Source organism: Pan troglodytes, chromosome 17 (genome assembly GCF_028858775.2).
Source record: "Pan troglodytes isolate AG18354 chromosome 17, NHGRI_mPanTro3-v2.0_pri, whole genome shotgun sequence".
Classification (NCBI taxonomy): Eukaryota; Metazoa; Chordata; class Mammalia; order Primates; family Hominidae; genus Pan; species Pan troglodytes.
Window position 1 is genome coordinate 60,858,131 of NC_072415.2, and position 72,089 is coordinate 60,930,219.

Below are 72,089 nucleotides of genomic sequence, written 5' to 3' on the forward strand. Positions count from 1 at the left end.
ATAGTGATTACTTGGTGCTTTTATTTTTTATTTATTTTTATTTATACTATTTATTTATGTTATTTTATTGTTTATTATTATTTATTTATTTTATTATTTATTTTAAATTAAAATCTGTGGCACCTGGCCATAAGTACACTGGGCACAGTGGCTCACGCCTGTAATCCTAGTACTTTGGGAGGCCAAGACGGGCAGATCGCTTGAGGTCAGGAGTTCAAGACCAGCCTGGCCAACACCCCGTCTCTACTAAAAATACAAAAATTAGCAGGCATGGTGGCATGTGCCTGTAATCCCAGCCACTTGGGAGGCTGAGGAAGGCGAATTGCTTGGACGTGGGAGGCGGAGTTTGCGGTGAGCCGAGATAGCGCCACTGAACTCCAGCCTGGGCAGCAGAGTGAGACTCTATCTCAAATAAATAAATAAATTGAGATCTGTGTTAACATCTTATTTCATTCCCTCCATCCTCCACCTTGTATAAATAGGCTCCAATCATGAGTGGCTACCATGTAAACAGGAACACTCTGTTTGGGAGTAATGGTCCACAGTTTACATGGACTGTCTCATCTGATCATCAGAGTAACTTGTGCTGTGGGTTTTACCTCCACTTGACAAATGAAGACCCCAAGGCTCTGAGAGGTTATGTGACTTGCTCAAGATAACCAGCTAGTAAATGATAGAGTCAGACTATGAAGCCGGGTCTTCTGATACCAAATGTAGTGTCCTTTCAGCCCGCATGATGTCATATTTGAGAATTGAGCTTCTCTCCTCTTCCAGCGGCTGGTTATATCTGCTGATGCAGTCAGGCAGGCAGGTTGAAAAGCTTTGGATTTCTGATTGCATTTTTGCTGTGGCAGAGGCATGTGCCTCTAGCAGTGTCGCTTAGGAAATGACATTTTTAACTCTCTGATCCGCATTTCTGAAAAACATTTCCTTCTTGCAGGGAGACATTTGGGCCATTACCTGGTTAACATTTGCAAACTGCTGTAGGAAATTCATCTGCTTGAAAGGAACATGATTAATAGCATCAACCTTGGAAAAAGAAGGTGGGGTGTTAATTATTAACAAGAGCTTGCTTAAAAGATACAATACAGAATTCTTAACAGAGCTGTCGGGAATATTAGGATGGAATGAACAGGGCCTATTGAAACCATCTCTAGAGCATAAAAATGCACTGCTCCCGCTCTGAGCAATCACAGCACCCCAAAGGGCCGAGTGGGAAAGAACCACTTGCTATTCTCATTGCTATGATTCTTATCTGTATTAAAATTCCAAAACCTATCAGGTGACAGATTCCTACTTGGTCAAAATGCCAGCATTTGCAACTCGAAGAATTCAACCAATCTTTACTGAACACCCATGTCAGGCAAGGCTCAAAGCCACATTCTTGGAGAACTAATAAAGGATACGGAGGCTACCTCCAGGACTGGTGGATCAGGGTAATGCTCAAATTACCAATGGACCTGTCTGAAGACCTGGGCAGCTTCAAGAAGAGAAGAAATAATGTCTGGAGAGTTTGTTAGGAATGAGGAACAAAAATAACATTTCCTGAGCACCTTCTATGTACCAAGCACTCTGCCAAGTGCTCAGTGTGACTTAATTGAATCTTTGCAGCCCAGCAATTCTATACATTGGGTTATTGTCTCCATTTCACATATCAGCACACTGAGGCTTGGTGCGCTGACTTGCCCACACTTGGCTAAATGGCAGAGCCAGGCTGCATTCTCCCAGCAGCTCTGCTCTACCTCTGAAGAAGAGGGCATTTGGAGTCAGTCCAGGGAATGGCTGATAGAACCAAGGAACTGGAAAGTATTCCAGACAGTAGGAATCGAGGAAGCATCATGGGAAATTCTAGGTTGGTGTTTATTATAAGGAATCTTAGAAGTCTGGCTTGGGAGCCTTAACTCCCAAGTGCTTAACTTGGTAAATAATAGGTGCCTTTGCATATCAAATCATCCCTCCTCAGTAAATTAGGATGTGTTGGCTTTATCTAGAACCCAGGGTTTTCCTGAAACCATTTAACATGTAAATAAAGGAACAAAATATTTACTCTACTGTGGTCAGACAAAATTAATGTAAGTTCAGTAACATAAATAAAATGATAATCAATCATAAGTCATTTTATTTGTCATCAAGTTATATTATCAACAGGTTATTGTCATCAACAGATTAAAACAAAATGTCTCAAAAAGACAAAGGCAAACACATACTATTGAGAGTAAACAATGACCGTCCCAGGCTTTCCAAAGCATATATATCACTTACACTCATGGACTTTTTTTTCATTTTAAAAGGGCACTTTGCATGTGTTTTATAACTATGAAAGTAATACATGCTCATTGCAGCAAACTTAGAAAATGCAGAAATGCACAAATATCTGTCTTCTGTACAACACTAACTGCTAGCTACCCTACACAGCTGTTGTTTCTCGCTTTCAAAACATTCTAGTGCTTTTTTATAACATGTGAAGCGTTCCCCCAATTAAGTGGTCTATTAACTGGAAGTTCACAGGCTTCTGCTCTCATTCAGTAGCAGAATTGGTCACACCTGTTAGATTCTCAGCCTCCTCCTTTGTCATTGTCTCTCCTCTCTCTCCACCACTTCCCTCTCCCCTTTAAGAAAGACCTATCTCAGCCAGGAGCGGTGGCTCACGCCTGTAATCCCAGCACTTTGGGTGACCAAGGTCAAGATCACTTGAGGTCAGGAGTTTGAGACTAGCCTGGCCAACATGGTGAAACCCCGTCTCTACTAAAAACACAAAAATTAGCCAGCCATGGTGGCAGGCACCTGTAATCCCAGCTACTCAGGAGGCTGAGACAGGAGAATCGCTTGAACCCAGGAGGTGGAGGTTGCAGTGAGCCGAGATCGTGTCATTGCACTCCAGCCTGGGTGACAGAGTGAGGCTCCATCTCAAAAATAAAAATAAAGAAAGAAAGACCTATCTCATGAGCACCAGAGACACAGGGGACCAAGCAAAGCTCTACCCTGGGCACTTAGCATGAGGGTCGGGGCACTTGAACATTCCTTTTTTCTTTCTTTCATTCAACTGCTCAATAAGGTTCAAAATTAATGTTCAAAATTAAGAAATGTCAAAACATTACCTTTGGGTTGGCATTCAGATAAACGTGGGGAAGGGGAAACTTGAAATGCACAAGCATAAAAGTAACCTGTACACTGGTTATAAGGAATGAAATTGGTGACCCTCATTTGTCAAAATGGGCTCCTCCCAGTAAGGAATGACAGCTTCAGATGACTTTCTGACATTTTTCCCCCTAATCAATATTCATTTACAGAGTACTTTTGCAGTCACCGGGGAGATACAATGATGTACAAGATACAGCCCTGCCTTCTGTAGTTTCAATCTAACAGGATAAAAAAAAAACATAAAGCCATATACAAAAAAAAACTTTTCAGATAAGATATAAGTGGTATAATATTGCTAGAATGTTCTGGGAATTCAGAGACTTGAGCTCTCCCCTGATTGGGGGGATCAGGACTTTGACCTAGGCGTTGGAGTACAGATAAGAGATACACGTGAAATGTGTGTGTGTGTGTGTGCATGTGAGTCCAGGTGGGTGTGTACAGGTGAGCAGGGAGGGGACTCAACACAGAAATAGCAGACTGAGCAAAGGTGAGGGGGTATAGGAGAACAAGACATGTTGAGAGAAGAGAAAGGACCCAAACTTGGCTGAAGCAAAGAGAGTAACAGAAGAAAACAAAGGTTGAAAGCCTGAAATGGCAGACTGGACATTGGACTTTATTCCCTCTACAATTTGGAATCATTTAGTCATTCAGCAAATGTTCCTTAATCACATGGCCAGGCTCTGTGGTAGGTATGGTGAGAAACAGAAACAAACAAACAAAAAAACATAGTCCCTTGCTCTTGCCACCAAATTTCATGATAACATAAATTTCTGGAAATAGAATTTAAACTCAAAGAGGACTTATGAAGAGCAAAACAAAATTAGCCAAGACAACAGTTAATAATAAGGAATCTTCTCTGGTTACTTATTGCAGTGTGACAAATTATCCCAAAGGTTAGTGACTTAAAACAACAATCATTTGATTATTTGTTCATGCTTCTGCAACTGACAAAGGCTTGATGGAGACTCTCGTCTCTTTTCCGTATGGTGTCAGCTGGAGTAGCTTCAACAGCTCGGGTCTGGCTGGAAGGGACAACTTGTGTCATGTGTCTGGGCCTCAGACTCTGCTGTGGGTTGGGTGTCTCCGTTCTCCTTCACATGGTGATCTCAGGCACTCTCATTTGTTCCTGGTAGTTCAACTCCTTATGTGGCAGCTGGCTTCCCCCACAATTCAAACAAGGAAACTGCCAGGGTTTCTATGCCCGGCACAGTGCCATTTATCACAGTCTCCTGATTAAAGCAAGTCACAAAGGCAGCCCAGATTCAAACAGAAGGGACTAAATAAGGACATGAGTATCAGGAGGCATGACTCATTGGGGGCCACCAAAATAAAAGCCTACCATTGAATCTTAAAGTCAAATAATCCAACCGCATCTTCCACAATTTTAACCGACAGAGGGACATTAACTGCATAGGTTTTTCTACTCCAGAGCACGTAACCCCACCCATCTCACCCTATCCACACCTTTTTGAATGCCAGCCACATGCAGCCATTTCTCAGACCACTCACTGATCACTTAATGGAACTGCATCAAGTTTAAACCAACCTTGCAACAAAATTTCGAAGAGGCCAGCATCCGGGGAGCGGGTGCTGGGGAGGGGCAGGGGGCTTACAGCTCAGAACCACCCATTTGCTCGTGAGCCTGTGTCCCTCCTAAAATCTCTTGCTGTCATGTTCTTCAGATTCAAAACAGGAAGGAAGAAAATCCATTCCTGCCTGGCACTTGCCATTCTGTCTGCCATCTCCCACATCCTCATCTCGCCTAGGTCTCTCCTCATCCCCGCTTCTGTGTCACACCACCCTGTCCCTGGGAGCTACAGCAGAAAATTGAGTTCCTCATTCTCAGAATGCCATTTAAGATCCAGCTATAGCTTTTATAATCTCCCGTTTTTTAAATTGTCTTGAACAAAACGCTCCGGGTGTGGCCTGGATACTGAATTCAGGGGTGGTACCAGAGTTTCTATAGAAGCTTGGGATGCAATCTGGTTAGAGGGAGGGTGAGAGGGACTTAGAGATTTTTCTTGTAATTTTTATGAGTGATGTGACTCCTTGGATAACTAGGATTGATCACCAAAATAATTGACATTAATAGCCAAAAAGTAATTAATAAAAACACTCAGCTCATATAAATTAATAAAAATGTATACTTAGTACATATAAAATCAAAAGTTAACTGGGCTTAGTAGAGGAGCAGAAGCAGAGATGTTTGCATTTGCTTTGTTTTTAACATTTCTAACCATCCATCAGTTATTCCATGGAAAGGCAGGATGGCATGATTATTGAGTATGGGCTCAAGAAGTCAGACCGTACATGTTTGAATTCCAGCTCCACTGTTTACTGAGTTATCTGGGGCAAGTTACCTAATTTCCCTATGTGTTAGCTTTCTCATCTATAAAATGAGAACAATAATAGTACTTACTATCTCAGGGTTGTCGCAAGTATTAAATAGAACTTACAAAAAGCACTTTGACTGTGCCCACTGTATTGTAAGCACTCGGTGTTACCTACTATTGTTATCCCATAAGTTATCATGAGCCTGCGGATTTTCAACACATGCTTTCTAGATTTTTTTCTCTCTATTAATTCTTGTTTAGGATGATCTTGAAAGCAATGACTGTTTAAAATTATGAGAAGCCAAAGATGCCCCTGCAAGCCACCTTCTTGGTATCTTGGCCAACTTTAAATAAATCTTGGCAAGAAAAGGTATCAATAGCAAAGTATCAATAGCAAATACACTAAAAAAAAACAAAACAACAACAAAAAGCAAAAAAAACGCTTAAGGTAACAAGTATTCTCCTAAGCCTCAGAAATTGAGTATTAAAAATAAAAGCTAGGTGACAGAGATGAACTTAAGAAAGAAAAAGCTGAGAAATAAGCACTGAATCTATATACACTTGGAATGTTTTAAAGAAAGTGTGTACCTGCTCATCAAATTTGTATGGGGAGGAAATGAAATAAGTGAAAGCAGTCTAGAATTTTACTTTAGATAAAATCATACAATTCCATGTATTATTTTTGCCTTTGATTGCTCTCCCAGCACCCTCTTTTCCATTACAATCCCAAGAGGCAAGCAGTGAGAAGAGGCATCCAGTGAGATAAAACAGGGGAACATGATGGCTCAGCAATGCACTCATACAGAACCATTTCCCTGCTGCTCTGCGCTTACAGAATTTTATTTGCGTAGAAGAACTGCAGGATCTCTGGATGATAGTGGCTCTGAAAGAAATTAGCAAAGGTACGCGTGAGGGCAGGATTCAACAAACTTCCTTGACAATGTAACTAGTAGGCAGTGATCAGTGCAGGGCATGTGGATAAGCAGGAGAGGTGGAGGCATCATCTGTATCCAGCTAGTGACCTGAATTGGAACTGCCGATATATCTTGTGCTTGATCCTCTAGGCGTTTTGCCATTTACATTGTATGATGGGTCAGTTACAATCAAAACACAGTTGGCTTGGCCGGGCATGCTGGCTCATGCCTGTAATCCCAGTACTTTGGGAGGCTGAGGCAGGCAGATCACTTGAGATCAGGAGTTCAAGACCAGCCTGGGCAACGTGGTGAAACCCCATCTCTACTAAAAATACAAAAATTAGCCGGGTGTGGTGGTGCACGCCTGTAATCTCAGCTACTCAGGAAGCTGAGGCACGAGAATCACTTGAACCTGGGAGATGAAGGCTGCAGTGAGCCGAGATGGTGCCACTGCACTTGCTCTTCTCAGAAAAAAAGAAAAAATAAAAAAATAAACATAGTTGGCCTGAGTCGTTTTAAGGGGGGTAACTCTTTCTTGTGCTTGGCCACCTTCTGTATTAACCACCAGGAGGGCAGGGACCGGAAAAGAATTCTCTCCTACCCTGGCTCACTCACCAGCTGCCGGTAGAGCTTAGTGTTCCTTTGATCTTCTTCACTCTGGAAGCTGTATTCCTCCTTTAGTTTCAGATATGGAGAACAGGCTCGAAACGTTGTTTTGCAAGCCTGAGAAAAATAATATCACTATTTTATTTATTAGAGAGTTCCATAATCCCAAGCAAGGAAAAGTATCCTAGAGAATTGCACCCAATCTGTGGTCAGGGGCCCACTGAAAGTGTGAAAGTAACTTCCAGGTAGTTTCAAAATTTGAATCTTAAAGGATGTATGCTTATAAAATGGCCATGTCTATAATTTGGGGTCTGGTGGGAAGGGCGTAGCTTTACAGTTTAGCACAGCCTTTGTTATTATCCCATCAAAAGTAGTACTGGATTCCTAAATTTAATCTTTCTCTCAGTAACTTAAAGAAGGCAAGTGGTTTGGTAGAAAGCTTTGCTCCCAATTGTTTTGAAACGTTCACCAAGTCCCACTCCAAAGCAGGCCTGAAGTTGATCCAACCTTGTTGGGATACAATTTTCTCCAAGAATAAAACAAAACTACCAGAAGAAATTAATAAGTCATGGGTGGAGCCCAGCAAGATGGCTCACGCCTATAATCCCAACACTTTGGGAGGCTGAGGTGGGTGGATCACCTGAGGTCAGGAGTTCAAGACCAGCCTGGCCAACATGGTGAAATCCCATCTCTACTTAAAATACAAAAAATTAGCAGGGCGTGGTTGTGGGCACCTGTAATCCCAGCTACTCAGGAGGTTGAGGCAGGAGAATTGCTTGAACCCCAGAGGCAGAAGTTGTAGTGAGCCGAGATCACACCACTGCACTCCAGCCTGGGCAACGAGAGCAAAACTGTCTCAAAAAAAAAAAAAAAAAAAACGAAAGAAGGAAGAAAGGAAGGAAGGAAAGAAGGAAGGAAGGAAGGAAAGAAAAGAGAAAAGAACAGAAAAGAAAAGAAGCCATGGGTGGAAATCTATACCAGGCACAATGACAAAAGCTAATTGGGCATGAATAAATATCCTCATTATGTGGGCTGCTGCACCATTGATTAAACCTGTGCCTCACTGCCCTCAACCCCATTACCCTGAGCTTATCTTGCATTGACAGGTGCTGGGCTTGGGCAGGTGGGGCAGATGGAAACCAACACTCTTACTCAAAGAGAGATTACACACCAAAGAGGCACCTTGTCAAGGATGCACACAGAAACGCTGCTAAATATCTACAGCAGTGCTGGCAGGAACCCTAGGGTCTGGCGTCTCAACTCGCAACTCCCTTTATGAATAGCATGGAGATGTCACTCTGTTGGTTGCAGAGTCAAGGTCTTACCTTGGCAACCTGGGGATTTCTGTCCTGTAAATGGATCAGGAGGGAATCTCGTGTCTGCTTAACCTGACTGGTGAAAAATTTTTTCCATTTCCTCCCGGCAAAGGCAGCCAATTGCCCAAACAAAACAAAGGCCGAGTATCTCAGACTGTCGTTCTCCTGCGGTCCCCATCAACAAAACAATAAGAAAGCCAAATCATTACCAAAAGGCAACTGCATCTGAACACATCACAGCCATCGGTCAGAACACATCACAGCCGTCAATCAGAACACATCACAGCCATCGATCTTGACTGTACATTACAGGGTGGGTGGTGAGATCTGGTCTAAAGCACTTAGCTGGGTGGGTGGGGGTGGCTTGAAGAGGGCCCAAAGGCTTCAATGAACCTCTTCTCCAGCAGACGAGAGGACTAGCCTGGGAAATCACTAGTGCTACTCCCACCCTCCCAGATTTTTTGTTCATTATTTCATGTTTTGGAGATAGAATACATTTATAAACTTCCCAAAATTCAAAATAACCAAAAAGCTTTACAGGAAAAGTAGGTCTACTTCCTACTCCTCTCCATCAGCCACCAAATTTTCCTCCCCACAGGCTAATAAAGTTATGTTTTGTGTGTATCTCTCCAAAAAATAAAGAAGAAAGATGTATATCACATAATCCTTTCCCTCTTTTTTACATAATGGAAGTACATGCCACTGTTGTTGTGCACCTTGAGTTTTCATCAGTCTGAGAGCTCTTTCTACGTCAATACATAAAAGAGTTTTCATTTTTCTTTTTCTTTTCTTTTTTCTCTTTTTCTTTTCTGCACCAAAATTCATTCAACCAGTTCCCTGTTTATTACTCCAGCATTTTTGCCAAGTCTCTTCTCTTTGCTTTTGGTCTGAGTTTCTCCTATCTGCAGTGGATATAATAATCATGTTTCTTCCCCCAACACCCTCCCACCTCTCCCTGCTTCCAGTCTGATTGGTTGGTTTGTCCCTGAGTGCATTTCAGTGGACTCTGCCCTCTCTTTCTTTCCAAGGTGAGCTGTTTGGTCCAAGTATTACATTTCCAGGTGAGGAGACCAAGGCCCAAGGCACTTAAGGAACTTGCCCAAAATCACACTGTCAGGTAACAGAGCCAATATAGTAACCTAAACACCTGACTCGTGGTGCACGGGTTTTTATATCAGTGTTTGGTAGTCTAAGTCCTCCTCCAGGTAAACCAGAGGGAGGAGGGCTGGGGTGGGCCTTCACAGCGGGGAAGAAGCACCAAGAACTGGAGGTCACAGAGACCCAGCAAGACTGAGGAACACTAATCATATTGTGAAGTATCTTTAAAAAATTTAGCACATGATGCATACAGAAATTGTCTTAGGGTTTTTGTTTTTTGTTTTTGTTTTTGTTTTTGTTTTAGAGACAACATCTTGCTACATTGCCCAGGCTGGCCTCCAACTCCTGTGCTCAAGTGACCCTCATGCCTCAGCCTCCTAAGTAGCTGGGATTACAGGCACACACCACCATGCCTGGCTTAGGGTTGTATTATCTTCATGGCTCTATTAGTGAGTGTTTGTGTGTGTGTGTAGTGTGTGTGTGTGTGTGTGTTTAACTAATTTTAATGGAGAATGTACCCCATTCAAAGCCATACCCTAATGCTTTAAGATGTACAGACACGTAAGACAGATGCTCGCCCCCCTAGGAGTCTGACAACCATCTAACTGGGAACACACGCACGGGTGAGCTTCATGGCCTCAGATAGTGAAGAGTGCTATCTGTAATGGAGATGTAAACTGTCAGCAAACAGCTCTGCATAAGAATTTCTGTGTTTCTACATGGCCGGGGATTTCTGCTCAAAAATTCCAGGCAACCAGGGTTTAAAAAAATGGTTGAAGGCCAGACACATGTCTCATGCCTGAAATCCCAGCCCTTTGGGAGGCCGAGACAGGAGAATCGCTTGAGCCCGGTCAGAGACCAGCCTGGGCAACATAACAAGACCCTATCTCTACAAAAACTACGAAAATTAGCCAGGCATAGTGGCATGCACTTGTGGTCCCAGCCACTCAGGAGGCTGAGGTGGGAGGATCAGTTGAGCCTGGGAGGTTGAGGCTGCAGTGAGCTGTGTTCCTGCCACTGCACTCCAGCCTGGGCAATACAGCGAGACCCTGTCTCAAAAAAAAAAAAAAAAAAAAAGTGGTTGAATGACAAACAAGTCCTCGAAGTTCAGATGGCACCTCCAAGAGATTTAGAGCCATCTCCCCGGAGACATCTGCTTACACTTCAGGGTGGTAAGTAGGGACCTTCGCCCGCTCCCTCCCCAGAGAGGACTGGCTTACATTCAAGAGCAAAAATCCCTCTGTGTCTCTGGAGCAGGTGAGACACATGTGCCCAGCTCCCATATGAGCTCCAAGTTACATAAGGTCAAGGCCTCTTCTCCCCTTCTGTCCTGCTGACACATCTGGCTCTCACCACGTGGCTCCAGAGAGAATTAGGGCGTGGGGAGATGCAAATCTCTCTGGGAGTAAATAAAAGGTCTGTTCGCTGTTCTGTAGGTCTTGTCTTTCAGGGACAGAATAACTGGCAGGCTAACTTGTTAGCTTGCAGTCAGGGTCTCTGACTCTTCTCAGTTTCGGGCTGAACGATGTGCCGGTGCACTTTTTGCTTAGCCTGATTTGTCATCTGGTAGTTGAGTATAGCCCTATAGTCAGAGGAGCTGGTGGCATGTCCACTTCCTGGCTCTGTGAATTTGGGCAAGTTCTAACCTTTCTGTGCTTTGGTTTCCTTGTCTACAAAGTGAAGATAATTACAGTGCCCATCTCACAGGGTTATTGGGAAGATTATATGAGATGATTCATGTAAATTGCCTAGCACTGTGCCTGGCACACAGTGAGGGCTCACTAGACACTAATCATTGCTATTGCCACATTTATAAGACAGCATTGACTACATGTTAGTCAATCAGTGTACATCATCATCAGTGTACATCATCATCAGTGTAAATATACCCACTTCTCTGTTAAGATGAAAACTCACCAGGCACAGTGGCTTACACCTGTAATCCTAACACTTTGGGAGGCCAAGGCAGGTGGGTCATTTGAGCCCAGGAGTTTGAGACTAGCCTGGGCAATATAGTGAAAACCCATCTTTACCAAAAATACAAAAATTAGCCAGCTGCGGTGGCATGTGCCTATAGTCCCAGCTACTTGGGAGGCTGAGGTGGGAGGATCAATTGAGCCCAGAAGGTGGAGGTTGCAGTGAGCCGAGATCACACCATTGCACTCCAGCCTGGGTGACAGAGTGAGACCCTGTCTCAAACAGACAAAAAAACCCTTGAGGGTTAGAGATAAAATTCTATACATCTTTACATGTCCTCCCAACCCCTAGCACAGTTCTAGTCTCTCAACAAGATGTGGTAATAAATAAGTGAATACTAGAGACCTTGTTCCCACAGCAACAAACCACCCACAGCTCACATTTCTTTCTTTCTTTCTTTCTTTTTTTATTTGAGAGGGAGTCTTGCTCTATTGCCAGGCTGGAGTGCAGTGGCATGATCTCGGCTCACTGCAACCTCCACCTCCCAAGTTCAAGCGATTCTCCTGCCTCAGCCTCCCGACTAGCTGGGACTACAGGCGTGCACCACCATGCCCAGCTAGTTCTTTGTATTTTAGTAAAGATAGGGTTTCACCATGTTGGCCAGGATGGTCTCGATCTCCTGACCTCATGATCCACCCGCCTCGGCCTCCCAAAGTGCTGAGATTACAGGCATGAGCCACCGCACCCGGCCCCACAGTCATATTTCTAAGCCCATTTTGATTTCAATAACCCAGAATTTTTCTGATTTACTTACATCATCTAATAAAGTCCTGGTCTGAAGGGTGATATCTATGAAGAAGGAACCCAAACCTTTCCCCTGGATCTTGCCCAGAACGATGGTCAGAGTCTTCATACTCTCATGGATGACTTCCAAATTCACAGGGTCATACAGTCCATACACCAGCAGGTCGAGGACAATTTTCTTATACTTTCTCACCTGTCACCAAGGTTTGAAAAGCATTAATAGCACAGGAACTGCCCCCCATAGGTTGAAAAGCAACCCCACATCTAAGCTACTAATAACCTAGGACTTGAACTAACACACCAGGGCTTTTTTCAAGATCTGCACAACTCTCATTAAAATACAAATGCTTCCATTAACCCAACCCAAGAGCCCAACTCAGCCTAGGAAGGAAAACAGAAAGAGCAATCTGGAGTGTGGCATGTGGGTGGGTGAGGCTCGGTGGGGCTCTTCAAATAGGGCAGCAGACCTGGGTGATCTCAGGGCCTGGGGAGAACTAGGTACCTTTATAGTGGGGAGGAGACAAAATGGACACTGAAGTTGGCGGATGGTAAAGGAGGAGGTGGGAAAAACATCTTTTATGAAACAAACATTAAATTACTAGAAAAAAATATCACTTAAATTCACCAGGAAGGGTAACAGCTGTGAGTTTATCCTTCCTGCAGCTCTGTCTCTCACAGCTGATATTGCTGAAGTGTCATGAGCCTAAGATGACCCTGAATGAGTGACACCCTGAATGAGTCTCCTCCCCTTGAGTGCAGAAGGAACCTGTGACTCGCTTCCAGCCTACAGACATGACTTTACATTGCATAAGACTCTATCTTTTTTTTTTTTTTTGAAATGGAGTCTCGTTCTGTCGCTCAGGCTGGAGTGCCTGGTGTGATCTCTGCTCAAGCCTCAGCCTCCCGAGTAGCTGAGATTGCAGGCATATGCCACCATGCCTGGCTAATTTTTTGTATTTTTACAAAAATATAAAAGAAATGGGGTTTCACCGTGTTGGCCAGGCTAGTCTTGAACTCCTGACCTCAAGTGGTCCACCCGCCTTGTCCTCCCAAAGTGCTGGGACTGCAGGCATGAACCACTACGGCCCAGCCCATAAGACTCTATCTTAGCAGACAGGAGGAGGCGACACCCTCCTGCTGGCCTGGAGGAAGTGAGCTGCCTGCTGTGAGAGAGTGGCCTCTAGGCATCGAAAGTGGCCCCCGGCATACAGCAGGCAAAAAAACAGAAACCTCTGTCCCAGTGGGAAGTAACTGAATTCTGCCAACAACCATGTAAGCGAACCCTGAGCTTCAGGAAGGAATGCAGTCTGGCAGACGCTTGATTGCAGCCTCGTGAGATCCTGAGCAGATGACCCAGCTGAGCTGCACCTGTACTCCTGACCCGCGAAAACCCGAGATAATCAACACGTGTTGCTGTAAGCTGCTAAGTGTGCGGTTGTTTGTTCCGGGGTGATAGATAACTAATACAACAGACACCATACTCCAGCCCTGGGAGTCTCCACACCAAGGTGGTTGGAGAGGCTTGGGGAGCTGGCTGAGCCCCATGCTCCTTCCCTACCTTGTCAGGGGCTTCATAGGCCATGGTTCCCAAGTTTCTCATTGCCATGTGACGCTTTTTAGCACTGGGGTCCCGAGCTCTTTCTGCCAAGATGAAAAACACATTCTTCAGAGGCTCCCGCTTCTGGAACCTCAGTTTCCAAGAGACCTGGGTGATGGGTCAAAAATGTATTAATTTGGGAGTGTTCAGAGTCATACCAATCCCAACCCCAATCCCTCCCTCTAAAGAAAATCCCGTGATTGCCTGCTCAATTTTACCCCTTCTTTCTCCTACTAAAGACGGCTGGGTTTTGTTGGAAATGTACTCATTTGGTCTACATAACGAAGAAATTGATGGAGAAAGAGGGCAATAAAGATAGTGCAGGCTGGTGTTGAGGTAGGTTTAGGAGATTAAGGGGAGAGGCTCTAGAGCAGCTATGGGTGTGATAGAAGTTGAAAAAAAGAGGACTTGATCAGTGTTGATGTGATGTGGAAATAGGGATCCGTTTCACAGGGAAAGGTGTGCCGTTACTCCTCAAAGAGCTCCCTTTACCCCTTCTTCTCCAGCTCTTTCCCATTTTTCTGCTCTCCTTTGTAGCCAAATGCCTTGAAAGACATCTATACTTGTTTTCTCCCGTTTGTCTCCTCCCATTGCCTCTTGAACCCTCTGCAATCAGGCTAATGTCCCCTCACCGCTACCCTGCCAAATGACTAATTCCAAGGGTCAGTTCTCAGTAGTCATCTTACTCAACCTCTCAATAGCACTTGACACAATTAGCAAAGCATATCTGCAAACATCTAGTACACATCTACAAACATTTCAGCACTGATCTAGTACACATCTACAAACATTTCAGGATTAATCTAGTACACATCTACAAACATTTCAGGATTAATCTAGTACACATCTACAAACATTTCAGGATTAATCTAGTACACATCTACAAACATTTCAGGATTAATCTAGTACACATCTACAAACATTTCAGCACTGATCTAGTACACATCTACAAACATTTCAGCACTGATGTAGTACACATCTACAAACATTTCAGGGCACTTAAAGGATGTCCCAACTCCAGAATGCATGCATCTGAGCATGCAGTTAAGAACAGGAAGAGAAATGCATGAATAATGCAAATTGGGGGACACTGTGTGTCGGATGCAGACACCTGTACTTTAAGAACTAAACTCTATCATGCCTGTAATCCCAGCACTTTGGGAGGCCAAGGCAGGCGGATCGCCTGAGGTCAGGAGTTCGAGACTAGCCTGGCCAACATGGTGAAACCCTGAAACCCCGTCTCTATAAAAATACAAAAAATTAGCTGGGCGTGGTGGCGAATGCCTGTGATCCCAGCTACTTGGGAGGCTGAGGCAGGGAGAATTGCTTGAATCTGGGAGGCGAAAGTTGCAGTGAGCTGAGATCACGCCATTGCACTCCAGCCTGGGCAACAGAGCGAGACTCTGTCTCAAAAACAAACAAACAAACAAACACAAACACTAAACTCTAAGTAATTGCAGGGCCAGGGATGAGGCAAGAGATAGGCTAGTCTCTGAGCCTTTGTGGCAAGCCTATGAGCTCTCATGCAGGAAGACGCTGGTGTGCAGCAGGACCCAGAAGACAGCAACATGTGCTAGAGTCAGAATCAAGATGATGAAATATCCAGACAAGATCAAAGAAGACAAAAGCCACCTCCCCACCATCCTTAGAAAGGGGCCTAGAGGGGCAGACTGGCTTGAGATTCAGCTATCTCAGTGGTGCTATGGATGAGATTTGGTGATTTCAAAGCTTCATTAGTATTCCTGGATTTTCATTACAGTTCATTCCTTTTTTATCTTATCTTTTTTTTTTTTTTAATTTAAGACAGCGTCTCACTCTGTCGCCCAGGCTGCAGTGCAGTGGCATGATCTCAACTCACTGCAGCCCCTACTTCCTGGGCTCAAGCGATCCTCCCACCTCAGCCCTGAGTAGCTGGGACTACAGGCGCATGCCACCATGCCCAGCTAATTTTTGTGTTTTTGGTAGAGACAGGGTTTTGCCACGTTGCCGGCTGGTCTAGAACTCCTCAGCTCAAGTGATCCGCCTGCCTCAGCCTCCCAAAGTGCTGGGATTACAGAGGTGAGCCACCACACCCGGCCTCATTCCATATTTGTATTATTGAGTTAGCAGCAAGTTAAATTATTCTCAACTTATCTTCCTGTCATCCTGTAAACATCCTATCCATGTTAAAAGAACTGTCATCAAAGTTTTTTCAGAAGGAACTTCAGTGGAGCAGGCCTAACTAACCACAGACCAAGCAAACATACATCTTACAAAACAGCTGCTGGGAGGAGAAATTTGTTCATAATATTTTGTGTCAGACCTTGGAAAAGAAAGACATCATTGATGTCCTTTTCTGCTTGGGCTGGGAAGTAGGGATGGAAAGGGGCTGGCCCAGGATTCTCCTCTGTCTTTGGTCCATGGAACTAAAAACAAAACAAAACAAAATCACATGCACCACAGACACTCATCATCAACAAACATTGTTGTACAATGCATTGTGCTGGGGTAAGAATATAAAGAGGCAGCAATCCTGAGGCCTGTCTTTAGGAACCTTCCACTGTGGTGAGATAGAACAGTCACACAGATGAATAGCAACCCAAGGCAGCCCAAGAGGAATAGCAGCTTGGGGGTCAAGGGGGATCTGCCCTCTAGTTCCCCACTCCATTCTGCAGATTTCTTTTATCACTGTCACCAAAGAAGTAAAATGCAGATTCCCAGGCTCTGCCCACAGAGTTCTCATGAATTGAAATACAGAGTAGCCGCAAATTTTGTGTTTTTAAAAGTTCTCTGAGAATGTAAATCGGTACCTCTTTTTAAAGAGGATTTGGCACTATCTCTTACCACTTTAAAGCACACGTAATTGGCAATTCTTTAATCCTATAGATATGAACACATCATATGTTCAAAGATATACACAAAGGATAGCCACCATAGCACTGTAATAAACAATATTGTGTTCTTTAATGGTTTGGGCAGGGGAAGGGGGAGTGGGGCAGGGGTTTGAGACAGGGTTTTGCTCTGTCTCCCAGGCTGGAGTGCAGTGGCAGGAACACAGCTCATTGCAGCTTCTACCTCCCAGGCTTAAGCAGTCCCCCTGCCTCAGCCTCTGAGTGGCTGGGGCCACAGGTGCATGCCACCACGCCCAATTAATTTTTTATTTTTTTTAACGTTGTCCAGTCTTGTCTCAAACTCCTGGGCTCATGCAATCCTTCTGCCTCAGCCTCCCAAAGTGTTGGGATTATAGACTTGAGCCACTGTCCCCAGCCAATGGTTTGAACAGAAATAAATTACATATATTACAACTATACAACTTTACAACGACTGCTATGCAGTCACTAAGAAGAATATTGGGCAGATCAACATGTGCTAAAATAATCTCCATGATATACTGTTGAGTGAAAAGTGCAAATCCATGTGTACAGTATGTTACCACTCGTGTGAAATCAGAATGAGGGCAGGAAATACGTATGTACGTATATGCTTGCATATGCATAGGAGAAGGAAAAATACACAAGAAACATTAAGAGAGATGGCCTCTGGGCTGGAAATCCGAGGAACTGAAATTGGAGGGAAACTTACTTTTTTCACCTTTTTTGTATGTGTACAGCTTGTAATTGTACCATGCGCATGTATTATTGAAAGAATATAATATACATAAATGTAGCTTACCAAGTGATTCTGATCACAGCTTGACTTGGGTCCAACTAGTACAAACCAGCACTTCTCAAACTTTAATATGCACTAAAATAATTTGAAGATCTTGTTCAGTGTGTCTGCAGCGGGAACTCAAGATTCTGCCTTTCTTCCAAGCTCCCAGGGGATTCCAAGCAGGTACTATGCTTTGAGTGGCAAGGGCATAAAGTTTGTTTTTTTAATTATTATTATACTTTAAGTTCTAGGGTACATGCACACAACGTGCAGGTTTGTTGCATATGTATACATGTGAAGGGCATAAAGTTAAGAGCCACTGAAGTCGAGAGAGGACCGTGAGCTGGAACAGCTGGTGGAGACTTCCCAAAGCACACTGGTGAGCTTGGAAGCAGAGGCAGAGCGTATATGACACATTGGGAGTCAAAGGGATCCCATGCGGTATCATGGTGATGGTAGCAGTAACAATTAAAATAGTAGGAGAGAGGTAGAAGATAGGCTACAGAGGCTAGCTAAAGGCCAGCTGTGGAGGACTCTGACTTCTAAAGAGCTTGATTTCAATTGTACTTTGTAGATATGAGTAACCTGATGATTTTCTTTTAATTTAGGTGAAATCCATGTAACATACAATTAGTCATTTAAACAACGTTCTGCAACCACCACCTCTAATATCAAAACTTTTTCATCACCCCAAAAGAAAGCCCTGCACCCATTAGGCATTCATTCCATATTCCATCCTCCCCCAGCCTCAGGCAATGTTAATCTGCCTTCTGTCTCTATGGATTTACCTATTCTGAATATTTCACATATATAGAATCATACATTATTGTGATCATTTATAACTGGCTTCTTTTTCTTAGTATATTGTTTTCAAGGTTCATCCATGTTGTAGCATGTATCAGTATTTCATTCTTTTTTATGGCTGAATAGTATTCAATTGTATGGTTATACCACACTTTGTTTATCCATTCACCTGTTGATAGGCACTTGGGCTGTTTCTCTGTTTTGGCTATTTTGAATAATGCTACTATGAATATCTGTGCACAACTATTTGTATCTGCTTTCATTTATTTGGGGCATATACTTAGGAGTAGAATTGCTGAGTCATGTGGTAATTCTTTTTTTTTTTTTTGAGACAGAGTCTTACTCTGTCTCCCAGGCTGGAATGCAGTAGCTCACTGCAACTTCTGACCCTGGGTTCAAGGGATTCTCTTGCCTCAGCCTCCTGAGTTGCTGGGATTACAGGCGTACGCCACCATGCCTAGATAATTTTTGTATTTTTAGTAGACACGGGGTTTCAGCATGTTGGCCAGGCTGGTCTTGAATTCCTGACCTCAAGTGATCCGCCTAACTCAGCCTCCCAAGTGTCAGGATTACAGGCATTAGCCACCCAGCCTGGCCATCATACGGTAATTCTATGTTTAACTTTTTGAAGAACCACCAAACTGTTTTCCACAGTGGTTACACCATTTTACATACCCACCAGCAACGTATGAGGGTTCCAATTTCTCCACATCCTTACCAACTTTTATTTTCCATTATTATTGTTATTATTACTAGATCCATGTTAGTGGGTATGAAGTGGTCTGTCCTTTGTGGTTTTTATTTGCATTCCCCTAATGACTAATGAGGCTAAGCATCTTTTCGTGTGCTTGTTGGTGATTTCTATGTCTTCTTTGGAGAAATTTCCATTCAAATCCTTTGCTCATTGTCAGTTGGGTTGTTTGTCTTTTTCTGAGTTGTAAGAATTCTTTATATATTCTGAATACTAGACTATTACCAGACGTATGATTTACAAATATTTTCTCCCATTCTGTGGGCTGTCTTTTCACTTTCTGGATAATGTCTGTTGTGCAGAAAAGTTTTTATTTTTAATGAAGTCCAATTTGTCTATTTTTGTTGTTCTTACTCATGCTTTTAGTGTTAAATCTATGAATCTATTGCCACATCTAAGGTCATGAAGATTTACCCCTATATGTTCTTTTAAGCGTTTTATAGTTTTCACATTTCTATTTAGGTCATTGATCCATTTTGAGTTAATATTTGTATATAATACATGGTAGGGGTTCAACTGCATTAGAACCATTGACTTGTATGTGTTTTGTGTTTTATTTTTTTTAATAGGAGAGATGGCAGGCAAGCAGCTGCAGCCATTCTTAACCCTGGCTACATTAGGATCACCTGGGGAACTTCTAAACCTCCAGACTAAGTCTGCCATTATCTCTGGAGGGAGACCCAGGCATCAGTATTTTTTAAAGCCCACCAAGTAATTCCAGCAGGCAGTGACTGAACTACAGTGACCAGTGACCAACTGCCTTGGTTTACCCAGGGCTGGGGAGCTTCCAGGGACATGGGACTTTCAGTGCTAAAGCTGGAAAAGTCCTGGCCAAACCAAGACATACTCCTCTCTGATGCAACCTGACCCTTTTCAACAGCTGTACTTTGGAACATTTGACTCACTTGATCTGGAGGTGCATGGGGACTCGGTTTCTCTGCCATCCTTGCTCCCCGGGTGGATTTGGTCCATGAAACCCCAGGTGGATTTGCTCCATTCTGGAGAGGTCCATGAAAACACTCCCTCACCGCCTAACTTTCAGGAACTATATCTCCTTCATATCTGGCCAACAGGAATCTTCTCACCACTGCAATGAGGCACCAAAATAAAACCCCAGAAAACTGCACCCCCACCAATTAGCAAGAGTTTCTCTTTCCATCAGTTACCTGGCTGAACCGAGATTCTCTCTGTTTGATTGAAGGTATTCCCACAGGCTTCCTCATTAAACCAGTGGTTCTCACACTTCAGTGTGCATCAGAATCACCCGAAGACTTGTTAAAACACACATTCCCAGGCCTAGGCCCCAGAGTTTCTGATTCTGTGCATCGGCAGCAGGGCCTAATAATTTCTATTTCTAACAAGCTCCCAGGTGACACTGGGATGTGGCTGGTTTGGTGACCACACTTGGAGAACCACTGCATTAACAGAAAGAAACCACAGCAGTACAGTGTAGCTTCTCTCCAGAATAAAGGGATTTTAAAATTCACATTAAGGATGGAGCTGGAGGTCATTATCCTAAGCAAACTAACACAGGAACAGAAAACCAAGTACCGCATGTTCTCATGTTCTCACTTATAAGTGGGAGCTAAATGTTGAGTACTTGTGGACACAAAGAAGGCAACAGACACCAGGACCTACTTGAGGGTGGAGGGTGGGAGGAGGGTGAAGATGGAAAAACTACCTGTTGGGTACCGTGCTTATTACCTGAGTGACAAAACAATCTGTACTTCAAACACCCGCAACACACAATTTGCCTTTATAACAAACCCACACATGTACCCCTGAAACTAAAATAAAATTTAAAAATTTTAAATTCACATAGAGTCAAAAAACATGCTTGGTTGTTTCTTTCTGGGGCTTTTCTTTTAACAACTTCATGTTTCAATAGAACCTAATGATTCTCAGGTCACATGCTCCAGATTAGAGCTGACAGGTGCCTGACAATGGGTACAGGGAGACTAAAAGACGCAAAACTCCTGTCCCATGTTGAACGAGGGGTTGAACACAATCTTACTTTAGACAAATAGGATTGGTTATTTATATTAGCATACTTGTGAATTTTAATAGCATTAAGATTACCTTCAAATAAAAAAAAAAACTCAAAGTGGAGGCAAAGCTGTCACCCGATTGCCCCCAGCCCGACTCGGGCCATCACCATCTGCCCCTGCAGCCAGTGAAGGTGGGGGCGGGGAGGAGAGCCATGACCCACGGGAATCAGGGCAGTTGAGAAAACTGTTCTTGGTGGCCTGAGCTTTGAAACTACAGAGGCCCGTTTAAGAGACCATTTTGAGGAATGGGGCACACCCACAGACTGTGTGGTAAGGAGAAACTCCCAAACAAAACATCTCGGGGGCCTTGGTTTTGTGACTTACGCTCGTGCAGCAAAGTGTGCTCAACCACATAAGGTTGATGGGCATATAGCGGAACCAAAGACAGCTGTCTCTAGAGAGGGTTCTGTAAAGCCTGGTGCCCATCCAACAGTAAAGAAAATGTTTGTCGGGAAGTAATAAGGAAGAGACAGAAGAATATAATTTGAGAGACTCCTTTGAAAAGAGTGACAAGATTGAAACCACAGAAGTTATGAACCATTCACGGTGGCTCACGCCTGTAATTTCAGCACTTTGGGAGGCTGAGGTGGGCAGATGACTTGAGCTCAGGAGTTCGAGACCAGCCTGACCAACATGGTGAAACCCCCGTCTCTACTACAAATACAAAAATTAGCTGGGCATGGTGGCACGTGCCTGTAATCCCAGCTACTTGGGAGGTTAAGGCAGGAGAATTGCTTGCACCCAGGAGGCAGAGGTTGCAGTGAGCTGAGATCATGCCACTGTTCTCCAGCTAGGTGATAGAGCAAGACTTCATCTCAAAAAATAATAATAAAAAATAAAAAAGTTATGGAAGCCAGGCAGAGTGGGAAACAGAGAGGATTTGCTCTTGTAACTTTTGATGATCATGAAACAAATGATGAAATTGTTATTCAGATATACCACGCCATTAATGGGCATAATTGTGAAGTAAAAAGTGTCCTTTCTAAATGAGATGGAGTCTACCAGGTCATAAAGAGGTCATGGAAGTGGATCTGGCAACTTGGCTGGTCATGGAGGAAACTTTGGAGGTGGTGGAGATAATTTTTGCCGTGGTGGGAACTTTGGTGGAAAGGAGGCTATGGTGGTGAAGGTGATGGTAGCAGAGACAGTTATGCAGGAGATGACAGTGGATAGAACGGATTTGGAGGTGATGGTAGCCACTATGGGTGGTGATCCTGGTCATAATAGTAGAGGGGGCCGTGGTGGTGGTGGACCAGGATATGGAAACCAAGGTAGTGGATATGGTGGCAGTGGTGGATGATATGATGGTTACATTGAAATTTTGGTGGTGGTAACTATGGTGGTGGTGGGAACTATAATGATCTTGGAAACAGCGATCAAATTATGAATGCATGAAAGGGGGCAGTTTTGGTGGAAGAAGTTCAGGCAGTCCCTATGGTGATCGTTATGGATCTGGTAGTGGAAATGGTGGATATGGTAACAGAAGGTTCTAAAAACAGCAGAAAAGAAGGCTGGGCACGGTGGCTCACACCTGTAGTCCCAGCACTTTGGGAAGCTGAGGTGAGCAGATCACCTGAGGTCAGGAGTTCGAGACCAGTCTGGTCAACATGGTGAAACCCCGTCTCTACTAAAAATACAAAAATTAGCTGGGCATGGTGGCGGGTGCCCGTAATCCCAGCTACTTGGGAGGCTGAGGCACGAGAATCGCTTGAACCCGGGAGGCAGAGGTTGTAATGAGCCAAGATCATGCCCCTGCACTACAGCATGGGGGGTAGAGTGAGACTCTGTCTCCAAAAAAAATAAAAAAATAAAAACAGCAGAAAAGGGATACAGTTCTTAGCAGGAGAAAGAACAAGAAGTTTTGGGAAAGCAGCAAGTTACCTTGAAACAGTCGTCCCAAATGCATTAGGAACTAAAAATCTGCCACGGAAGAAACGATGATACATAGTTAGAAAAGTTACTGCAGCTTAAACAGAAAACCTTTCTTGTTCAGGACTGTCATAGCCACAGTTTGCAAAAAGTGCAGCTATTGATAATGCAGTGTAGCATTGGCTAGATGAACATCCCTATGGTCTTTTATCTGCTATAGCTTTTTCTTTTTCTTTTTCTTTTCATTACATCAGGTATATTGCCCTGTAAATTGTGGTAGTGGTTCCAAGAATAAAAAATTAAGGAATTTTTAACTTTTCAATATTTATATAGTTCAGTTTTTCCACATTTCTGAACAGACACTTTAACAGAATAGTTTTGAGGGTGTTTCCTTGTGAGTTAACAAATAAAGAAGACCATTGTGAATTACTGCTTTGCATAAATTTTGCTAACGTTAGCTGTAAAGAAACACCAGCTGACTTGCAGTTTAAGGGAATTCTATTCTCCCCATTTCCAAACCATGATCTAAATGGGTGCTGACATGTGGAGAGAATATTTGTACGCTTGCAACGTCTATTTTAAATAAATAGGATTGGGTATTTAAATTAGCATATTTATGAATTTAATAGCATTAAGATTACCTTCAAATGAAAAAAATCTCAAATTTCAAAATCAAAATAAAAGAAGCAAAACTCCCTCAAGCTGAGGGCCCACTCACCAAGGAGGGTGTGGGCCTCATTATAAAACAGCTGGTATCTCTGTTCCAAGGCATAAGAAAATCATGCCTGAAGCTCCTTTCCATTGGGAAAGAAAACAAACCCGCTACCCTGTTCTTTCTGCTTGACTTCTCTTGCAAGATTAGCATAACAGCTAAGGGCTTTAGCCAGCCAAGGCAACTTCCCCAGGCTTCAGAAACCAAGCAGCCAGCATCGCCTTCCTAGGCATAAGTAGAACTCAAGGTCATGCTCCCATGCATGGCAAAGTAAATGAGAACTGAGTGGCTCCACCTGGAAGATTCGATCTGTGATTAGAGAAACTCACAGAGTTACATCTTGAGCTCACTACCTCTTCTAGCAAACCCTACCTCCCCATCGCAAGAGAAAAACTGTGATGTGGTTTAATCTTACAGGTTGTCAGGGATCATCTCAATCTTGGGTGCAGGAAAAGTAAAGCATTTCTCAGTATTGGTTGCATCTTCTATATCAGAATTCCCCGGGGTACGTGTTACAAACTCCAAGCCAGAGGTGGGTGCAGTGGCTCACACCTGTAATCCCAGCACTTTGGGAGGCTGAGCATCCCTTGAGCCCAGGAGTCTGAGGCTGCCGTAAGCCATGATTGCGCCACTGCACTCCAGCTGGGTTGACAGAGCAAGATCCTGTCTCTAAAAAATAAAAATAAATAATAATAATAATAATAAACTCCAGGCCTGCCCCAGAATTATTGGATCTGAATCTCAGGGAGTGTCGGGCCTGAGCATTGCACTTTTTGTATGTGGTGCCTGGTGATGCTACACGCCTGTTGGTATAGAAGAACCTCTATCCTGGAAATTAAATAAAGCTAATCCGAGCCCATGCAGTAGCAGAAACCATGGAAGTCAGGGAGGGAGCTGGGGCCGAGGGATGAGAAAGAGAAAGAGGTCAGTGTCTTTGCAGAGAACAAGAGATTGATACCATATGTTTGTGAAGCACTTTGAATTTCACTTTAAAAATAAAATTAAAATCACAGCAGCTGTTTGTCTATGATTTATGCAACTTTTCTAGGATGCTATTCTTCAGTTAAAAGTTTCATTAAAAAATAAAACAAATTAGGAGTTAAATCAAGGTCACAAGGCCCCTCGCTGGAGCCTTGTGTTTCTTGTACTTGCAGCTTCTTAAAGAACTCCCACCACCCCCATGCCCTCCTTCTTGCCTGCAGTGCCTCCCTCCTTTCTAAAACATGAAGTCCTTTACACCCAATCCAACAAAAACAAAAGGATCATTCTCATCTGTTGCAACACAGGATCTCAGAGAGGATCGTTTTAAACACACTGTGAATGAATGTAGTATACAGATTCCAAGATTTCTTAGGATGTTCTAACTCCTTCTCCAAGCCCTCTCACCCGTAAGACAGGCATTCTTTCCTAGGAGAATTACATTTTCTGGTGGGTTTCTATGGTCACCACATATGCCTAGCCTTGTATGACCAAGACCAGGAGGTCACCTGGCCATTGGGAAGCCAAAGACACAGCTCTGCTTATAGTTTGACTCATCTCTGCACACGTTCTTCAACGAATTCTTCTTCCTCTGGAACATACTCCTGAGTGAGCTATGTGCAGACCCCCTGGTTTTCACCAACCCCAAGACCCCGGCTGGGGCTTGTGTTCATTGCCAGGTTGTGCTCTACCTGATCTTACTGAAGATACATGGATTTGGGGTAACTTAGAAGACTGTTTTATGCTTTACACTGACTCCCATCTGCTTTTGCAAACTTGAATGACTCTGACTCAAAATATTAGATTTTTGGTCAATAATCCTTTTATTTATTGAAGCCAAAAGGTATATTATGAAGGCCAAAATTATAAAACACTTTGATTTTATCTCATCTGTAAAATGAGCAGAAGAAACTGTTAGATTGTTTAAAAATCCTTCCAACACTGAACTTATAAATGACAATAGTAGGCTGCGTGTGGTGGCTCATGCCTATAAATCCCAGCATTTTGGGAGGCTGAGGCAGGCAGATTGCTTGAGGTCAGGAGATCAAGACCAGCCTGGGCAACATGCTGAAACCCCGCCTCTACTAAAAATACAAAAATTAGCCAGACATGGTGGTGCACACCTGCAGTCCCAGCTACTCAGGAGGCTGAGGCAGAAGAATCACTTGAACCCAGGAGACAGAGGTTGCAGTGAGCCGAGATCGGGCCACTGCACCCCAGCTTGGGAAACACAAGAAGACCCTGTCTCAAAAAAATGAAAAAAAATTAATATTAAAAAAATCGTCTTCATTTTAGAAAAGAAGAAACTGGGGCTTAAAGTAATGTTGAACAATTAACTCAAAGTCAAATAGTGGCAGAGCAGATTTTAGGACTCTGAAAGCTATCCTTTCAGTCACTGTGCTATAAGCCTAGGTTCAGCTCCCAGGCAATGTCCTGTGAGCTGAACGAGGGAAGACAGACCGCATAGCCATTTCAGTTTAAAGTGTCAATATCTTCCCTGAGTCCCTGCCATTCTATTATATTGCTGACAATAGAATGATCTATAACCCAACTATTGATCGATTAACATAGTTTGTGAAAAGCAAACAAAATCAGCTTCCTGGTCAACATGGCCCAATTCAGTTTTACAAAGAGAACATTACCAAATACCTACCCCCTAGAGGTCGAGCTCCCATACTGGTGACCAGAGTGACATTCCAGAAAGGTTTTGGGAACCCAAGTGCAGCCAGGACGCCTCCCGCTGCATCTGGCTGCCCCGGCCAACAGTGTCCCTTACCTGCGGCTCCTGCAGGCGGCTGCCACGTGATGAACCGGAGCCCGTTCCTGACTCGGGAGGGCTGCTTTCCCGGGTAGTAGCCAAATGTGATGACTCGGCTAAATTTTCCCAGCCCTGAATTCCTAACATACAAGAAGGGAAATTAGGAGGTGACGCAGGGTCTGTTCAGGATAACGGGTCGGCACAGAGTGATGGAAAGTGAGAATCAAATAAGAGGGGAAAGTCAAAGTTTATAGAGTATTTGGGCAGGGGAGGGAATTGTTCTGGAATGAAACCGACAAGAATATTGTAGGGTGGCACAAGCATGACTTGCGCCCTTTGCTTCCCCACGCCATGCTGAGGTGTTTTTCCTTCTCCTTGCTGTAACTTCCCCTCCTTCTTCCCTCATGCCAGCCTGGCCGACACTTTCTGCAGAAATTCTGCAGACGGCAATTCTGGGGACCTTTCCTCTGCACCAAACAAAACCGCCCTGCCAAGGCCCGTTCCCCATGCGGCCGCGAGATGGCGGCATGACTCAATGGACGGGTTCCAGGCGGCCCCTGCACAGAGCCGCCGCCGTGGCTGCCTCCTTCCTTACATAATCCTGTTAGAGCGCATTTAATCTAAGGACGGGACACTGTGTTCCACGCCAAGCAGCCTCATCGTGGCTGATTGTTGCACCAACAACAAGAGCTTTAACCGTTGACGTCCCTTCCTGCTCAAGAAACACCATATGTCCCGAAAGGAGCGATTTAAGCTCTCAAAATTATTTATTGGTAAAAAGCAAAGCAAAATTAAAACCGGGGAATTACAGCACCTGCAGAATTTAGGAGCCTCTCTCTCTCATCAGCCCTCCTTCCCCGGACTCTCCAAACATGTGCATAAATCTATTTAACAATAATTAGTTATCGTCTCGCTCTGCATTGGGTCATAAAGGGAGAAAATATGTCCTGAAAGGAAAAAAGAACAGTTATATTTTCAAAGACCGAGGCACTTATTGTTATGCTAATAGATAACATTCAATTAAAACTTCTGTGTGCCAAATGTTGTGATAAATATTACATAGACTATCTCATTCAATTGTTACATCAAACCAAAGGTTAATACTCCTACTACAGTCTCCATTTTAAGGCTGGAGAAACTGAGGCACAGGGAGATTACCTTGACAAAGATCATGCAGTTAATTTGTGGCAGTTAAAATTCAGCCACAGGCAGGCTAATGTAAGAGCTTGGACTCAGCCATGATGCTATGCAGTGGACTGGTCTAGAAAACCCAATTAGGAGATAAACAGAAAAATATAAACCAGAGAACTATGTCAGAGTGGAAGATGAAAGAAAAAGGCAGAAAGAAAATCGATGCTGCTGAGAAAATAAGAAGAATGAGGCTAAAACACCACCCTCTTCAGATTAAGTTACAAGGGCACCACTGTGACATTTGAGGACACAATTTCAATAGAGTGATAGAGAAGGGAAGCTAGACTGCAAAACTAAGGGGCTATGAGGAAAGAGGAAATTGAGATGTCTTGCTGCAAAAGGAAAGCAATAAATAGACTAGAAGAGACAGCAAGGTCAGGCAAAAGCATTTTGGTTTTCTTGTGTGCTTTTTAAAATGGAATAAAGCCTGGCCTTGTTTGAAAGTGGTTGCAAGGGAGCCCTAATATGTGGGTGGTGCCAAGTAGTGGTAATAGGAAGAGGTGGAGGGGGGCATCAAGGGCACAAGGGAAAGGGTTAGCTCTGGAGGAGGAAGAAAGATGGCTACCTCTGTCTGCAACTGGGAGGCAGCCACAGAGATGAAGATACATCAATACGAAACTGAGAGGAATGGGCGAGTTCAATTCTTCCAAATTAGCTTTAATCTTTTCAGTAAAACCAGAGTTAGGTTATCTGCCAAGAGTGAGAATGAGGTTTATACGGCCATAATCTATATACTGAACTAATCCATGTAGTGCTTAGAATGACCAAAAAGGTAATAAGATTATCCGAAGAACAGAGGAGACTGGAGAAAGGAAGCCCAAAGTATGATTGTAAAGATTCTCTGCAAAATCTCCTTTGTGAATCAGAACTGAAATTTACATCCCCTCCTCCCCATGAACAGAAACACAACAAACTATTAATAACCCCTTGTGTCTAAAGTTTCTTTGTATTCATGTTTTAAGATATTTGACAGAGAAATAGTATCTTCTCTACTGTTAAATAGGAGACAAATATGCAGATAAATTTTCCTGTTTGACTTAAAACTACAAAGAACATCAGGGCCAGAACTGGAATTGATATCCAGGAGCCTTTCTGATACTTGCACTGTGCTGACCTCAGCTCTACTAAACACTTCTCATAAACGGCCTGGATGCAGCTAACTGCCCCTAGAGAATCCCAGACACAGCACAAACTTGGGAAGCATCAAAATCAACGCATGATGCCCACAAGAGTCTAAGATTCTCCTTATGTGGCCCTGGGTCACAGTACAGTTCTTTGGAAATTAGAGGGCAGGTTTGATAACTTGATTGCAACATATTTGCATATCGATAACATGATGTCCTTAAAAGATCACACCATAATTATTTAATGTAAGGATCTAATGACTCTATTTTCATTCTCAATTAACATTTCCTTATTGCCAGAAGTACACTGGGGCTGGCACAACTGGAAAAAGCAAAGAGGGTAATTATTTAGCCTGCATTACTGATGAAAAGGGCAACAGGCAAAGCTAAAGCAATCCACAATTCACCTTCCGTTTAGACAGGAGATAAGGACAAAAGATAGTCACCAATCAAAACGGTTTATCTTCAGTTTCAGGTATTTCAGAAGCACTTCCCTGTGTGTGTGCGTGCACAATGTGTAATCAGGAAATTTATCTTTTTTATTTTATTTTATTTTATTTTTGAGACAGGGTCTCACTCTGTCACCCAGACTGGAGTGCAGTGGGGGGATCTTGGCTCACTGCAACCTCCGCCTCCCAGGTTCAAGCGAATCTTATGCCTCAGCCTACTGAGTAGCGGGACTACAGGCGCCTGCCACCACACCCGGCTAATTTTTGTATTTTTGATAAAGACGGGGTTTCACCATGTTGGCCAGGCTGGTCTCCAACTCCTGACCTCAGGTGATCTGCCTGCCTCTGGGATTACAGGCATGAGCCACTGGGCCCTGCCAGGAAATTTATCTTAAAGGGAGAGATTTAAGTTTCCTCCCTCTCATCTTCTTTCAGGAAATACATCCCCCGCCCCCCGCCCCCCAGCTAAGCTAAACTCTGTCTTGATTTTCACTTCTAAAAAGAAGTAAAATCAGCCACCTCCTTAGCCACAGGTTGGGTTTAGCAGCTTCTCATTCTTTCCTTTTCTTCCAGTGTTTACTGAGATCCTGCTTCCATGGAGGCAGAGTGCTCGGCAGGTGGGACCAACACTCGGACTGCACTCTCAAGGAGAATCAACCAGTAGAGGACTTGGGACTGGGGCTTGCGTGCCCACAGCGCAAGGCAGGAATTGATAAGAGCCAAGGAGAGGAGGTGATAATGAGTCAAAGGGCAGTCACTCGGGAAAACCCTTTGTGGAGGATGGAGCATCTACTCCTGCGCTTAGTGAAACCTGTTAGACAGAGAGGCATATGAGAAATGCCTCCCAGGAGGCAGGCCCAGCGAGAACACAAGGCCATGAAAGCCCGCCAGCTAGCCACCCCATGAGCCACCTAACCTGACTCCTCCACAGTCCACTCGCCTCCAAGGCAGACAGCCTTGGGAGGCTCTTCCCAAACTTCATGCCACATTTGCTTCCCACTCCTCTACCTATGTGTTTTAATCTAAAAACAAAGGTCTTTTGGCTGCTAATCTTTGAATGAAATAGATGCTGCAGGAAGAAGCACTGGGGTTTATCCCTCCAGCACATGGAGGCAGAAGCGCCCCGTGGCCTAGGTCTCCTCACGCCCAGATGCAGTTCTCCAAACTCTATAAACAGTAAGCTGTCTCATCCAACCCTCCATCTGGCTGTTATGCCTTCCATTTTCTCTATTTTGTTACTTGATAGTTATTGTTGGTACCAGAATGCAAGAAAAAATTCAAGCTCTTTCTGTAGCCTCTTGGCCAGGGGTAATCTCTGAAAATGGTTTGCCTATCCCTTGACCCAGAAAACTCCACAAAATCATGCAAACCAAGGGACTCAAATCTTTATGTTCGCTTTAAGAACACCCATGTAACTGTGCAGGCCATCAAGGTATGCATACCCAAAAAACCACCGAGTACCTGAAAGATGTCACTTTTCAGAGGCACTGTGTGCCTTTCCGTCATTACAAAGGTGGAGCTGACGTGTGTGCCCAGGCCAAACAATGGGGCTGGACACAGGATTGGTGGCCCAAAAATGTGTTGAATTTTTGCTGCATGTGCTTAAAAATGCAGAGAACAATGCTGAACTTCAGGGTTTAGAGGTAGATTCTTGGATCATTGAGCACATTCAGTTGAGCAAAGCCAAGATGTACACCATATTTACGAGCTCATGGTCAGATTAACCCATATGAGAGATCCCCCTGCTACATGGAGATGATCCTCGCTGAAAAGGAACAAATTGTTTCTAAACCAGAAGGGATATTTACACACAAGAAAAAGGTATCCCACAAGAAACTGAAGAAACAACATGGCCTAGGAATACATTCAGTATAAGATAAATGCAAATAATAGTTTAGCCAGGCATGGTGGCTCACACCTGTAATCCAAACACTTTGGGAGGCTGAGGCAGGAAGATCACTTGAGCCTAGGAGTTTGAGACCAGGCAACATAGGGAGACCCCCATCTCTATAGTTAAACAAAAAATTTAATTACCCAGGCAAGGTGGCATGTACCTGTGGTCCTAGCTACTTAGGAGGCTAAGGCAGGAGGATTGCTTGAGCTCAGGAGGTCAAGGCTAAAGTAAGCCATGATCATGCCACTGCACTCCAGCCTGGGTGATAGAGCAAGACACTGTCTTTTCTTTTTTTCTTTCTTTCTTTTTTTTTTTTTGAGACAGAGTCTCATTCTGTTGCATAGACTGGAGTGCAATATTGTGATCTCGGCTCACTGCAACCTCTGCCTCCCGGGTTCAAGCAATTTTCCTGCCTCAGCCTCCTTAGTAGCTGGGACTACAGGTGCGTGCCACCATGCCTGACTACTTTTTTGTATTTTTAGTAGAAACAGGGTTTCACCATGTTGGTCAGGCTGGTCTCGATCTCCTGACCTTGTGATCCGCCCACCTCGGCCTCCCAAAGTGTTGGGATTACAGGCATGAGCCACCACATTCAGCCAAGACACTGTCTTTTAAAAAAAAGTTCAAAAAAAAAAAAGGCCGGCACAGTGGCTCATGCCTATAATCCCCACACTTTGGGAGGCCGAGACGGGAGGATCACCTGAGGTCAGGAGTTCAAGACCAGCCTGGCCAATGTGGTGAAACCCTGTCTCCACTAAAAATACAAAAATTAGCCAGGTGTGATGGTGCATGCCTGTGATCCCAGCTACTTCGGAGGCTGAGGCAGGAGAATCACCTGGGAGGCAGAGGTCGCAGTGAGCCGAGATCACACCACTGCACTCCACTCCAGCCTGGGCCACAAGAGCAAGACTCCATCTTAAAAAAAAAAAAAAAATTAAAAAAAAAAGTAAGTTCAAGTTTAAATGCCTTTCCTACCTGAGATATTAATTACTCCCACACCATCACCAACACCCCTACTTCCAAAAGGTAATTATGAACTTCTGTAAACATTTTTCAGTTGAACTGGTTAAGTCTATAGCAGTCTATCAACTGTGTTGAACTACAGTGTCTAACAGAATCAGTTGAGTCCTGAAACTGTTCTGTGCTGTCTTACCTGAGCTAGGCAATGAGGAGCCCAGCGTGGCTAGCTTCTCGCTCTGTGCTCATCCTCATGAAGGGTGAATATGAATCAATCTAGAAACATCTCTGTCCTTTAAACAAGCTTGCAGTGAACAATAAGCCACATTTTGTCCTTAAGGATGAAACATAGGCCAGATTAGAGTTTTATCACAAGAGAGAAATACGTAATAAGGCCTCTGCTATCTGTCCCTGATAATTGCTAGTGATACATTCTAAATGATGCAGTTTTGCAAACTTCTAAGATTCTCACATTACATTTCCTATTTGTGCGAGGGCCCAGTGAGAAAGCTACACATGTTTTATTGTGGAAGAGAACAGAATCAGTAAGCGGCACCACGAGACATCAAACCAATCCTGCAGACAACACTGCCTATGATTTCTGCTCTTAACACCTCAAAGTGTTCTTAGGCTATTTGTCATTTTCTCCTCTCAACCTTGGAAAGGTCATTCTTGTGCTTCTTTGACATATAGGGAAATTTGGGGGAGTGGAGAAGAGTGAGTGGGGAACTTCCCCAAAGTCCCAAAGCTAGTTGATGGGATTGGGATCTAAATGTTTGGCTTCCTCTTGTGCTTTGTCCAGCCAGTCATTCTATGGACTCTGCCTTTCACCTCTAAAGGCAGAGTTCTTATTCCCATGGCCTTCCTTCCTGCCACTTTTTAAAAATCTTTTCTCAACTTGTTTTCTTCTCTGCCCCCTCCCCCACCCCCACCTGCCTTGTTTCTATTTTAAGTTTGTTTTGAGCATTGCTTAACATATGCCTTCCTCTCATAGTCTTAACATTCCACGGCTTGTCCCTCAATTTTATACTTAGAGTAGAATCCAGTCGAATCCCACAAAGCGACAAACCTGTAGGCGTTTTATGACAATGAGTGTAATGTCAGGCACAATGTGACCAATAAAACAATAAACCCATGCCCAAAAGTGCTTTACCAGGCCTGCTGCAGTGATAAAGATCCAGTCCATTATTAGAACTGTTGACTCTTCCTTGAGAGATTGGAGAAGACTCTAAGAGTAGAACCTTTTTTTTATATACCCCACAATAGATACATTACAACAGTCTGTCTTTGATCCCATAATACCAGCTTCCCACCACAACTCCATCACAGCATTACTGCACCTTTCCCATTATTGTTCATTTAATTTCTCCAGTAAATAACAAAAGAACAGCCAGGCGCAGTGGCTCACCTGTAATCCCAACAATTTGGGCGGCCAAGGTGGGCAGATCACTTGAGGTCAGGAATTCGAGACAAGCCTGGCCAACATGGCCAAACCTCATCTCTACTAAAAATACAAAAATTAGCCAGGCGTGGTGGCAGGCACCTGTAGTCCCAGCTACTGGTGAGGCTGAGGTGGGAGAATCACTTGAACCCAGTAGGTGGAGGTTGCAGTGAGCCAAGATCGTGCCACTGCACTCCAGCCTGGAGAACAGAGTGACACTCTGTCTCAGAAAAAAAAAAAAAAAAAAAAAAAAAGAACAAAAGCAAACATTTTTATCAACATATATATGTTCAGGAACCAACTATGCAGGTTTCAGGTGCCCTGCAACTAGAGCAGATTATTTTGTCTCCTGCCGGCATCCAATCCTTCAAGGGATTGTGCATTAGATCATCCCTAGAAAGGAAAGGAAAACAGGTAACATGCAAATTACCTGATTTTCTCATTGAGAATTTTTGGGGAGGTAGCTTTTGGCTATTCCTATTCTCATTCTTTCTTACAACCTCAGGTAAATAAAAGTTGACCATGACTTAAAACAGCACAGTATGTTTTAGATCTTAGAAATCAAGCCCTATTGTCTGTCAAAAATCAATCTCTCTTGGTACAAACATTTTGCAGGGAAAGTTGACAATATTTTATCAAAAGTCCATGTGCATATGCCTTCTTTTTTTTTTTTTTTTTTTTTTTTTTTTTTTTTAGGTAGCTCCTGAGCAGCTGGGATTACAGGCACGCGCCACCATGCCTGGCTAATTTTTATATTTTTACTAGAGACAGGCTTTTGCCAAACTCCTGAGTTTGAGTTTCGTCTCAGACTCCTGACCTCAGATGATCCACACGCCTCGGCCTCCCAAAGTACAGGCATGAGCCACCACGCCTGGCCGCATACGCCCTTTGACTCAGTTGTTCTGTTAATATTGATTTACCCAGGGCCATGGTGACTTTGTTCAAATTAGAATAAAGTATCCCCTCATCAGGAGATTTTATGTCTATCTTCCAGAAGAGTATCATAATAACTATTTAAATTTATGATGTCTACAAACTGAATGGTGCCCTCATAGAAAAGGCACTTTATGCAGTGTACAACTTATCTAACTACATGCAACGGCCCAGTGACCTCATGAATTCATATGAAAGATGATATCGAGTTATATGTAAAAGGGTATTCATTGTAAACAGCAAAATAAATTATCACAAATGTCCACCAGCAGGGCACACTGTATATAAATAGATTAGAATACCTTTATACAATAGAATACTAGGAAGCATTATAAAAAGAATATGGGAAGATCTATACTGTAGACACTGATAATGAAAACATGTTCAAAGTTTATTAAGTGAAAAGACCAAGGTATAAAATAAAATATATTATAATTCAATTATGTACATTTCAAAAAGAAATATATGCTGGTACATAGCCCTTTTTTCTGAAAAGACACTTAACAAATTATTAACAGGAGCCTTCTAGGAAGAGAGTAATTGGGTGAAGAAGGAAGCTTTCAGTTCAAATGTTTACCTTTCTATATTATTTGAATTTTCTCACTGAAAGCATTTATTACTTTCTTTTTTTTTTTTTTTTTTGAGTTGGAGTTTCACTCTTGTTACCCAGGCTGGAGTGCAATGGTGTGATCTCAGCTCACTGCAACCTCTGCCTCCTGGGTTCAAACAATTCTCCTGCCTCAGCCTCCAGAGTAACTGGGATTACAGGCATGTGCCACCACGCCCAGCTAATTTTTCTGTTATTAGTAGAGACGGGGTTCCATCGTGTCGGCCAGCTTGTCTCGTACTCCTGATCTTGGGTGATCCACCCACCTCGGCCTCCCAAAGTGCTGGGATTACAGCGTCTCAAAACAAAACAAAAAACAAGTCTAAGAGATGTTGTTTAATTTCTGTGTACATGCCCCCAACAGAATACATGAAAAAATAGACTGCAGGGGTTTTTGATATAGCAATGGGGCCAAGGAAGGGAGGGAGGCAGGAGGCAGGTGGTGAAGGCTGGGTGCTGACCCAGGAGACACACCCTCTATGCACCGCTGTTCTCTAGGGGCATTTCTACCTCACAATTCCTGCTTCTGAAAACAAACAGATGCTATATTCATGTATCTATTGGACAGTGAATATATTTAATCATAGAAAAAGAATATCATTAAGCTCATTTTCTTTTATTAATTCGGTCCTAATGGAGGATAAATACAGTGCAAGCAGAGCTGCCCATCACCTAAAAACCCAGGAGCTGTTAGAAACCTACTGTCCTTCCTTGATTCTACCATACTAAGTGGGTGTAGAAGAATGACATTTGCTGCCTTTCTCATTTTGATTTCAGTCCCCAGATAAAGAAGAATTCTAGTTTTCTGTTTGTTTCTGAAATGTAAACCACCGTTATGATAAAATAAAGCTGAATTCATTATAATACATTTTATGCTAAGAATATATTCTCTCAAATGACTTTTTTTTTTTCTTGAGACCAGGTCTCACTCTATCACTCAGGCTGGAGTGCAGTGGTGCAATCATGGCTCACTGCAGCCTTGACCTTCCAGATTCAAGCGATCCTCCTACCTCAGCCTCCCTAGTAACTGGGACTACAGGCATGCACCACCATGCCCAGCTATTTTTTTATTTTTTTGTAGAGATGGGGTCTTACCACGTTGCCCAGGCTGGTCTTGAACTCCAGGGCTCAAGTGATCTTCCAGCCTCAGCCTCCCAAACTGCTAGGATTACAGGTGTGAGCCACTGCGCCCGGCCTCAAATGAATATTTACTTAGACTACACACACATTATTCCACAAAAAGAGGGCAAAAAAAAGATTTTCTTTCAATTAACAGAAGTTACATTTAATGTAAGTAAGTAACATAGCAACCTCAAACCTAAGAAAAGAGTGACATTTATATGTTTATTTTTAAGATGACGTATTTGTATTAAATGACTTTTTAAAAATTCCCTTCAGTAAAGGTTGTCAGAGGAGAGCATTTTAACTGTTACAGATTTTACAAAACATTTTTCTGCTTTGCAGTTTTGCCTTTTGAATCATGTATTTGTCCCAGTGTCAAGGCATCAGGCCTTGAGTTTGATTACAACTTATACACATTTTGATCCAAAGTTATACACATTCCATTCTTCTACCCCTTGGAAAATGGGTTTTAAATACTGAACTCATTCCAGGCCAAGGTCTTCTCTTGACACATTAACACAACAAATACTCTTTTATTGCTGAATTTCTATTTGGAGACTGATTATTTAAAACTCCACTATTCATTTGCTTACCAGATTTGCCTTGGTTACCCTGTGTCATTAAACAAATATTTATTCATTCGATAAACATTTTTGAGAATCTTCTAGGTCCCAGTCTCTCTGTCCAGCACTAGAGCACAGGGAATAGACAGATAAATATAAAATTGAAAAACGCTGGGCACGGTGGCTCAAGTCTGTAATCCCATCACTTTGGGAGGCTGAGGCAGGTAGATCACCTGAGGTAGGGAGTTCGAGACCAGCGTGGCCAATGTGGGGAAACCCTATCTCTACTAAAAATAGAAAAATTATCCAAGTGTGGTGGCACATGCCCTTAATCCCAGCTACTCGGGAGGCTGAAGCAGGAGAATCACTTGAACTGAAAGGCAGAGGTTGCAGTGAACCGAGATCCCACCACTGCACCCCAGCCTGGACAACAAAGGGAGACTCTGTCTCAAAAACAAAACAGAACAAAACAAAATCTGGGTATGGTGGCTTACACCTGTAATCCCAGCACTTTGGGAGGCCGAGGCGGGCAGATCACGAGGTCAGGAGATGAAGACCATCCTGGCTAACACGGTGAAACCCCATCTCTACTAAAAGTACAAAAAAATTAGCCGGGCGTGGTGGCGGGCGCCTGTAGTCCCAGCTACTTGGGAGGCTGAGACAGGAGAATGGCATGAACCCAGTGAGGCAGAACCTTCAGTGAGCCAAGATCGCACCACTGCACTCCAGCCTGGGCGCGGAGCGAGACTCTGTCTCAAAAAAAAAAAAAAAAAAAAAAAATTGAAAAAACGATATGATTCCTGCCCTTAAAGAAGTTGCAAGCTGGGCTCTTCTGTCCAGTGTTTATCATGATGTTTGTTCTATAGAATCAGGGGCAGGACTAAGGTGAGACCAGAAAGACTCATGTCCTAGGAGAATTTTAGGAGGTGTTCACTCTCGGGGTTGCACAGGCCTGCCAGTATCCTAACCCAGCCACATAGCTGCCCCACATCATACCTGCTTCCCTTCTGCTGTCCTCCCAGCTCAGAGACATCACAGACTCACACTTTCATCATAGTTAGCTCCTTTCACTTCCTCGAAAATGTCTACATTTTGTGTCTATTTTCTTTTTTTCTTTTTTTTTTTTTTGAGACAAAGTCTTGCTCTTTCGCCCAGGCTGGAGTGCAGTGGCACTATCTCGGCTCACTGCAACCTCCGCCTCCTGGGTTCAAGTGATTCTCCTGCCTCAGCCTCCAGAGTAGCTGGGATTACAGGAGCCTACCACTATGCCCAGCTAATTTCTGTACTTTTAATAGAGATGGGGTTTCACCATGTTGGCCAGGCTGGTCTCGTACTCCTGACCTCAGGTGATCCACCTGCCTCAGTCTCCCAAACTGCTGGGATTACAGGTGTGAACCACTGTGCCCAGTCCCTAGTAAGTTCTTTTGATAAGACTGAGATCTGGTCATTGACGTATTCCTCCTGGCCGTATCAATTAGGAAGGTTTTAACTGCAATCAAGTATCAGGATATCTAACTCATAGAAGAATCTTGTTTTTGTTTTTATATATTTTCAGTTTTTTAACACAACACAGAAACCCAAACATGGGGGTCATTAGCATTGGTCGGCTGCTCAGGGGTGACATCAAGGATCTCCATTCTTTCCATCTTTTTACTTACTCTGCTGTCATCATTATGCCAGGGCTTCCTCCTTCTGCTTGTCTGCGATAGTTACCACGTCTGCAGGTATCATTCTACATTCAAGGTTGGATGAGTAGGAAAGGGCAACACTAACCACATTTTTTAATCAGAAAAGCCAAGTGTTTACGAGAAGTCCTTCAGCACACTTCCTCTTACATATTTTTAGCCACAACTAGCCACATGGGCACTTCCTTCCAATTGCAAAGAGAGGCAAGGAAATCAGATATTTGGCAAAAGGAAGATGGACTGCCATAATTTGCTTAAGCTAATAATAAATGAGTCATCAACTAAACCACCTGGAACAAAATCAAGAATTTTTTCTGCTCAATGAATCTGTCATCTGAAAAATTCAAAGCATTCTTGGTCCTGGGTCTGCTACCCTCAGCTTTCATCAGGTACAGATATCTCAGATACACTTCCACAATTGAGATTAAACTTATATAAATCTCCAATTTTTTGGTATGTTTGCTTTATCAACCAAAAAAAAAAAAAAAACCCCTCTCTGTAAAAGCAGGAAGCTGGATTAGGTGATTTATCGAGATTTCTCTCAGGTTGAAGACCTATGATGCAAAATTCAACATAAGAATGGCAACAGTCGGGAGGCTGAGGCAGGAGAATCGCTTGAACCTGGGAGGCGGAGGTTGCAGTTAACCAAGATTGCACCACTGCACTCCAGCCTGGACAACGGAGGGAGGCCCTGTCTCGAAGAAAAAAAAAAAGAATGGCGAGGGTCCTGTGTGTACTTCTTATGTAAGTATAAAATCACAATTACTATGCCTTTATCTGAACCTTATTCAACTTATGATGTGTTAGAATCCCAAGTTCTATTTCAGAAAGCTCTCTTTCTCTTTTTTGCAGCTCAATTTTCCTTCATAAGTAAACTAATCTGTACTTTTCATTATTAATACCGTTCCAACCAATTTGAACCAATTATCATTCAATTATTCTACAAACATTCACAAAGCACTTACTTTGTGTCTAGCACTGGGAATATAAAGATGCAGAAGAAACAATTTCTTATCTGCAAGTTTATAAACTAGGAGGGAGAAAAATTTGTGAGCCGGTAATGTATAAGCAATAGGATGTCACAGGTGTAACCATTTTTAAAATATATATAAAGGTGAAGGGAGAAAAAACAAGGCAGGAGTGGTCAGTCCTTGATGGGTGGAGTCAGAATTCTAAAAATCTGATTTAACATCAGAGACTTTCTCCAGAACTAGCATCTTCTGGATTGCTCCAACAGTGTCAGCTCTAAGTATAAAAAGGATCTGGTCAGGTGCAGTGGCTCACGCCTGTAATCCCAGCACATTGGGAGGCTGAGGCGGGCAGATCATGAGGTCAAGAGATCGAGACCAGCCTGGCCAACATGGTGAAACCCCGTCTCTACTAAAAATACAAAAATTAGCTGGGTGTGGTGGTGCGCACCTGCAGTCTCAGCTACTCGGGAGCTTGAGGCAGGAGAATTGCTTGAATCCAGGAGGCGGAGGTTGCAGTGAGCCGAGATCGCGCCACTGCACTCCAGCCTGCCAATAGAGCGAGACTCCGTCTCAAAAAAAAAAAAAAAAAAAAAAAAAGGATCTGGTTTTGCCTAATATTGCAAATGAGATGTTTAGTTAGGAGTTGAAATCGTATTTTCAGGGGGTTTGTTCAGATGTGTTTTCTCTTGGTTAACAATCACATGTGTTCTAAACTCTTTAAGGATTCGTAAATCATGGGGGTAGCATTTCTTTGTTTTCAGTGATGACACAGACATTCATCATCACCTACCGTGCTGATCTCAAGTTTGTGGGAAGATAGCCAAAAGAAAAAATATTGATTCCCTACTTTCCTTTGGGCTCAATGAGACGTCATTTTTTTTCCTTCTTGGTCACTTAGCTCCACTGACAGACACGTTTGTACATGATACTGGGAAGTGAGTGAGCATCTACCACAATCACCAAGCTTCTGTATTCATTTCCTCAACTTTTAGCCAGGTAAAGATGAGATTAGAAATTCAGTAACTTCATGTATCACCAGTGTCTTCCAAACTGCAGACTCTGACTCACTGGTGGGTCATAAAATCCAATCAGCGGGTCTTCATCAGTCTTTTTTTTTTTTTTTTTTTTTGAGATGGAGTCTCACTCTGTCACTAGGTTGGAGTGCAGTGGTGCGATCGCGGCTCACTGCAACCTCCATCTTTTGGGTTCAAGCGATTCTCCTGCCTCAGCCTCCCAAGTAGCTAGGACTACAGGTGTGCACCACCGTGCCCAGCTAACTTTTGTATTTTAGTAGAAATGGGGTTTCACCATGTTGGCCAGCATGGTCCTGATCTCTTGACCTTGTGATCTGCCTACCTCGGCCTCCCAAAGTGCTGGGATTACAGGTGTGAGCCACCACAACAGCCTTAATCAGCTTTAAAAAAAAAAATAGAAAAAAGAATAGAACAGGAAAATATCAGTACGCATTTCACCTAGTAAGGTAAAAGTTAGCTCATGAAATTTTTGTTGCAGTGTGCATGTATGTGTGTAGTGAGTCACAACATAAAAGATATTTCTTACTGTGTCACTGTCAAAAAATTAAACCACAAAATCAGACACTAATTCCCATGAAGGCACTTATTAGCCATCTAGCAAATATTTGTTGAATTAAACTGATTTGCCTGTGTGCTTATATATCTACTCAACAAATACTTACAAAGACTGTGTACACAACATTGATCATTACAATCCTTCATTTAAATTTTGTGAAAATGTAGGACACCAAAAGGCTGTCAGTTAGTCAGACTCAGTAAATGTTTTCTAGGAACAAATCATCCCATTTACCAGTACTGTTTCATAATTTTTAATCCAGCTTAACCCCCACCTGCAGTATTAAATAGATTTTGAGATATCTAAACAGGTATCCAGGAAAAAGAAAGCTATAAAAGCATCAGGTGCAATGGATTATCAGCAAACAAAGCCTTCTGATCCTTATTAGTCTCAGGAACACAAGTCATGTCCTAGTTCAAACTCCTCTCATAATCAGGGCAGGCTGGCACAGTGTCCTGTGTCCCAGCATGGATGATGTCACAGGTCCTGGCCCCCTGTGTTCCTTTTTCAGGCCTTGGGTACTGAGCACTTACCTGTTCTGACTACAGTGAGCCCCCTCCCAAGCCAGCAGGGCTGCCACTGGAGGTTTTGCCTTCCCTGGAGGCCACACTCTCACCACCCCTCGGTGGGCACAGCTCCTCACTGTCCAAAGTCATCACAGTTCTCAGTGCCCAAGATGTGCCCTGAGGGTCTCACACCATGCCCAGAAGATTACCACTTGCCAGACCCAGGCCAAGCCCACAGATGCTGCACCAAATGCTCTTTCATCTCTTTTGTCTGCATGAAATAAAGCCTCCTATGGATTCCAGACTTCTCTACCTGCCTTGGGCAGGGGGACCACGTTCGGTCAGGGGCATCAGGTGAAGAATGCACCAATGCCTAACACTCGCCTCTGACCTGCTCACAGCCTGGTACTGTGATGCTCCACAGATACATCAGACGTGGGGCAAGTTTCTTCTCCACTCACCCTCCCTACACCAAAACAGAGGATACACCTGTTCCCATCAACAGGGAACTGGGGCTCTGCGATGTTCATGACCTCTGCCACAGTGTTCAAGTGTTTTCTGAAGCAGGGGCTTATCACGTCCCTGTGCCCGCCTCCCGAAGGTCAGACATTGTCCTGTAATCTAAGCTCCATAGCCTCTGGGCTACCCTTGTGGAAGTCCAGCCTGGGTCAGTTAGATAAAGGGTGAGCACTTACTTCCACAGGAAGCAAACAACATCCTGAAAGTCATCTTTTCCTCTGTCCTAGACTGGATCTACCTGACACTGAAGTTTAGTGGATCCGTGGGTGTTTCTCTCTCTTGCTCTCAACCAAAGCCTTCGCCATGGGCTTGTTCCCCTTCCTTCTGTCTGCCTAAAATTCCCCAGGACCTGGAGCCCCAGGGACCAGAGCTACAGGACAGGCTGTCTCTGTTGCCTGCCCCTTGTGTGAGCTCATTCCTATCGCAGATTCAGGAAAAGATCACCACAGTCAGTGGGCAGCAAAGGCTAAGGAAGCACAACTGGCTCTTTCTTCCACCCCTTCCAAACCCTCCCTAGTGGTTTAGCATTATGGATGCTGTTTGGTTTGTTTACAGAGTCCAGACCTTCAAGGGGCCACCAGATTCCTGTGGGGAGTGTTAGAGACGGGAGGGCATGAGTAGCTTCAGTGGGATGGGATGCAAGAGCTGCTACCCAGGCAGAATCTGCAAAGGGCTCCATTTTGGTACCCTTGGTCCCAAATCCAAACAGCCCACCCACCAGTGTCCATCTCTCAGAACGATCTAGAGTTCCAGAGCCCAATCACTGAAACTCAAGGAGATCCAGAGACAGAAGAGAAGTTCTTGGTCATCTCTTGTGATGTGGAATATCAGTTGCTTTCCAGGATTTTCTTCTAATTAAAAAAATCCAGCAAGCAGCAATGAGTTTTGAGGCTGGCAGTTGTCTGGTTTGGGGTACTGCAGCAAAATGATTAAAAACTTGCTCTTAGAATGAGATCTGGGATCAAATCCCAGCTTTGCCACTTACCACATAACTCTTGAAACCTCAGTCTCCCTGATTATAAAATAGGGACAACACCACAGCCTACCTTATCAGGCTGTTATGAGGATTGATTAAGAGAACCTTTGTTAAGCTCCGAGTATAGTATCTGGCACACAGTAAACATTCAATAAATGTTAACTGTTGTTACTATTACTTTTTTCTTTTTTTTGAGATGGAGTCTCGTTCTGTTGCCCAGGCTGGAGTGCAGTGGTGCGATCTCGGCTCACTGCAAGCTCCACCTCCCGGGTTCACGCCATTCTCCTGCCTTAGCCTCCCCAGTAGCTGTGACTACAGGCGCCTGCCACCACACTGGCTATTTTTTTTTATTTTTATTTTTAGTAGAGATGGGGTTTCACCGTGTTAGCCAGGATGGTCTCGATCTCCTGACCTCTTGATTCGCCTGCCTCGGCCTCCCAAAGTGCTGGGATTACAGGCGTGAGCCACCGTGCCTGGCCTATTGTTACTATTATTATTGGCAATTACGAGAATTAGTGAAAAGAGCAGAATAAGGTAATTAAGACTAAGACAAACCATATAGTATCTACAAAGCTACATCCTTACTTCAAAGTAAAAATGAAATTGATTCTATTTCAGTGTATTCTACTTGTTTGCTTGTCCACTTGACAATGCATTGGACACACAGAATATGGTATAGTGGAAAGAATATGGACTCTAGTGTCAGAATTGTGCTTAAATTCCTTTCTTCTACTTCTCGAGAGGTTTGGACAAATTTTTTAAGCTCTCTGAAACTTAGTTTACTCATCACAAAATGGGAATAACAATTATAGCTTGCAGGGTTGTCCTAAGGATTAAAAAAGCCTCTCCTCCTGTTTCCATCCCCTGTGGGCTGGCAGCCTCTCTCATGGGCACAAATAGCTCTCTTGGCTTTCTCCATGGGAGCCCTTATCACATTGGACCACATTGTTCCCTCCCCTAGAGTGTACACTTCTTTTTTTTGAGATGGAGTCTTGCTCTGTCGCCCAGGCTGGAGTGCAGTGACACTATCTTAGCTCACTGCAACCTCTGCCTCCCAGGTTCAAGCGATCCTCCTGCCTCAGCCTCCCAAGGAGCTGAGACTAGAGGTATGCACCACCATGCCAAGCTAATTTTGGTATTTTTAGTAGAGATAGAGTTTCACCATGTTGGCCAGGCTGGTCTGACCTCAAGTGATCCACCCCCCTCAGCCTCCCAAAGTGCTGGGATTACAGGCATGAGCCACCTCTCCCGGTCAAGTGTACACTTCTTAATTGTCTGTTTGTTTTCAATCTCCGGCATCTAGTACAGCCCTTGGACACAGCATATGTTCAGTAAAAGCTTGCTAGCTTATTGAATTAAAAAAAACTGAAAATGGCAGAAAAAATAGATTTCGTAGGAAAAATAAAATTCCTTTATTACATATATTCTAGGGAAGAGTGTTAGCAGATATATCATAGCTGTGTTCCATGTTGAGTTTTTTTTTTTTTTTTTTTTTTTTTGCTGTAGTAGTTGTAATTTGATTTGGGTGCCATTCAAATCTTCATAATAAGTGGTGTTACATCTCATCTTACCCCATGTCCTCTAGCTCTGTATTAGCTAATCTTGCTTTTAAACATTCCTCTGAATGGAAATCTTTTCTTACATTATCATTACACAAACAACACATGGTCACAAAAAGTCACAAGTACAGATAAACTAAACAAAAAATAAACCTAAAACAAATTCTACCATCAAATAATTACTGTTAACATTTTGGATGCATCCTTCTAAGTTTTCTTTTAACACAGACTTGAGATATAATTCACACACTGTATTAGTTGGCTAGGTCCATATGTTAGTCAGGGTTATCCAGAGAAACAGAACCAAGAAGATGTGTATTGAGAGAGAGAGAGGAAGAAATATATATTTTAAGGAATTGACTCACACAATTTTGTATATGCAAGTTCAAAATCTGCTGACAGGCTGGAGACCCAGGGAAGAGTTGCAGTTCAAGTTCAAAGGCAGTCTGCAGAATTTCTTCTTACTCAGGGGAGGTCAGTTCTTATTTTCTTAAGGACTTCAACAGATTGGATGAGATTCAACCACATTTTGGAGGGTCATCTGCTTTACTCAAAGTCCATTGATTAAATGTTAATCTCATTTAACAAACACCTTCACAGAAACATCCAGAATAAGGTTTGACTAAATATCTAAATACTGTGGCCCAGCTAAGTTGACACATAAAATTGATTATCACAGACTCCCATAACAAAGTACTACAGACGGGGTGGTTTAAACAACAGAACTTTATTTTCCACAATTCTGGAGGCTAGATACCTGAGATCAAGGTGTTCATATGGTTGGTTTCTTCTGAAGCCTCTCTCTTTGGCTTGAGTCTTTTCCCTGTGTCTTCAAATGGTCTTCCCTCTGTCTGTTTCCTAATCTTCTTCTCTTCTTGTAAAGAAACCTATCATGTTAGATTAGGGCCTAATGACCTCATTTAACTTAATTAATTCTTTAAAGACTCTATCTTCAAATATGGTCACATTTTGAAGTACTGGGTATTAGGACTTCAACATATGAATTTGGGGAACCTGTGTCAGCCCATAACACTTAAGGTACAATTCAATGTTTTTAACACTGAAGAAGGAGGATCACAGCCCTATTTATAACTGAGGAAACTGAGGCCTGGAGATTAGTCCAAGGCTACACAGCTAGAGTCCAGCAGAGGAAAACCACATGGCTTCCTTCAGGGGGGAATTTGAGATACTCAGTCACTTGCTCAGTTGTACTTTTTTTGTTTTTGTTTTTTGTTTTTTTGTTTTAGAGACAGGGTCTCACTCCTATCACCCAGGCTGCAGTACAGTGATGTGATCTCAGCTCACTGCAGCCTCGACTTCTCAAGCTCTGGTGATCCTCCCACCTCAGCTTCCTCAGTAGCTGGGACTACAGGCATGCACACCCACACCTGGCTAACTTTTTGTATTTTTAGTAGAGATGGGGTTTTGTCATGTTGGCCAGGCTGGTCTTGAACTCCTGGGCTGAAGTGATCTGCCCACCTCAGCCTCTCAGAGTGCTAGGATTACAGGTGTGAGCCACTGTGTTTGGCTTGTACTGTTTTTTCAAGTGTCAAAATTAGAATTAATATCTTCAAGAATTTTTCCAGTTATGTAATATAAATTACACTTGTATAATTCTGCCATGGCATATCCCATAGATATACCAACTGTATGATTTGTGCTGCTAGATATTTGCTTCTTCTCTCTGGTTCATCAGCATGTTACAGTCATATCCTTCAGTGTCCTATTTATTACCCCTTGGTTGTATGTACAAATCACCCTTCTCAACTAGTGGAGAGCTATCCAAATTAAAGCATTAGCTTTTCACCCATACACATAAAGTTAGCTCCTAACACGAATATCAGGAAAGAACCACAATATTAATTGTTTGGAAATGCTCCAACATTATCCTCACTTGGAAGAGACAAACCAGTTAGTTGTATTTGCATTATTTAAGAAGGACAAAGTGAAATGTCAAGGTAAATTATGCAATGGGTTATGTAACTTTTTAATTAAAAAACAGCAACAACAACAACAACAAAACAGAAGGGGAGAATTTCCTTCCTAGTTATGTGCATCCTTACTGGTTACTCTGACTTTTTGTTACTTATTTACTAAAGTGACTTCAAGGACAGCATTTGGCAGTCACTCGCAAACCTCTAGCCCCAGAGTTTTCAAGCAATATCACTGCACGTTTTGAAGATGCCCACCTCGGTATACTACCGTTTTAATAGGACAAATAAATAAAGTTGTTCTTGGGTGGGGTTTCCCAAAGAAAGCATTGTAGGACACAAAGATTACACAAAGATTACAAAGGATTGAAAATGCTATTCACAATTTTGTATGACAGGGTAGCTGCTGGTAAGAAAAAGCAGGCTAGACGAATGTATTTTTGGTGGAATCTAGTTTATTGCATTTAAGGGCCTCAAAAGTTAGCAACACTGTATTCTGCATTGTTATAAACACAACTGTGTATTGTTTGTCCTCTCTGTAATTATATCAGAACAACCCTAACATCAAAGGATTGCAGAATTACATAGCAAACCCAGAATAGCCTGTGGTTTGGAAGCTGAATAGAGAGCCCAATTACCCAGGTCAAATATCTACCAGTGATATCAGTTTAGGGCCACACTCTGGCTTTACTTTCTGGTGCAAGGATATTCCAGGCCTAAAATCTGGGGACAGGCCACTACTTCTTGGGGCAAAAGTCATAGCCTGCTCAAAGTTGTTGCTCTTGTCCCATTCCAATTTATTCCCCTTCCAGCTTGACAAGCCAGTCTACACCCAAATTTCCAGCTCTTCAGTTTCAAGAATAGAACCAGATGGCCAGGCACGGTGGTTCATGCCTGTAATCCCAGCAGTTTGGGAGGTCAAGGTGGGTGGATCACCTGAGGTCAGGAGTTCAAGACCACCATGAGCAACATGGCGAAACCCTGTCTCTACTAAAAATACAAAAATTAGCCAGGCGTGGTGGCATGCGCCTGTAATCTCAGGTATTCGGGAGACCGAGGCACGAGAATCACTTGAACCCGGGAGGCAGAGGTTGCAGCAAGCCAAGATCATGCCACTGCACTCCCACCTGGGCAACAGAGCGAGCCTCTATCTCAAAAAAAGAATAGAACCAGAGATGTGAACCATTGCCATTCTAGACGAAAACGTGGATGCTACACAGGTATATGCATCTGCCTATTTGCTACACTCACCTCCCAAAACAGAAACACAAACCTTGTCACTTCCTCACATAGGCAGCTACGAAGAATAACCTAAGCCAATTACAGATTGTTTTTTGCTTATCTACGATGTAGTTATCAATTAATAATAAAATTAAAAAGCTACCTGTATTAGAGTTCTCCAGAAAAACAGAACCAACTGTTCTGTTGGTAGAACAGTTGATAGATAGAGAGATAGAGAGACTCTTTCTTGCGACCTCTGCCTGCCAGGTTCGAGCAATTCTCATGCCTCAGCCACCTGAGTAGCTGGGATTACAGGTGTGCAGCATCACACCCGGCTAATTATTGTATTTTTAGTAGAGACAGGGTTTTTCCATGTTGGCCAGGCTGGTCTTGAACTCCTGACTTCAAGTGATCTGCCCACCTCAGCCTCCCAAAGTGCTGGGACTACAGGCATGAGCCACTACACCCAGCGCTTCCTTCCTTCCTTCCTTCTTTTTCTTTTTCTCTTTCCTTCCTTTTTGCCATCCATCCTTCCTTCCTCTCTCACTGTCTCTCTTTCTCTTTCTGTCTTACAAGGTGTTCGTTCATGTAATTATGGAAGCTGAGAAATCCCACAATAAGCCATTTGTAAGCTAGAGACCCAGGAAAACCAGTGGTGTGGTTTAACAACCTCATCAAGTCAATGGTGTAGATTCCAGTCTGCATCTGAAGGCCTAAGAACCAGGAGCACTGAAGGTAGAAGATCAATTTCCCAGCTCAAGTGGTCAGGCAGAGAGTGAATTCAGCCTTCCTCTGACTTTTTGTTCTACTCAGGCCCTCAAGGGGAATGATGTCCACCCACATTGGGGAGGAACAACTGCTTTAATCCTCTCACCAACTCAAATGCTAATCTCGTCCAGAAACAGCTTCACAGACACACTCAGAAATAATGTTTAATCAACTATCTAGATATCCCATGGCCCTGTGAAGTTAACCCATACAACTAGCCATCATACTACCATTAACGACATAAATTGGTTTTCAGATGAACTCATTAAAATGTGGAATCCTGGCTGAGCATAGTTGCTCACGCCTGTAATCCCAGAACTTTGGGAAGCTGAAGCAGGTGGATCACGAGTTCAGGAGTTCAAGACCAGCCTGACCAACATGGTGAAACCCCGTCTCTACTAAAAATACAAAAACTAGCTGGGGGTGGTGGCACACACCTGTAATCCCAGCTACTCAGAAGACTGAGGCAGGAGAATCACTTGAACCCGGGAGGCAGAGGTTGCAGTGAGCCGAGATTGCGCCACTGCACTCCAGCCTGGGCAATGACAGAGTGAGACTCCATCTCAAAAAAAAAAAAAAAAAAAAAAAAAGCAGAATCCTGAAAGTACAGGACACATTCATATCAACAAAGACCCAGTTTCTTCAGCTCAACTTAGGGTTGGGGCTTCCTTCCCAATTCTCCTGTCTTGGTCTAATACCATCACCAATTTCTCAATCAGCCAAGCTTAAAATTCTAAAACTTGGTGTCATTTTTGACTCACTCTTCTTTTTTATCTCTCTTATCCCATGAGTCATCAACTTCTGGGCATCATTTCTTTGAAAAGTGTGATGTTTTCTCTTCTTCCGTTCTTTGCCAGTGCAGTCCTTAGTAACCACACACTGATTATAACGTTGCTTACTCTAGGCTCCTCTGCATTCCAGCTGCCCATCACATCCTTGCCAAATATCCCTAGAACACCATCCCAGTTGAGTCATTCCTTAGCTCAAACACCTAGAATGGTGGCTCCGTGGGACCTCTACAATATCAGTCTATAGTTCACTATCAGCTTTTCAAGTTTCTTCATAATTGAGCTTCCTCCAGGAGACTTTCTCCTTCTGGATGGCAAAGCTGGTCTTGCTAAGCCTGCACAGTATGGAACACGGAGTACATAGTGAGTAAATTACAGCCAAATGCATGGAGAAACCTTGAAGCCCATGGAGTAGGTGACATCTCCCATTGCATTATAATTACTGATGTAATGTAATGAGTGGTACAGATGTTTTGCTTTTGTACAGGTGAGAAAGCACAGAAAGGGCATTTTGACAGGTCAGCGCTCTGCATGATCTTGTAAGTTGTGAGATCCTTCTTAGATGCAGAACAAGAAAACACAACTATTTCATGAGTACTTAGCAGTAATAGCACAGACTTAGAGATAGTGATGTGAGACTTTTTTTAAAGTTTATCATACATAATTCGATTTTATGATAAATATCCTGATACGAGCTCATCGACCTTTTTTTGACAGTTATACTTACACACAAATCACAGTCACTATAAATAGGGCCACTTGAAAACAAAAATAAAGGACAAATGATTTTGGGCAAGCCACTTAACATTTCTGGGCCGCACATTCCTTTTTTTTTTTTTTTTTAAGAGAGACAGGATCGCTTTACAAACCCGGCTGAAGTGCGGTGGTGTGAAGTGCATAGCTCACTGCAGCCTCAAACTCCTAGGCTCAAGCAATCCTCCTGCCTCAGCCTTCCAAGTAGCCGGGACTACAGGCACATGCCACCACGCCCTGCAAATTCCTCATCTTAAAATGAGGAGGTGGCACTAACCAGATGAGCTCTGTGTTTCCTTCAGTTCTGACATCATTTGGCTCCGTATGCAAAAAACTACCCCTCTGCTCCTTAAATCAGCAAGTTTACTAGTCTGAGCATTCAGTTTTAAGATTTCATAGGCCGGTAAAATTCCCTCGCCCCCAGTTTTTTTCCACAGGATTTTCAGAGGGTTAGAAGTCTTTTATTTTTGTTGTTGTTGTTTCCACAGGGTTAGAAGTCTTTTATTTTTGTTGTTGTTGTTGTTATTTTTATTTTTATTTTTTTGAGACAGAGTTTCGCTCTTGTCACCCAGGCTGGAGAGCAATGGCACGATCTCGCCTCACCGCAACCTCCACCTCCCAGGTTCAAGCGATTCTCCTGCCTCAGTCTCCCGAGTAGCTGGGATTACAGGCACCTGCCACCACGCCTAGTTAATTTTTGTATTTTTAGTAGAAATGAGGTTTCACCATGTTGACCAGGCTAGTCTTAACTCCTGACCTCAGGTGATCCGCCCACCTTGGCCTCCCAAACTGCTAGGATTACAGGAGTGAGCCACCGCACCTGGCCAGAAGTCTTTTATTTTGACAAAAGAAGGAGTTTTTTATTCCTAGTCCCACCATCCTACAAATCATCACCATCATGTCATTTTAATAAACCATGTTAAGACCAGAAATTTAATCTCTGGATAAAAGATAATTATTGTGTTTAATACATTTTAAGTTTATGAAAAACTCACTGAAGCCACCTTATTTTTCGCATTTCACCATAGACTAGTGAAATCTTTGTCACAGGCTGATTCTGTTGTCATCCTGATTCAACACTTTTTTCTCTGTGTGACCCAGGATTAAATCCAGCTTCCCCTTTGCTACATAGAGATATGAGGAAATTCACCATTTTATCATCTATATATTATAAAATCTAAAATATCAGCATTGGAAGGTTTATTAAATATAAATCCATCAGAAAGATATTTGCATTCTTTCTACTATACCTCCACCAGACAGTTATCACACTGACAGCTGATAGCCAGAGAGCTGTCTGGTTCTGAAGGTGAAGGATGGAATAATAATAGCCGGATATATTTTAACATACGCATTTTACCAGCTTCCCTTTTACAAATCCCATATCAGTGATTTATGCACTCTGAAATGAGGCTGAGAAACATGGACATGGCTAAGTGCATACCTCTGATGTAATACAGTTGAAATGTTCTGTCTCTGAAATGTCTAGATTGTCTCCATTTTTCAATGTTCAGTGTAAATGTCTCCTCCTCCGGGAAGCCTTCCCCACCTATCCAGCCAAAAGCAATCTGCCCTTTTTTGAACTTCCTGAGTATTATTTCACCCTATCATATGACACTTTCCAATTTCCTCCACTTTCGTGTTATGGTGAAATATGTGGAAATCTTATTTCCTCTACTAGATTGTAAAGTCCTTGGTGACAGGAATTACGTCTTCAGACATCATGTCTAGCCAGACACAGTTAGCCGTGTATCCTCTAGGAAATGGGTTCTCAGTAAATCAAGGAAGAGATGAAGCAAGTGAAGAAGAAAAACTCTGTTGCATAAAGGAGAGGCCCCCCTGCTTGGAAAAATCTCTTTAAAGGGAATATTCAAGAGAAAGTGAGGGAGAAAGCCGGGCGCGGTGGCTCACGCCTGTAATCCCAGCACTTTGGGAGGCTGAGGCGGGTGGATCACCTGAGGTCAGGAGTTCGAGACCAGCTTTGCCAACATGGCGAAACCACGTCTACTAAATATACAAAAATTAGCCGAACATGGTGGCAGGTGCCTGTAATCCCAGCTGAGGGAGGCTAAGGCAGGAGAATCGCTTGAACCCAGGAGACAGAGGTTGCAGTGAGCTGAAATCATGCCATTGCACTCCAACCTGGGTGACAAGAGTAAGACTCTGTCTTAAAAAAAGAAAGAAAGTGAGGAAGCAGAAGGCAAAAGTGAGTTGGGTTAAAAGCCAACTGATTAAGGAAAGAGATTGTGTCAAACCTAACAAGGAGCAGAGAGGAGTGAGAGGATGGCCAAGAGCCTATTATCTAGGTGGGTGATACTTGGCCCCATAGCCTGTGCTTCCACTTCTTCTCTCACCTGTTGCTTTTCAAGTCCTCTTATGAATGGGTTCACCTGATACCCTTAAAGAAGCCAGAGCTTGGTCAGGCACGGCCGCTCATGCCTGTAATCCCAGCAATCCCAGCACTTTGGGAGGCCGGGGAGGGCAGATGGCTTGAGCTCAGGAGTTAGAGGCCAGCCTGGGCATTTGAAAAAAAATTAGTGAAGTGTGGTGGTACACACCTGTTGCCCCAGTTACTCTGGAGGCTGAGGTGGGAGGATCATTTGAGCCCAGGAGGTCAAGGCTGCAGTGAGCTGAGATCGGCCACAGCACTCCAGGCTGGGACAACAGAGCAAGACCCGGTCTCAAAAAAAAAAAAAAAAAGAAGAAGAAGAGGAAGAAGTCTGAGCTAGGCACGTGCAACAACCACAGGCAGTCTTAAGCTCCAAGAAGCCATGTTAACTCCTTCCCTAGAAAGTCAGTATGGTCTGTATGAGAGCAGGAGAGCAATCAGCTGGCTCAGTAGAAACCTCTCCCCACTGCACATGAGCAGAATCCTTCCTGCAACAGAAATCTGGAACATCTTGTTCAGTGAAATCATTTCTCCTTCAAGAAAACCTATGCCAGTGCTTACGATGACAGACTATCCATCCCTGACATAGGACTCTGTGTTGACACGGAAATGTGATCTGAGTCTGCAAGGGCCTTGGGGCAGGATCCTCTGTCTCTGATAGGACTAGAGGTCACTGCACTCATATATTGCCTATCAAGACCACCCTTCCTAATTTAGATTTTTTTTTTTTTTGAGATGGGGTCTTGCTCTGTTGCCAGGCTGGTCTCAAACTCGTGGGCTCAAGCGGTCCCTCCACCTTCCTGAGTAGCTGGGATTACAGGCTCAAACCACCATGCCCAACCCAATTTAGATCTTATTTTCTTTTTCTTTCTTTCTTGTTTTTTGTTTGTTTGTTTGTTTGTTTGTTTGTGACAGAGTCTCACTCTGTCCCCAGGCTGGAGTGCAGTGGCACGATCTCAGCTCACTGCAAGCTCCGCCTCCCAGGTTCACGCCATTCTCGTGCCTCAACCTCCTGAGTAGCTGGGACTACAGGCGCCCGCCACAACGCCTGGCTAAATTTTTGTATTTTTATTAGAGACGGGGTTTCACCATGTTGGCCAGGATGGTCTTCATCTCTTGACCTCGTGATCCGCCCGCCTCGGCCTCCCAAAATGCTGGGATTACAGGCATGAGCCACCGCGACCAGCCTAGATCTTATTTTCATTTGATGCAAACTGGGCTTCAAACCAATGAGCCCCATCAGTCCAGGCTTGGCTACCCACGACTAGTCGGTCTTCGTACAGCCAGCACCTCCAATTCAATTTGTCCAAAATAGAACCCTTCACCTTTCCACACGCTGGTTTTTCAATCCTTAACAAGTGTATCTATTTCCCAGGTTGGGAGGCCTTACAGACCTTTCCGCTACTCAACCCCAACGCTTGTTTCCTACCTGGGCCTACTCAGCTGCTGGAGTCTCCTCCCATCTTTGCTGCAACCTCCTGGGGTGAAGCCAGGGTTCCCCTCCTCATCCAAGGATTATCGCCAAAGTCAAAGTTAAGTCAAAGGAAAGAACGTCCAATCCCTTTTCCTAGGGAGATTTTTTATCACCACTCCCATGGCACAGAAACCAGTGGTAAACTATAGATAAACTCATAGTTTGCTTCTGTTTCCAAAGGGAAGCTCACCAATGCCTCATCACCTGCTTCCTTCTGACCTGACTTTCAACCCAGGACAATGCAAGCTTGCAGAACACACGGGCTGCTCTTTATCAAGCAGTCTGTTTGTGTTTCTAAGACTCTCCCTGATTCTATTTTTTGGGTTTTTGTTGTTGTTGTTGTTGTTGTTGTTGTTCTTTCAGGCGGAATCTCACTCTGTCACCAGGCTGGAGTGCAGTGGCACAATCTCAGCTCACTGCAACCTCTGCCTCCCAGGTTCAGGTGATTCTCCTGCCTCAGCCTCCCAAGTAGCTGGGACTACAGATGTGCGCCACCGCTGCTGGCTACTTTTTGCATTTTTAGTAGAGACAGGGTCTCACCATGTTGGCCAAGCTGGTCTCAAACTCCAGGCCTCAGGTGATCTGCCTGCCTTAGCCTCTCAAAGTGCTGGGCCTCCCTGATTCTGTTACTCTGCCTGACCAAAGAATGATCACTTCCCATTTTCTCACATCTCTTTGAAAAACCAATTACTCTTAAAACTTTAGAAAAATGCCTCCCTCTCTCTGTCAAACTTGCAGAGCTCTGTGTTCCATCTCTTCCTTTCCATTCCCATTCCCCTGGTCTAGTCTAGGGTATTGTTCTACCCTCCTACATGGTCACCTGGTTCCTGATATCACTCCAGAATGATACTTCTAAACCACATTTTGATCATGTCACTACTGTCACCCCATTCCCCTGCAACCTCCAAAAACTCTTACTAACTCTCCATTGCTTGCAGAACAAAGACCAAATTATTTTGCATGGTATTGAAGGCTTCCACATTTGAGCCCCAACCTGCCAATCTAGTCTTGCTTACATTCTTATGTTCCAAATTCCTGCTAACAGAACAAGCTCTAAGATTTCACATCTACTTCTCTGTCTGGAATTCATTTTGACCTATCAGAACTATAGCTATCCTTCAAGACTCAGATAAAATGACAAATGACATCTACTACACAAGCCTTCCTTGATATTCCCTACCTGAAATGTTTTCCCCCTATTCCTGGCACTTCCACGAAACTCCCCCTTATAAGCATTTGTCACCTTTTACTTTGTATTACAGTAACTTGTGCACACATCCTAGTTCTTATCCCAAATTGCAAACTCCATAAGGCCAAGGACAGTGTTATTGAATTTTATATCCTTTTCAATCCCTAGCACACTCCCTTTCATAAAGTTACTTAATGAAGTATTTATTAAATCCATTAATCCAGCTGGGTGCAGTGGCTCATGCCTGGAATCCCAGCACTTTGGGAGGTTGAGGTAAGCAGATCACTTGAAGCCAGGAGTTAGAGACCAGCCTGGCCAACATAGTGAAACCATGTCTCTACTAAAAATACAAAACCCTGTCTCTACTAAAAATACAAAAATTATGCACCTATAGTCCCAGCTACTCAGGAGGCCGAGGCACAAGAATCACTTGAACCTGGGAAGTGGAGGTTGCAATGAGCCAAGATTGCACCACTGCACTCAAGCCTGGGCAACACAGCAAGACTCTGTCTCAAATAAATAAATAAAAAGGAAAGAAAAATTCATTAATACACTAGTGGTGAATGTTGTCAACAACTTTTTTTTACAGTTAAGTAACTTCAACTTCAAACTTTTTAAATTTGCACATGTTTTGTCCAGAAATGATGTTAATCATTTATCATACAACCATATCCTCAGTCCAGAGGTTAATCTATGCAGAAAGGAGCTTTCATTATACATCCAAGTGAGTTACATTTCAGATAACTGGGTAGTAGTGCCTACTTGGCACTTTTCATAAGAATCAATTCTTTTGTATTCCCCGTGAGTCAGGGGAGGAGAGGAAACCAGAAGGATAAAGGAACACATTCAAGTTCCCCAGCAAATGAGGGCAGATATTAGATTTAGGGCTTTGTAAGGTTGAGGCAAAGGTTATGTTGAAATTCCCAGAGTGCTGGGTCTCAGAGCAGTCAGTGAGTCAACTGCGAAGGCGCTGAGTAACGAACTACGAGATCTGAGCGGCATCTCACACAGGACACTGAAGAAAGGCATTTTGTAGAAGGATGACTGCCCTGCCAGTGTGGTGGGTGAAAAGGGGGAGTTCTGGCCGGCAGTGTGGCCCTTGCCTGCAGTGAGTCTTAAGGGGACTCATTTACTTACCTGTCCAAGTCTCACTTCACCTTCCAAGAAGGAAAAATGTTGAACTTACTTAGGTAAGCAATAGTCCCTTTCTAGCTTTCAAGCTGTGGTAGAGGAATTCATTCACTTAGTAGTGAATGTTCTGAGCAAGTGGCTTTTTACATCCCTGGGAAGTACAAAAGAGCCTAAGGGCAATGGCCAGGGCAAAACTAACACCTGAAAAGAAATTAACAGTTCAGTGGGGAATAGAACTGGGTAGGAATAAAACAGGACCAACTCCTGGAGAGTCTGGAGAGTCTGGAGAGGCAGGCTGTGAAATCTGACCTTGACTTAGAAAAGGGAGCAGAGGGGGAGGCTGGTAGGTAATAAAGAGGGGAAACAATGGACTTCAGACTTTGAACAAAACATCCCTCATGTCATCTGAGCCTCAAAGTATACTAAGAATTATGCAAGATACAGGGGCAGCCATCAGGTTCGATCCACATGTGAATCAAATTATTTCAGGCCCCCCAACAATAATGCCTCAACTGAATACCTTGATGGGGGATTAATTCCAGGTCCTCATCTGGGCTATCCAGCTCCAGGAACTTAAGCTGGCATTACACCAGTACTGGCTTTGTATGGCACTTCCCCACACTCAAGAAAGAGGAAGAACCTGAAATGGGAGAAGTCAAATGTTTACTCAGACTTCTGATTTAAGGTGCCGTGCCTCTTTGTACTGCTTTGACCTGGGGGCATGATAAGGTCAAAGTGCTGTTTTTGAAAGCTAAATTAGCTGGGTGTGGTGGCTCACGCCTGTAATCCCAGCACTTTGGGAGGCTGAGGCAGGCGGATCACCTGAGGTCAGGAATTCAAGACCAGACTGGCCAACATGATGAAACGCCCGTCTCTACCAAAAAAAAAAAAAAAAAAATACAAAATTTTGGCCAGGCGTGGTGGCTCACGCCTGTAATCCCAGCACTTTGGGAGGCTGAGGTGGGTGGATCACGAGGTCAAGAGATGGAGACCATCGTGGCCAACATGGTGAAAACCCATCTCTAATAAAAATACAAAAAATTGGCAGGGCATGGTGGCGTGTGCCTGTAGTCCCAGCTACTCAGGAGGCTGAGGCAGGAGGATTGCTTGAACCCAGGAGGCGGAGGTTGCAGTGAGCTGAGATCGCACCACTGCACTCCAGCCTGGCAACAGAGCAAGACTCTGTCTCAAACAAACAAACAAACAAAAATACAAAAATTAGCCATGTTGGTGCGCACCTGTAATCTCAGCTACTCGAGAGGCTGAGGCAGGAGAATCACTTGAACCCAGGAGGCGGAGGTTGCAGTGAGCCAAGATCACACCACTGCACTCCAGTGTGGGCAACAGAGCAGAAAAAAAAAAAGAAAGAAAGAAAGAAAGAAAGTTAAGCAACCATTTGTAAGGTGGGCAAGCATTGGAAGAGGAGGAAGACAGAAATATGGCCAGTTAGGAGGTATGACAATTAATAAGGGCTGGAGAAGGCAATGTTGTCCTTCAGTTGCAGTGAGCCAAGATCACACCACTGCTCTCCAGCATGGGCAACGGAGTGGAAAAAAAAAAAAAGAAAGAAAGGTAAGTTAAGCAACCATTCGTAAGGGGGCAAGCATTGGAAGATGAGGAAGACAGAAATGTGGCCAGTTAGGAGGTATGACAATTAATAAGGGCTGGAGAAGGCAATGCAAAGATAGGAAGCAGGTGACAAATGCATTATAGGGGAAAAAGGAAAAATCCTTTTCAGATTCCACTGACATCTTTTGAACACTTATTCTATTTCTTTTTTCTTTTTTTTTTTTTTTTTTTTGAGATGGAGTCTCGCTCTGTTGCGCAGGCTGAAGTGCAGTGGTGCAGTCTTGGCTCACTGCAACCTCTGCTTCCCAGGTCCGAGCGATTATCCTGCCTCAGCCTCCTGAGTAGCAGATTACAGGCATGTGCCACCATGCCCAGCTCATTTTTGTATTATTAGTAGAGGTGGGGTTTCACCAAGCTGGCCAGGCTGGTCTTGAACTCCTGACCTCAGGTGATCCGCCAGTCTCAGCCTCCCAAGGTGCTAGGATTACAAGCGTGAGCCACCACACGCGGCCTCTTATTCTATTCCTAGTTATACTCTTAAGTGCTTTCATGTGCTCTTTAAATTTGGTCTTCAGAACGATCCTACAGAGATAAATAAGTTTTGTAAGAGATATTGAGAGAGTTGCCGTGGTCCATAGCTAGTAAGTGGTAGAGCAGAATTTGAATCCAGGCATCCGGATTCCAAGTCCCGTATTCTCTTCATGACATTATGGATCTAGAGAAGTGGCATTTAAAGAAATGGCACTGCTGGGAGGAGTGGCCTGTAGAGGGGAAATACACTGGCTTTGATTTGGATCTGAGCTGCGGTAGGATATCCAATTGCAGATGTTCCATAGTGACCTGGCTCACGTCTTGCTTTCCATCCTGACTCACATAAAAACCAGTGACCTTCACTGCTTGACTCCCTCTGGATCACATTGTATCTCGGCCATCTCAGGCAACTGTTCCACTTAAAACCTCGCTTTCTGTCTACAACTCTCCAACTTTCCAGACCTCCAGCTCTCTCATTCCTATTGCAAACACCGAAATGCCTTTGACTTTTTAGAAACATCAATCCCTTGATATTTTTATTTTCTCCCAGTCTTTTTTGTTTTGTTTTGTTTTTGTTTTTGTTTTTGTTTTTGAGACAGGCTCTCACTCTGTCACCCAGACCGGAGTACAGTGGTGTGATCACAGCTCACTGTAACCTCAAGTTCCTGGGCTCAAGCAATCCTCCTGCCTCAGCCTCCTGAGTAGCTAGTACTACAGGTGCATAACACCACTCCTGGCTAATTTTACTTTTATTCATTTTTTGTAAAGATAGGGGCTCACTGTGTTGCCCAGGCCGGATTTGAACTCCTGGGCTCAAGCAAGCCTCCTGCCTTAGCCTCCCAAAGAGTACTGGTCTCCCAGTATTTTTTTTTTTTTTTTTTGAGACAGAGTCTCACTCTGTCACCCAGGCTGGAGTGCAGTGGGGCCATCTTGGCTCACTGTAACCTCTGCCTCCCAAGTTCAAGCGATTCTCCTGCCTCAGCCTCTCGAGTAGCTGGGATTACAGGTGTCTGCCACTATGCCCAGCTAATTTTTTGTATGGGATGGGGTTTCACCACGTTGGCCAGACTGGTCTCAAACTTCTGACCTCGTGATTCACCCGCCTTGGCCTCCCAAAGTGCTGGGATTACAGGCGTGAGTCACCATGCCTGGCCCCAGTCTTTTTTTTATTAGTTCCTCCAGACGTCTCTATCTCTCCAAATAACCCCAGATGCCTTAGCTCATTATCCAAAGCCTGCTTTTGCCTTTGATTTGCCAGTACCCCAATGGAGAAGTATAGATGTTACTCTGTAACATCTCTCAGACAATACCCCAATCCTGGCTGGATGTTACAACCTGTCTTCACCTTTACTTAGTTGCCAGAGGAAACTTTCTCAGTCTTGCAGAGAACACTCACAATCTCCAACTTCAGCTGGGCCCTGAGCACCCCTCAATTCTTTCCCTGCCCAGAGTCTCTCCCTCATTGCCTCCTATTTCATAGAAAAAGCCTGAGCGCATCACACCTTCTCTCTCCATCATCCTCCTACCTATAAATGTAGCAACGTCCACAGCCTTGCCACTGCTTTCCCTCCCCTCAACAGAGAAGCCACTGTCCCTTCTGCCCAAGGCCAGGACCTGCCCTCCTGGGCCTCCCAGGATTCTGCTCCTTCACACCACTGGGTGTCATCTCTCTTCCTCTGCTGCCTCCTTTCTGTCAGCTTCTAACATGCTCCAACCTCTCCTCCTACACCTCGCAACTTCTCCATCCCTGCTTCTCCAAACTTCTCCAAGGAGAGAAAGCCTTGACTTCCTCACCTCACACCTGCTTCTCAACCTGCTGCAGTCTGACTCTCACTTCCATTAGCTCTGGAAACTATACCCCTAAGATCTTAAATGCCCTCCTAATTGGCACATCTTATTTTTATCTTCCTGGGTCCCTCTGCTCCTTTTTGAAAAACTTTTATTTTAAATTCTGGTCAAATACACATAACATAAAATTTACTGTCTGAACAATATTTACGTGTACAGTTCAGTAGTGTTACATATATTCACATTGTTGTGCAAACCCATTAAACAACAAGTACCCACTCTCCCCTCTCTTCCAGCCCCTGGCAACCACCACTCTACTTTCTATCTCTATGGATTTGACTATCCTAGATACCTCATACCAGTAGAATCATACAGTATTTGTCTGTTTGTGTCTGGCTTATTTCACTTAGCATAATGTCTTCAAGGTTCACCCATGTCGTGGGATGTGTTATAATTTCCTTCTTTTTTTTTGAGATGGAGTTTCACTCTTGTTGCCCAGGCTGGAGTGCAATGGCGCGATCTCAGCTCACTGCAACCTCCACCTTCCAGGTTTAAGCGATTCTCCTGCCTCAGCCTCCCAAGTAGCTGGATTACAAGCATGTGCCAGCACGCTGGGCTAATTTTGTATTTTTAGTAGAGACGGAGTTTCTCCATGTTGGTTAGGCTGGTCTTGAACCCCCAACCTCAGGTGATCCACCTGCCTCGGCCTCCCAAAATGCTGGGATTACAGGCATGAGCCACTGCACCTGGCCTAATTTCCTTCCTTTTTAAGGCTGAATAATATGCCATTGTATGGATGAACAATATTTTGTTCATTCATTCATCTACTGATGGACATTTGGGTTGCATACACCTGTTGGCTACTGTGCATAATGCTATGAACATGGCCATACAAATATTTCTTCTAGATCCGGCTTTCAATTCTTGTGGACATATACCCAGAAGAGGTATTGCTGGATCATATGATCTGCTCCATGTTTTTTTGTTTTGTTTTGTTTTTTGTTTTTGAGATGGAGTTTCACTCTTGTCACCCAGGCTGGAGTGCAATGGCACGATCTCAGATCACTGCAACCTCTACCTCCCAGATTCAAGCGATCCTCCTGCCTCAGCCTCCTGAGTGGCTGGGATTACAGGCATGCACCATCACACCTGGCTAATTTTGTATTTTTAGTAGAGATGGGGGTTTCTCCATGTTGATCAGGCTGGTCTGGAACTCCCAAACTCAGGTGATCCACCCACCTCAGCCTCCCAAAGTGCTGGAATTATAGGCATGAGCCACCGCACCTGGCTGCTCCATGTTTTAAAGGCCATCATTAGGCCAGGCATGGTGGCTCACGCCTGTAATCCCAGCACTTTGGGAAGCAGAGGCGGACGGATCACAAGGTTAGGAGTTCAAGACCAGCCTGGCCAACCAGTGAAACCCTGTCTCTACTAAAAATACAAAAAAAAATTAGGCGGGTATAGTGGTGTGTGCCTGTAATCCCAGCTACTCGGGAGGTTAAGGCAGGAGAATCACTTGAAGCCAGGAGGCAGAGGTTGCAGTGAGCCAAGATTGTGCCATTGCACTCCAGCCTGGGCAACAGAGAAAGACTGTCTCAAAAATAATAATAATAATAATAATAATTTTTGAAAAAGGCCATCATTGCTTCCTTCCTGAAGCTCCCTGCTACATTGTCTCCATAAGACACAGTCCTTATTCTTACCTCCAGTTCTCTTGGCGCCCTTCTTACCCTTCCATCTCCTCCTCTGCAGGTTTTCCCTCTGCCTGCCCTAGGGGTCTGAATCAGAGTCCAATCAGAAAAACAGATGTTTCCCTATAAAAAGAGGGTGTTCAATACAGGAAATTGATGAAATAGCCATTGGAAAGCTGAAAGAATACACAAGGGAGTGTTGAGATAGCCCAGATCAATAACTGCAGGAAGCCACCCCCAGTCCTAGGGCTGAAAAACAAAGAGGTGAGGTTCACCCCCACCTCTAGAGGCTCTCAGAGACCTGTCTCCCTTACTGCACAGCTGGGCTTTGACCCTTGAATTAGAGAATTAGAGACAGGGTTTTCCAGAGAAACAGAACCAAGAGGAGAAAGAGAGAGAAAAGTAGAAAAAAAGAAAGAAAGAGAGAGAAAGAAAGAAAGAGAGAGAGAAAGAAAGGAAAGAAAGAAAGGCAGGCAGGCAGAGAGGCAAGCAGACAGGCAGACAGACAGATAAATAGATAGGAGAGAGAGAGAGAGAATTTGTTGGCTCACACAATTGTGGAGGCAGAGAAGTCCCACAATGTGTCATCTGCAAGCTGGAGAGCAAGGAAACCCCATGGTATAATTCCATCTGAGGCCAAAGGCCTGTGAATGGGAGGCTGGGAAAGGGTGAGGGGGAGTGCCAGGGTTGGTGTAAGTCACAGAGTCCAAGGACCCAAGACTCAGGATCTCTGATATCCAAGAGCAGAAGATGGACATCCAAGGGCAGGAGAAGCTGGATGTCCCAGCTCAAGCAGAGAGTAAAGTCTCCTTTCCTCTGTCTTTATGTGCTATTCAGGCCCTCAACAGATTGGATGATGCCTTTTCACACTGGTGAGAGCAAATCTTTACTGAGCCTACTGATTCAAATACTAATGTCTTCCTGAAACACCCTCACAGACACATCCAGAAATAGGGGCAGACTGGAAAAAAAAGTTTGCAAACCTCAACCATAGCCTCAAAGAACAGAGTCCAGAAGGACAGATTTGAAGCCAAAAGACAATACACAGATGATGAGCCTGGGTCTCTGTCCTGGGTTCACCATTCTTCTCACTACATTCACTTTCTAGGAAGGGTCTCAGTTTTCCAGGAGTAAACTCTCATGCTTCCAACCCTACCTATATGCCAGTGACATCCAAGTCCATTTGTCCAATGCAGACCTTTCTTCTGAGCTTTAGAAACATTTCTTCACCAGTTGCCTGCTGGGAATGTCCACCCTGATGGCCTTCAAATTAAACAGGCTACAAACAGGACTTGTCATCTTTCCTGCTCGACCCACCTCCACTCCTCGGTTCTGCAATTTTGTCTGGGCACGGTGGTTCATGCCTGTAACCCCAGCATTTTGGGAGGCCAAGGCAGGAGGATTGGTTGAGCTCAGGAGTTCGAGACCAGCCTGAGCAACATGGTGGAACAGTGTCTCTCCCAAAAATACAAAAATTAGCTGGGCGTGGTGGCATGCACTTGTAATCCCAGCTGTTCAGGAGGCTAAGGTGGGAGGATTGCTTGAGCCCAGGAGGTGGAGGCAGCAGTGAGCCCTGGTTGCACCACTGCACTCCAGCCTGGGGGACAGAACAAGACCCTGTCTCAAAAAAAAAAAAAAAATTAATGGATTTCTCCACCCCCATCCCAAATGGGTTAGGTGGGTGTCTCTTCTTTGTGCCCCCATTATACACTGTAATACTTTTTTTTTTCTTTTGAGACAGTGTTTCACTCATGCTGCCCAGGCTGTAGTGCAATGGTGCAGTCTTGGCTCACTGCAACCTCTGCTTCTCAGGTTCAAGCAATTCTCCTGCCTGAGCCCCCTGAGTAGCTGGATTACCGGCATGTGCCACCATGCCCAGCTAATTTTGTATTTTTAGTAGAGGCAGGATTTCATTATGTTGGTCAGTCTGGTCTTGAACTCCTGACCTCAGGTGATCCACCCACCTCAGTCTCCCAAAGTGTTGGGATTACAGGCTTGAGCCACCATGCCCAGCCTGTAACACTTCTCTTATTGCACTGACATTATAATTAACTGTAGATGTATCTGTCTCCCACCTCTCTTCACCTCTCTGCCACCTCCTGAGAGCTCTGTCATGTCAGGGACAATCGTATATTTGTTTGAAACCAAGTAGGCACTCCAAAGGTGTTTGCTGACAGAATGGTGCCAACTGGGGGAAAAGGACTGGATCAAAAGTAAAAACTCACAGTGGGGCACCCAGATGTGAGAGTCCTCTCAGTAGAGGTAAGTTTAGATTGAACCTTGGGGATCACCCCTAATTATGAAAACAAAGGAGAGGAAATGGCAAAGATGAGGCAAGAGATCCAGAAGAGTCCCGGGCCAGGGGAACCAAAAAAGGTGTTTCCAGGCCAGGTGCAGTGGCTCACGCCTGTAATCCCAGCACTTTGGGAGGCTGAAGCAGGCAGATCACCTGAGTTCAGGAGTTCGAGACCAGCCTGGCCAACATGGTGAAACCCCATCTCTACTAAAAATACAAAAATTAGCTAGGCATGGTGGCAGGCACCTGTAATCCCAGCTATTCGAGAGGCTGAGGCAGGACAGTCACTTAAACCCGGAGAGGGCGGAGGTTGCAGTGAGCCAAGATGGAGCCACTGCACTCCAGCCTGGGCAACAGAGCAAGACCCCACCTCAAAAAAAAAAAAAAGTGTTTCCAGAAGGAAGGGAAGATCAGCTGGGCCAAATTTGGCTGAAAGAATCAGGAAGTTGAGGACTGAGAAAAGGTTTGAATGTCACCAAAAAAGAGGAAATTTTGCAGTTTTGAAAAAGTAGTGGGGATAGAAACCAGCTTCCCTGAGCTGCAGATACGACTGCTTTCACAGGAGTCTGTAGGCTGCTTGTGGAAATGGCTTGGCATAGGGAGGTGAGTTAAGTTCCCCCATTTAGATGGAGTACAGTGAGCCCCAGAATGTTATTTCTCATATTTTCTTCTCCTTTCTGCCCCAATAAGTACAAAATGGGCTGAGAGTCACAGGGTTAGTGACCCGACAACAGTTCCATTTCCCTTTCCTCACTGTTGGCATAATGCCTTTTGAATATTATTTTCACAACTGAGGCCAGGTGCGGTGCCTCACGCCTATAATCCCAGTACTTTGGGAGGCCGAGGCTGACAGATCACCTGAGGTCAGGAGTCCCAGACCAGCCTGGCCAACATGGTGAAACCCCATCTCTACTAAAAATACAAAAAAATCAGCCAGCGTGGTTGTTCGTGCTTGCAATCCCAGCTACTCAGGAGGCTAAGGCATGAGAATTGCTTGAACCTGGGTGGCACAGGTTATACTGAGCCAAGATCGTGCCGCTTCACTCCAGCCTGAGCGACAGAGCGAGACTCTGTCTCAAAAAAAGAAAAAAAAAATATTTTCACAGCTGGCATAAAATGAAATCTTATTCCTTTCCCAACCTTACATGAAGATGACTATTGCCCACTAATGCCTATTCAGAGAATGTAAATAAAATATAAACAAGGGCCAGGCACAGTGGCTCACGCCTGTAATCCCAGCACTTTGGGAGGCCAAGGCGGGCGGATCACCTGAGGTCAGGAGTTCAAGACCACAGACCACCCTGACCAACATGGTGAAACCCCATCTCTACTAAAAATACAAAAATTAGCTGGGCTTGGTGGTGCATGCCTGTAGTCCCAGCTACTCAGGAAGCTGAGGCAGGAGAATTGCTTGAACCTGGGAGGCGGAGGTTGCAGTGAACCCAGATCATGCCACTGCACTCCAGCCTGGGTGACAGAGTGAGACCCTGTCTCAAAAAAAAAAAAAAAAAATATATATATATATATATGTGCATACATATGTATATATATGTGTATATATATGTACATATGTATATATATGTGTGTGTATATATATACACACATATATGTCATTTTTCTTCACAAAAGAAGCTAAAATATATTTTTGTACCAAAAATAAAGTTGTAAACTGCTTTTTAAAAAATTCTCTGTGGGAGGCTTCCAAAAACATATTCTACAGCAATTATTCTGAAAGTCAGTATGTCAGAAATAAATTACTTTCTTGACCTAACAATATGTGCCCCTGGCACAAGGAGAGACATAAGCAAATTCCTCTTCACGTGGAACAGAAGATAGCTAAGACAAGTTCCCTAAATTATAAACCTTGGAGGCTGGGAAATTTGGCCAGTTTTCAACTTGAAAGCAACCTCTGCAATGTTAATCAGTTAAACCTGCGTTTGTGTCATAGTGTGGATTCACCCAGTAACTAGAAAGCCCAGGGAATGTAACATTGTCCCTGGCAAAGCTCAATAAATGGAAAGAGTGGAGTTTACTGAAAATCACAAAACACCTGTTGACGGAGAATGTCCCCACTTCACCTTGAAATTGGGGATCTGACAAAAGAAATTGCTACAGGAAATTGTTTTCCATGATCACAAGTTGAACTCATAAATTGCTGACAGATAAAACAGGGTTCCTAGTTGAACTTAGATAAAAACTGATAGCCTGGTACAAGAGTTCTTAACCATAAGGTGGTAAGTGAACTTGGACTGGGAAAAATATACAAACAGTCCGAGACTTTAGATTTTTTAACTTTATGATAGTGGGATAGTTATACATATTCAGCAGAAAACATTCTTCAAGTATCCATACAACCATTCTATTTTTCACTTCAGTACAATATTCAATAAATTGCATGAGAATGTCAACACATTATTATAAAATAGGCTTTGTGGACAGGCACAGTGGCTCACGTCTGTAATCCCAGCACTTTGGGAGGCCGAGGCAGGTTGATCACTTTAGGTCAGGAGTTTGAGACCAGCCTGGCCAACATGGTGAAACCCCATCTCTACTAAAAATACAAAAAGTAGCCGGGCATGGTGGTACACACCTGTAATCCCAGCTACTCGGGAGGCTAAGGTGGGAGAATTGCTTGAACCCGGGAGGTGGAGATTGCAGTGAGCTGAGATCACGCCATTGTACTCCAGCCTGGGTGACAGAGCCAGACTTCATCTCAAAAATAAAATAAAATAAAAAAGATTTTGTGCTAGGTGATATTGCCCAAATGTAGGCTAATGTAAGTGTTCTGAGCAAACTGAAGGTAAGTGAAGTTAAGCTATAATGTTCAGTAGGTTAGGTGAATTAAATGTATTATAAACTTAACAATATTTTTATGATGGGTTTATCAGGTTATAGCCCCATCAGAGGTTGACGAGCATCTGTATTTATTTACACTAATTTCTAACTGGAATTTAACATTTTCTTCAATTATCAATGTAGGGAACAAACTGCTAGAATTAACAAAAACTACAGATTTTTTTTTTTTTTTTTTTTTTTTTTTTTTTTGAGACCGAGTTTCGCTCTTGTTGCCCAGGCTGGAGTGCAATGGCGTGATCTCGGCTCACCACAACCTCTGCCTCCCGGGTTCAAGCGATTCTCCTGCCTCAGCCTCCCGAGTATCTGGGATCACAGGCATGTGGCACCACACCCGGCTAATTTTGTATTTTTTTAGTAGAGACGTGGTTTCTCCATGTTGGTCAGACTGGTCTCGAACCCCCGACCTCAGGTGATCTGTCCACCTCGGCCTCCCGAAGTACTTGGATTACAGGCGTGAGCCACCATGCCCAGCCGAAATTACAGATTTTTTTATGACACTTTACAGTAGTTGCAGATATTAGGTTGGTGCAAATTTATTGAGGTTTTTGCCATTGAAAGTAATAGCAAAAACCACATTTATTTTTGCACCAACCTAATACTTTGAAATATCATTATTACTAGTTATTAGAGCCACTGTTATTTAATGCATTAAACAGTAGCATATATATTATTATACCAGAAATTTGGGGGTTAAAAAATTATTCTGGTAACTTTATTTCAGTATAATTGGATTCTGTGGTTATTCTATGTATTTTGTTTTATGCATTTAATAAAACATTCTGAGGAGTCTGTAGGCTTCATCAGACCGCTGATGTGTCCAGCACACCAAAAAGTTTAGGAACCCTTGATCTAGTACTTTATGAATAAAGTTTTTAGGCTATCATCTTTTAGTTGCAGGCACAAAGATATGAACAAGAAATTCTATTTGCACCATTTGGTGGCGTTAATAAGTTGGAATCTAGATTATCCTTTTTGCAAAGTAGTGTTATTTAGGAATAATCATTTAGTCTATGTCCTGTACAATCTTATTTACAATTTTGGTTTTACAATCTAAGTACAATTCCTGTTCTGGGATTTTTTTCCCAGATATCAGCCAGAGATTTTGCCTCTATCCTATTTAGTGAAACCTTCTACCTCTTGCCTTGTTCATTGCTACACATCTAGTGAATAGTGCAATACAATTATACTGCTCATGGTTTAAGCAGAACATGTGGTTCAAGTGCAAGGAAGGAAAGACATACTACTTTCCTTTGGATGCCTGTTAATCAGGAATGCTCCCAGTTAATTTCTGGGGCTGGTGCAGACCCCAAAATGGCCAAGTCCCAAGGTGAAACACTGGAATTGAGTCAAACCTCTAAAGAGGTCTTGGAGTCCCATAGACATTCCTAAGGTAACTAACGGCCATGAGAAGAACATTTGGAAGGATCTTCAGCGCAGGAGCACAGCTTGCTGTGGGAGGCAATTCAATTCAGAAAGCACATCAGAAGGCTAGTAAGTTTAAAGTAAAAAAACTACTGGGGCCAGGCATGGTGGCTCACACCTGTAATCCCAACACATTGGGAGGCTGAAGTGGGCGGATCACTTGAGCCCAGGAGTTGCAGGCCAGCCTGGGCAACATGGTGAGACACCATCTTTAATAAAAATACGAAAAATTAGCTGGGCATGGTGGCACATGCCTGTAATCCCAGCAACTCGGGAGGATGAGGCAGAAGAATTCTTGAACCCAGGAGCTGGAGGTTGCAGTGAGCCAAGATTACGCCGCTGCACTCCAGCTTGGGTGACAGAGTGAAACCTTGTCTCAAAAAGAAAAACCTTTGGCAGGAAAGGCACACCTAGGAGGTTTCTTTTGTGGTTCGACCACATCTTGTTCATGTAAAATATTTGAAAGATTCAATGTACAATGTCAAAGCTGTTTTTAGGGTTCTGATATCCCATGCACAAAAGAACTTACCATTTGTTGCTTAGCAGGAAAAGATACTGGATAATCAAACACAATTTATCCATTTTGGTGTCCTTAAATGACTGTACCTGTTGTAACTGCTCTCTTGGCCAGAGAAATTATGAACACTTTACAGAAAAATGTCCCTGTACTGCCCCCAAGAGATAGAATCTCAGAGGTAGCTTTTCAAACCCACATAGTCTAAGAGCTTTGAAGCCTGCAGGGCCTATTAAAGACATTTATGTAGAATTAACTTCAAGATACCAGGAATACTATTTGGGTGATCAAGGTAAATATTCTTGGGATTTTTTTTCCCCAGACATCAACCAAAAACTGTATCTATCCTATCTGGTGCTTAGTTCATTATTACACATCTAGGGAAGGAACAGTAAAATTGTAATGCTCATGGTTTAAGCATAGCATATTCTCAGTGTAGGAAGAAAAAGAACAACTGTGCATTTGTCTTGGCACAGGACCTTTTGGAAGGTAAAGAGCATACCATGGGCTTCTCATTATCCCCTATCTAGAAACAAGTCTGCTTACAGCAGTGTGAGTTCACAGAATCGAGCACTTCAGAGGTCCTCCGTATTTCTCAAACATGACTGTGCCCTGGGCATGCTGTTGCAGTGCAAATCCTGATGCAGTGAGCCTGGAGTGGCTTTTTCTTTTGTCTTTTCTTTTTTTTTTTTTTTTTTTTTTGAGACGGAGTCTGGCTCTGCCGCCCAGGCTGGAGTGCAGTGGCGCAATCTCGGCTCACCGCAACTTCCGCCTCCCGAATTCAAGCGATTCTCCTGCCTCAGCCTCCCGAGTAGCTGGGACTGCAGGCGTCCGCCGCCATGCCCAGAAATTTTTTTTTTTTTTTTTTTTTTTTTTTTTTAGAGACAGGGTTTCACCGTGTTAGCTAGGACGGTCTCGATCTCCTGACCTCGTGATCCACCCGCCTCGGCCTCCCAAAGTACTGGAATTACAGGCGTGAGCCACCGCGCCCAGCCCTGGAGTGGCTTTTTCTGACAAGCTGCCTAGTGATGCCGGAATTGCTGTTTCTGGAGTCCTCAGATAAGGACTTCTAGGTAGTGATGGAGCCAGGACTAGGATTAAGAATAGGTAATAATAAGCAGCCTACAACTCAGGAAGATTTTAGGGGTGGGGCTTCAGCAAGACTGAATTACTTTTCATAAAAGAAGAGGGTATTTCCACCATGCCATGATGCTAGTCAATTTTTGCTTTACTCCCTCCAGGTTACCTAAAGCCCGAAGAGAAAATCAAATGTAGTGCAATATTATCCATAAATATCAACATGCTATTATTCCTTAAGGAATAAAGGTTCTTCTATTGTTAATAAGCCTGTCATGTTAACTTCTTTACTCTTCACAAAAATTTCTAGAACTTATCTTAAAATATTTTGATAATGAAGACACTGCTTATTATGGCACTAGTTTACTCTTTAGACAACTCAAAAGTTGTATTTATTTTAATTATATAAAGAATAGTTAGTACTTTTTTGGAGGTAATTACCACCGTTAGCACTTCACTGTATTTGGGGAAAACATGATTTTTTCTTAATGATCATACTTACCTACACCAAATGCTTTTATGCCTCACTTTCAGACCAGGCTGACAAGAGGTTTGTTTTTGCAGTGTGTCTAGCAAAAAAAAAAAAAAAAAATGCCTTTACTGTTTACTTACTCTTGTATTTTTAGAGTTTGCATTTTTAATGATCCTAATTTATTAGAGAATAATTCTCAGTGGTGCCGTCAGTATTCATTATTAATATCTTCTAAAGCAGATGGAGTTATACAAATCTAAAGATATGAGTAGCACAATCTATCTGCTTTTGCAGTAGGTAGTGTGTCAACATAAAACCGACAATCTTACTCATATACTACTCTCATTACAAAGATAATAACCTTCTGTAAGTCTCTGAAATCTCAATAATATGGATTTTGGCCAGGGAGGGTGACTCATGCCTGTAATCCCAGCACTTTGGGAGGCTGAGGAGGGCAGATTCCTTGAGCTCAGGAGTAAGAGACCAGCCTGGGCAACATGGCAAAACCCCATCTCTCCAAAAAAAAAAAAAAAAATTAGCCAGGCATGGTGGTGTGCGCCTGAGTCCTGGCTACTCAGGAAGCTGAGATGGGAGGATCGCTTCAGCCCAGGGGTTCGAGGCTCCAGTGAGCCATGATTGGGACACTGCACTCCATCCTGGGTAACAGAACAAGACCCCGCTGCAATAATAATAATAATAATAATAATAATAATAAATTTATAAAAATGAATCATGGTGCTGGGATGAGATAAGGCTGCTCCATTCTCATGGCAACTGATACCTGATACAAAAGTTTTTCCAGGCATCTTCCTTTAAGAAAAGCTGATGAATATATGCCCATCTTGAGATAACTGGCACATATACAGCTTTACACTTTGCCAATGGAAGGGTTTTACAGGGAAGTCACATGGCCAGGTGTGTGCCCGCAGACTGCCACTTTAAGGCTCCTCCCCGTTCACAGGTGAATAGGCTGAACTGAAAACAAAGCCCAAAATAGCAGCCTCAATTTCCACCAGTACAGAATTCACACAACTAATCCACATCCCTGCCTTCCTCTGTTTGTTCCGTAATCAAACCGAACACCTATTTCCTCCTCTGGTTTCATGTTCATTTGGGCCTTGACACCTTGTTTTACCTGATCCTCTGTGTCATAATCCATCTTTCTTCCAAGAAGAGCTTGTGTCTTCTTTCTGGGCCCAGCATTGTTTGTATTGTCTGCAAGGCCATTTGACCACACTGACAAGGCCTGGTGAGCTTTATTCTGGGCAATCAAGAAAGTGCCAAGGATGGCTCTTGCCTTTTTCTCGGAGAGTTCAATATCAGACACCAAGGAGGAAGCCCATTAGGAAGATATTGAATTCACAACAGAGTTGCAGTGAACCTTTACTCCCAAAGAAACAGCAATGCACAATGCAAATGGCTTATTTTATATATTTATTGAGGTGGATATAAAATTTATGCAGTGAGGTATATAAAGTACATAAATTTCAAACATGATGAATTTTTATATATGTACACATCTATGTAGCCATTGCCCAGACTGAAAGATAGAATGTTTTCAGCCTCCAGAAATTTCCTTTATGTCTCTTTCCAGCCAACCTATCTTAACGGTAACCACTTTAGTGACTTCTGTCATCACAAATATTTCCTTAAAGACTAAGTTCTTTTTTTTTTTTAAGGCAGGGTCTCGCTCTATCGCCCAGGCTGGAATGCAGTGGCATGCTGTGATCTCAGCTCACTGCAACCTCTGCATCCCAGGCTCCAACGATCCTCCCACCTTAGCCTCCCAAGTAGTTGGGACTACAGGCACGTGCCACTCCGCCTGGCTAATTTTTCTATTTTTAGTAGAGACAGGGTTTTGCCAT

At 43.6% G+C, this 72,089-nt stretch overlaps 1 protein-coding gene and 1 pseudogene across 14 annotated transcripts; one reads left to right on the forward strand and one right to left on the reverse strand.

Annotated features, from left to right (window-relative positions):
• Positions 1–2,091: 2,091 nt before the first annotated feature.
• MRO (maestro) lies at positions 2,092–44,852 on the reverse strand. Of its 14 annotated transcripts, XM_063795710.1 has the most exons (10): positions 32,089–32,249; positions 27,092–27,224; positions 26,296–26,417; positions 22,841–22,879; positions 16,029–16,131; positions 13,688–13,834; positions 12,140–12,322; positions 8,320–8,475; positions 7,004–7,111; positions 2,092–6,357 (listed from the first exon to the last, which is right to left on the reverse strand). In XM_063795710.1, exons 5-10 carry the CDS (start codon positions 16,125–16,127, stop codon positions 6,304–6,306), a joined length of 747 nt encoding a protein of 248 aa, XP_063651780.1. In that variant the 5' UTR covers positions 16,128–16,131; positions 22,841–22,879; positions 26,296–26,417; positions 27,092–27,224; positions 32,089–32,249; the 3' UTR covers positions 2,092–6,303. The 14 variants fall into 14 exon arrangements, with proteins under 14 accessions (XP_063651780.1, XP_063651781.1, XP_063651779.1 ...); XM_063795711.1 differs by lacking the exon at positions 27,092–27,224; XM_063795709.1 differs by lacking the exon at positions 22,841–22,879 and having other exon boundaries at positions 32,089–32,246.
• LOC129137856 (large ribosomal subunit protein uL22-like) lies at positions 30,341–30,916 on the forward strand (annotated as a pseudogene).
• Positions 44,853–72,089: the final 27,237 nt, after the last annotated feature.

Bases quoted from the DNA above. Each gene is read 5' to 3' on its own strand.
- MRO (XM_016933722.4), bottom strand. From the start codon at position 19,923: ATGGACCTCTCCAGAATGGAGCAAATCCACCTGGGGTTTCATGGACCA. The intron at 16,132-19,816 runs GTGAGTCAAATG...TTTTGTTTTTAG, and splicing joins CCCATGCACCTCCAGATCAA to TTCCATGGACCAAAGACAGA. The intron at 6,358-7,003 runs GTGAGTGAGCCA...AATTTCTTTCAG, and splicing joins CTAAGCTCTACCGGCAGCTG to AGCCACTATCATCCAGAGAT.